This window comes from Myripristis murdjan, chromosome 1, assembly GCF_902150065.1.
Source record: "Myripristis murdjan chromosome 1, fMyrMur1.1, whole genome shotgun sequence".
NCBI lineage: Eukaryota > Metazoa > Chordata > Actinopteri > Holocentriformes > Holocentridae > Myripristis > Myripristis murdjan.
In genome coordinates this window covers 30361623-30433111 of record NC_043980.1, presented here as the reverse complement: position 1 = coordinate 30433111, position 71489 = coordinate 30361623, and the positions used below count along the sequence as shown (strand labels likewise).

The 71489-nt window shown below is 41.1% G+C and overlaps 5 protein-coding genes across 6 annotated transcripts in view; 1 reads left to right on the top strand and 4 right to left on the bottom strand.

The window, feature by feature from the left end:
* The window catches only part of wbp1lb (WW domain binding protein 1-like b), a 16245-nt gene extending 6060 nt beyond the window's left edge, over positions 1 to 10185 (bottom strand). Inside the window, exons 1-2 of one of the 2 annotated variants that reach the window (XM_030053968.1) lie at positions 9799 to 10185; positions 1733 to 1835 (exon numbers count right to left, since the gene is read on the bottom strand). In XM_030053968.1, the coding sequence (XP_029909828.1) occupies positions 1733 to 1835; positions 9799 to 9885 (190 nt within the window). In that variant the 5' untranslated portion in view covers positions 9886 to 10185. Of the gene's footprint in view, positions 1 to 1732; positions 1836 to 3173; positions 3268 to 9798 lie in introns of those variants that run through there. The other variant, XM_030053975.1, reaches the window with a different exon arrangement.
* Positions 10186 to 11043: 858 nt separating this feature from the next.
* Positions 11044 to 17432, bottom strand: poll (polymerase (DNA directed), lambda). The gene is made up of 9 exons (XM_030059988.1): positions 17370 to 17432; positions 17009 to 17143; positions 16522 to 16819; positions 14898 to 15015; positions 14367 to 14702; positions 13559 to 13732; positions 13028 to 13156; positions 11830 to 11998; positions 11044 to 11703 (listed from the first exon to the last, which is right to left on the bottom strand). Exons 2-9 carry the CDS (start codon positions 17118 to 17120, stop codon positions 11342 to 11344), a joined length of 1698 nt encoding a protein of 565 aa, XP_029915848.1. The 5' UTR covers positions 17121 to 17143; positions 17370 to 17432; the 3' UTR covers positions 11044 to 11341.
* Positions 17433 to 17613: 181 nt separating this feature from the next.
* On the top strand, positions 17614 to 20869 carry dpcd (deleted in primary ciliary dyskinesia homolog (mouse)). The gene is made up of 6 exons (XM_030060001.1): positions 17614 to 17719; positions 18395 to 18475; positions 18592 to 18716; positions 18889 to 19022; positions 19214 to 19316; positions 19668 to 20869. The coding sequence occupies exons 1-6, from the start codon at positions 17656 to 17658 to the stop codon at positions 19770 to 19772; spliced, it is 612 nt and encodes a 203-aa protein (XP_029915861.1). The 5' UTR covers positions 17614 to 17655; the 3' UTR covers positions 19773 to 20869.
* A 1606-nt stretch (positions 20870 to 22475) lies between these two features.
* Positions 22476 to 25980, bottom strand: fgf8b (fibroblast growth factor 8b). Its single transcript, XM_030057145.1, has 5 exons — positions 25922 to 25980; positions 25763 to 25799; positions 24833 to 25013; positions 23022 to 23128; positions 22476 to 22772 (listed from the first exon to the last, which is right to left on the bottom strand). Exons 1-5 carry the CDS (start codon positions 25978 to 25980, stop codon positions 22476 to 22478), a joined length of 681 nt encoding a protein of 226 aa, XP_029913005.1.
* A 28458-nt stretch (positions 25981 to 54438) lies between these two features.
* Positions 54439 to 71281, bottom strand: slc2a15b (solute carrier family 2 member 15b). Its single transcript, XM_030058246.1, has 12 exons — positions 71237 to 71281; positions 67460 to 67558; positions 64326 to 64486; positions 64017 to 64141; positions 63619 to 63764; positions 62835 to 62967; positions 62326 to 62513; positions 58537 to 58647; positions 57971 to 58072; positions 57449 to 57524; positions 55985 to 56112; positions 54439 to 54678 (listed from the first exon to the last, which is right to left on the bottom strand). Exons 1-12 carry the CDS (start codon positions 71279 to 71281, stop codon positions 54439 to 54441), a joined length of 1554 nt encoding a protein of 517 aa, XP_029914106.1.
* Positions 71282 to 71489: the final 208 nt, after the last annotated feature.

Sequence of the window (71489 nt, the reverse complement as noted above, 5' to 3'; positions counted from 1 at the left end):
GTGACAAATTTAATTCATCACACTTTGGTATTTCATGTCAAAATTCTGTCTATTTTCAACCACAGTGGACATTCCAAATTACATATTTCATTACTGCTAACATGATAACATTACACAGTTGTTGACTGTGTCAACTCCATACAAGTCTTATTCTATGGGCTGGGACTATGGGAGAGAGTAGCTCATGTTTAGGAATGCTGACGGGATGATCCTGGTACTAATTATTAGACAAATATCCACTACTTCTATCCACCAAGTTAATGGGAGGTGTACATCTACATGAACATAATATCACATCTTAAAACAGAAAAAGTAAATAATCTTGAGGATGTGGGCAAGAACACCCAGAGTGTTGATGTGGTCTGACGTTACTGGTTCTGCTATGGTGCTACAGGCACTAAAGAAATGGGAATGGGCTTTTTTGTTGTTGTTTTTTAGGAATTTATACTAATGTTGATAACACAGTTCTGCCTCTCTCTCTCCACCTGCACTCAGTCCGACCAGCAGAGAGACAGAGGTCATTTTAATATTTTGCTACATTTTACTCGAGTTGGTGATGAGAGGAAACACTAGCCATTTATCAAAATACAAAGTACAATATAGACGTGCAGAAATGTGCTGTTTTCAACTGCTTTGCTTGCCCACCCTCACCCACAGCAGGTATGCTGTAACCTACACTACACTACAGTTCATTCAGGCAAAGCTATTAGTTAATACATGAAAACTAACCATTTAGACAGACATTTAGCTAATAATTAGTCAAAGCAGCAGATAAAATGCATTAATTTGGATGCTTTTTGTAGATGGTTGGGCTGAAGCTGTAGGGAACTGCTTGGATAGATTTCTTTTCAGCATTTTGTTCAACATTCTGCTTAACAGTGTTTTACAGATGTTTATTTTATTCATGATTTTACAGTTGAAGAAATAACTTCTCTCGGGCCATTGTGTTGTTAATTTATTGTTTTTTTACTGCACAAAAAACTAAATAGAACGATAAGTGTATATCAGTGCTGGTAACAGTACTGATAAGAGTCTCAATAAAACCTTAACGATACCATTCCCTAGATGCACACGACTTACATCCTACGTCCAAAAGCAAAATGATGATGAAAAAAAAAGTGCTGTATGTTCTATTAGTCCAAAGACAGAAGAAATCCCAACACAAGGTGGCTGTTTGGAAACATTCAGTCCTAATTTTCTACCTCACAATTATTCATGGAATGGCACTACGCAGAATCCAGTCTAAACAGCAGCAGGGAACAAAACTGAGTGAGCCTGCGAAAACATGACTCCTCGGCTCAGTTTTACATTTACAGTGTATTTGAAATTAGTTCATCCCCACTACATCAACACAGAAAAATGCGGGGAACGTCACTTCAAGGACTGCGGGGAGAGGGAGTCAGTCTCCCTTGGAAATGAGAATGTAAACAACACAAAAGTTCATCAGAGAATGGCAACATTGTCTCCCGATGCCTCGTCTTCGACACGGGTTGGGTCGGGGAGTGAATTGCGTAAGATGTCTCTGGACTGAGGTCCTACTGAGATCAAAAACATGGAGGTCAATATTTCACCCCTCCGTTGTCCACATCCTTTCCTGTTCCACTGAACCAAGGAATCACTCTACTTCATTCACATAACAGTTAGGTTCATTCTTGTGTACTGGTCTTTATCATAAAGAAGAGGCGATAGAAAAGAGAATTGAAAGACAGATGGAAACAAGGCGAGTGCTTACACCACAGCTCGTAGTAGTAGCTGCAGCACTGAGACTCTCCACAGCAGTGTCCGGACTCACAGATGTAGCTCTGGTTGTTAACCCCTTCACAGTGCAGCAGGCTCTGTAACACAAGGAGAAGAAACAACCTGTCACCTCAGAGGGAATGCAACGACACAGCAGCCTCAACTGTCCAAATGTCCAGAGAAACCCAATGATCTCCACTGTCAGCAAGTCCCACCTGTGTGTAATCTTAACTCGCACTTTATCACCAAGTGCCAGACTTATCAACTATAGAGATATTACAAGACTACAGAGGTCCAAATGAAACAAACCTGGCTTGTATAACTCATGCCACTCCGTTGTTACCTGACACTGCTCGGTGCACTGTTTGCTGAACAAGGAAAAGTACAGAAGACTATGAGAATCATTAAAGTTGGCACTGCTTCAATTCTTAATTTTTACTTTGTAGAACTTTTTGTTTTCAGTTAGCTCCCATATGGGCTCTAACAATTTGTGTTGTGACACTTTAAACCATGCTTCATTTTAGCTTTGATTTATTTTAGCCAGCAATTTGAATGCCCAGAGTTGCAGTTTCATGAGTCCAGCCCTATAACTATAAAGGTAAATAAATGCATTATTAAGTTTCGTCAAAGAATTGCATAATGTAATTACATTTTTTGATCAATTTGCTGATGGTAACTATTTGTTCTGTCAAGACAAGTACCTCTTCTGCTCACATGCTGAATTACCCCAAAACTAAAACATAAAAAATCTCTAGGTACCTCTGGAGCTAAGATTAACTTTGCACTTATCGTCTTCAAGTTCCAGTAACCATCAAACTCATCTGTGGCTAGGAACAAGTGTTAACTAACCACTGGTACATTTAAGTTGCTAGAATTTCCACGTCTCCTCAAGTGCATATTTTGGATCACAGCAGCACAAAAAACACCAAAATATCTTTCAAGATCAAGGTACCAATTTCAAAGCAAAATTTATCATAGGCTAATCATAACTTAAAACCCATCAAAACTACCATGAATCCATCTAAATACAAGGAGAAGAGTGGTGCTCAGCGTTAGTCTCTGTTTTCATACTAATGTTAGTAAGGCATGCCTGTCTACAACAACAAAAGCTACTTTGTTGCTTCTTTGGGCTGTCAAGAAATCAGATGTCTGTTTTGCCTTGTCATAAGTTAACCTTACTCAACACATTACTGAGATTCGCCACAGCAACGCAATTTCTAAGTTCAGCAAGGACACTGACCATACAATAATAAAGACTGATAAAGAGCAGGACAGTGTCAGAAGTGAAAGACAAGGCAGAACTGTAATCGCAGTCCTCTCATGATAAGGGGAATGGATTTTTCCAGGTAGATCACTCTGATGTTTTCTTCCAGATCAGCTTAATGATTAGCCAGTCAAAGCTCTCAGTAAGGTTAGCTTTTCTTTCTATAGATTACCAGTGCAGGTCCCAGATTGAGAGGCATGGTGATCCAGGGTCCAAAAATCCCAGACAAGCCCTTCCACCTCATGGGTCATTATCCCACAAAAGAAAAAAGTCAAACAGCTTTCAAATACACTCTCGCTCACTCACTCTGCCTCCCTCCTCCCTTTTTCTTTCTTTCTTTCTCTCTCTCTCCCTCTCTCTCTCTCTCTCTGCCCACCCCCACCCTCCAACCCCACATCCAACTCCGGGCTCAAACAGCGGACAAGGATTGCTCTACGGAAATTTCCAAGCAGCAGTGAAGAGTGAGCTCTTAGCTGGAGCGCTGAATGATAATAAGGTATACAGAATGGAGGGATGTGTGAGAAAAGGAGGTCAGGAAAACATGAGGAGAGAAAGAGAGCGAGAGAGAGCAGTAACACAGGAATGATTGGTCTCATACAACCCGCCCGATTAGCCAAAGAGTCACTGCCAACATTAAAAAGCCATCGTAATCACAATTGTTGGTGTTACCAAAATAAATACATGAAAACGTTCCCATGAGTTCTATTAATCTTATCACCTTGTTAGGCATTTTTAAAAGCCCGCCCTGTTCTGACTCAACACAAGGATTTAATTCTGCAATAAAAACATGATGTTCTGTTCTTTCCCTTTGACAACAACTTCAGCTGTTTTCACTAACTCGCTAACTATTCTCCACCATCCACTTTCCACTTGGCAGGCCGGGCCCTTGTTGCAATTCAACACAGATAACCATCTAGTTTGTTTAGGCCTCTGCTGTATAGCCTCTGCAGTATACAAATACAAGAGAGTAATTTATGGTCAGGATTTGGTCATTTAGCTGCGAATCTAGGTCCACCGAGCTTTGAGCAAAAAAAAAAAAAAAAAAAAAAAAAAAAAAAAAAAACAGGCTCCATTTACCCTATCTACCCTATAGGTGATTCAACAAATTTAAACTCATCCTGTGTCATCTTGTCAACAACTGAGATGATAGCATGAGCTTCAATCAAGCAGCTGATCATTAAAAATGTCTAGGTAATCTGAGACCAGGCCTGACTAATTGTTTTGTTTTTTTCCACTTGTTGTGCAAGACACAGACAGTGACCGAGCAAAGAATCTGGCCGGACTAGATTCCTCTGTCTTCCATCCAAAGAGACTGCAGCGGGAACAATCCACCTCTCTCATGCTACACGACCAGATTAAAGGTGGATTTGCTTGCTGTGCCAAAAATTTCTGCTGTATTAGAAAATCAACCCTAATTTATGAGAAGCTGCTGAAATGCGCTGACAATGAGAACGGTCCAAAATAAGTCTCCAGTTGACTAACAAATACTGCTCCTCAAGATAAGGTGGCCGCAGTGCTTAGCTCAATCTTGTCTGCATCGTCAGAGCCTGCCTACTTAGCGCAGGTCTGGAGGTCTGATTTATTATTCTGTCCCACAGCATACAAGAAATATGAAACACTCTCTCACAGTTACACTCGGTACAGTGCAGATTAAAATACTGATGGAACATTTGTATCAACCATTAATCCCACATATTCGACAAAAAGGACTTTCAGCTGAGGTAAACAGTTTCTTTACTGTGTCCTGAAACATATGATTCACTACTAGTTACCAAGTTTAGATGTAGACCAGATGTTTTACAAAAGTACAAAATGTAGCACTGATACACGACTGCTGATGCTAACTGTAGCGGTCCTGTTTCAGACAGGGAGATGTGCAGCACAGTCGTCGTGCATTTACAGTGACAGTTTGTATCCTCTGTAAAACTGTCTGTTCCTGTCCTTACTGCCCCATGTGTCTTCTGGCCTTGTGTCGCTATTGGCCAGATTTGCACTTTGAAACTACAAAAATAAATCAAGCAACTCAGCATTTATTTTCACCACATCTTTGCTTGTTAACACTGATACTGACACTTTTTCCATGCGCAGTCACTCCAGAGCTTATTGTCAACCTTCATTAATTACAACAGCTGCAGTTAGAAGTATGGTATAAGAGCAAAGCTGTGCAAATATGAAACACTGCAACAGCTGGGGAGACACTGCATAATTACACATTTGAAACACCACTTTTCAAAGATTAAGTGAACCTTTCATGACCTAAAATTGCATCATGTTCCATTTTTGAAATGGTACAAAGTCTGAATAGTTGCAGAGGAGAGTTAAAAAAAGACTGTGGTAGTTCTGCTTTTATTAGGTAATTTACAGTGCATACAGACAGGAAAGATTTGTGTGAGAGAGAAAGTGGGCAGAGCAGAGCAAAGAGCAAGAGAGTGACGTGACAAAGGTCATTAGCTGGCTTCAACCCCATGACGTCAGGAGTACATGGCATTCATCACAGTTCAATTCTTCTCTAAGCCAACACCCTGGACCAGCCTGGACTGCAAAATACTTTGGCCAAGAGTAAGCTTAACACTATAAACAGAACAGGCCTGTTAATTTTTTTTTTTGCAAATAAAAGTAAAAATCATGAAGCAGATGTTTTCATATTTTCTGACTTAAGACCATTTAGGAGAGCTGCATAAAGAAACACAGAAGCCCTGAAAAGTTTCTGAGTGGAAAACTTAACACTGCAGATATACTTGACAAGCAGAAAAAAAACAAGTTTTTCTAACTATTTTTGGATTGTACATATAATGCCCCTTCTCCACCAAACGCTTTCAAAGTCAAAACTCCTGGATCTTGCTCTTGGAAGATGGTTCAAGAAGCGAGCTGTTGTGCATCTGCGTTTCCGCCGCACCACATCAACAGCGAACGTAATGCCAGTCATCCTGCATGCAACTGACAACAGCAAAAACCAGCCAACATCAAAGATATCAAAGCTGTCATGATCATGAATATTTACTCCTATGCCACCATAATGTGGCATTTGGTTTGGGATTAGAGATGCGGAGGTCAGAAATAAGACTGACCATGCAAGAAAAACTGGAGCTGAAAAGACAAGCTGCTTTTACATATTTGAGACCATCTGTGACAGCATTGCAAAAGGAGGCAAAGATTATGTTTGGCTCTCAAGTTCTAGCCAATCGGTGTCTTGATCGATCGATCGCTGAATAATTTGCGTTTGTGGTTGCCTGATTTTACTTTGCAAAGACACAGGCGCTGATCCTTTCGTGATGCTTGTATACTAAGGTAAACCAATCGGGGATGTTCAGCACTAAAACTCAACCGCGATGGCACTAGCTCAGTAGCAGGGACTGTTTTGGGGGTCAGGAGCTCAACCCCTGGGGCAAAAGAGGGACTGGTTTCTCCAGTGCAAACAGGGGCAAGAGTTCCTGTTTCCTCAAAAGGGTTCCTGTGTCGTGGAAACAGTTCCTACAGTGGAAAAGAGATACTATATAGGTCTTTCTCCCCTGCACAACTATCATTGTATTTTAATTGCACCTCGCCATGAACTCACACTTAAAGAGATAGTTTGGGTTCTTAGCCATATAGTCCTGTTACTCCATTTGAATGTAACAGATCCTCTTGTTTGCCCCAGCTCCCTGTCATGAGTGTGAGCGCTTCACTGGGAGTGGTTCTCTCTAAAATGAAGTGGATCTGGTCAAACAAAGACAACTTTGAACGGCAACATCACTACATTAACAGCTCCCCTTAGAGCTGTATGTTTGTTTACACACCTGGTAGGTGAGTAAGGGGAACAGAAACAAAGCAGTTCCACCAGTTAATAAGCAAGAGGCTGGAAACTTGATAATGAATCTCAGTGTGTTATTGGGGATCCATAAAAACATGTTTTCAGCTTTGGGTCACCACTAAAATCGTGTTGTTTGCTGGGCCTGATCCACTTCATTCATTTTGGAGAACAATGCACTCGGTTAAGAGCTTGTTCCACAACAGGGAAGGACTTGATGGGTCCAACTTGGAGGATCTATTACACCTGCATGGAGAAACAAATATCACTATATGGGTTAGAACCTGAACTATCACTTTAAGTTTAAATACCCCAGTTTTAGCATGTGAATGCATATGTTTCAAACGGTGGACGATGTTATAAGAGTTGGTGGCAAACTTTTGTGGTCATGCGGTGCTGATGAGTTCATGGTTTGAACACAGTGCTAAACATGTAATATCTACCATTAGCAAACAGTGACTGGTTACAGTGGTGTTCGATCACTGATAAATATTGCTGAACATAGGGTGGTCATGGTGTAGGGAGCAAGTTTGAAGGTGAATGTAAGAGGCTAACATAGCCCCAGGGCCATGTGATGTTATTACTGCCTCCCAGCAGCCAGTGTCCACTGGTTACACAAGCATGAACAAATGAACAAGTGCCTGTGTGTACATTGTTCTGTCCCTAGGCATGTAACAATACATGGTGATATAAAATTTCTGTCACCTTAGGTTGTTTTTTTTAATACTTTTCTTAAACTGATCATAAAAATGTGTTGTTTCATTAAGCTTTTTGTTATTTTAAACTGCACTAACTCAGCTGGCTCAATTCTCTACTGCAATCATGGGAACAAATTATTACAACTGAATGAACATTTTTTGATAGAGGAACAAATACAGATTGGCATTTTGGATTTAGGCCTTAGTAGTAATCTGTCAGTGCGAAAACTGATAATTTTCCACGCAGAACACTTGATTGATAAGCTAAAGAGCTATTTTCCCTTCAGGGATTTGCATCTCTATATGCTTGTTGTCAAAACAAAAACTACTGTTACTCCTAGGCAAGCACTGGTTGTCTCTTGGGTCAGTATAAGGCAAGAAGAAGATATCTGTATCTCAAATTTTCCAAAACAAAACAGCCACATGTAACACTGCAGAAAGCAGGGCAAAGACTTCAGATTTGTCCAGTGACTCCAACCTAATAGTCTATGTCTAGATTGTTCAGAAAATGTTTGAATTTAAGTGGCCAAAAATGTAGATTTAAGCCTACTTCTTACATAAATGCAACCATGAAAAAGTGGTATTGGTGCACCCCTCAAGTCTATAAATCAACAAGCACAGTGTTCACCTCCTTGCTGTGCTCATACTAGGCCTAAAACGCCTGATATTACATAACACAAGGCTATATCTCCAGTGTCTCCATACAGTTATGAATCGCTGTTTTGTTTTTTTCTTTTCTTTTCTTTTCTTTTTTGCCATGGCTGTGCAGCTGTTTTGTTTTCTATGCAGTTTTACACATGGACAATGCACTGTCAGAATATCAGCAGCTTATTATCTATGTCACTTTGGTGCATTTTCAGGAAACATACACCTCAGGGTCTCTCCACTGGATGGAAATTGGTTTAGAGTTATTCTGTAACTAAATAAAATCTGAAATTCTACTGCATGTACTAAGAGGCAAAAGACCAGCATCGGATACTGAAAGATAATGATTATGAAATCAGCTCTCCTACTCAAATGATGCATACATATGTTGAGTCAGAGGAACTCCTGCAGGAATAAGCAATATTCGTGGGCGCTGCAGGACTACAAAATACCTAGTTACACTACAGTGATACCACACATATTGACATTTCAAACATATGATTCTAGGAGGTTGAGGAGGATTAAAGTGTTTTTGAACATGTAAAATGATTTCAGCTCTCCAAAGGCAAGAATATAATACTTCAAAAACTACTGTACAGCCTGGAGAAACTTCATCAGCTGAAAGGAAAACTAACTTTGGACTCTCATAACATATATATTACACTGCGGTAGTATTATTGATTCAAAATTGGAAAACATATCCTGAACCACCAGAAAAACACCCTAAATACAATCTGTCACCTTTCCGATGCTTTTACATGTATTATGTGTGCTGTAAGTTACATCTGGGTGGCTGATCTGAGATTATGTGACAAGACAAACTCTTCTTCTCTCTCAGATCAGGAGACTACAGTTTGTACTCTGTACGACACTAACATACAACAAAGGAATTAAGTTATTTTACTCTTTTAAAGCGAACAAGTGCACAGTGATCTGATGTTCTCTGGTTTGGAAACGTAAAAGTCAAACAAAGTACTGCGGAATCACAATCAATCATAATCTGTGCCTTACTATATAATCACAAAACTGATCTACCAATCAGTTAATTCCTCCTGTTTGACTGAGTTACCAATGCTGCAAGAACTGCTTTTCTTGTTTCGGCGCTTCACGTCTAACTCATGTCAATCTCAGGGTTTAAAGGAGCAAGATTTTCTGAGCCTGGGAAGTTGTCCAAGGGGAAATGTTTACATTGTTTTCAACTGGGTATTTTATGAATCTAGAGGGCTGTCCTGGGGGGGGGGAATGTGTACATTTCTTTCAATTGCGTATTTTATGAACCTATAATGACTGTATGCCTGAAATCGGGCGCATTATCTGAGAACTTTAAACCCTGAAATCATCGACCATAAACAAAAAGGCATCACCACAAGGCCGCAATTCATGATAAAGTGTTCCTTAAACAGTGCTAAGTTACATTAGCTATCCTAGCTAGTGAGTTAGCGAGCCTGCTTAGCCTCTTTCTTGACAACACATAACAACGTCGAGGTAACCAGTGGTTAATGTTAGTCAATACCGACACTATTGTGCACTGACGGCTGGGTTACAGGATTAACTAACTAACGAAGAGCCAATTTGTAAACTTAGCTAGGCAGCTAGCTAGCAACTATTAGCTACTTTGTTAGCAAGCCAGTGAGATGCAGCGTTGTTTTTGGCATGCTCAATCTTACCCCGTCTGCTGCGGACTCGGTGGGGGTGACAGAGCCGACGGCGTGCAAAAACAATCCCATTTTAAGAGCCGGACTCACACCTCTCATTCCTCCAAATACTCGTCGCGTCTAGGGCAAAACATGCGCAGGCAGATATTGTTGTAACGCCGCACAAACTGTATCCGAAAAACCCTAAACTATTTCACGGCTCTTGCCGCGACGAAAGGCCACCGTATGCGCCGCCTCCTCGGTGTAATTGGACATTTCAAGAAGACAGCTTTGGCGCAACTGGTTGCTCCGGGTGCCACTGGATGATACAGCTGTTACACAAGCTGCTCCTCCGTATAGGGGACTCTGCCTGGCCGCTGGGTGTGGCGCGGTCACCTCTACTTGTTCCATGTGCGCAACGTGATGGGTGTTGAGTTGCGTGGATCGCCACTCGTTTTGCGGACTGATCTGTGACTGGACAGCTCGGACCAGCTGGAGGGGAGCTGGCCAATCACAGGAAGGTGCGTCTCTGCTGCGAGGCCTCAAGTTGCCGGACGTCTGTTCCCTGTATTTTAAGTGAACACAATATGCTCACATGTTCAGAAACTTGTCACCCAGCACTGCTCAGGGTCATATTTCAACCATGCTTTTTCTTACTTTATAGTATTGGATATTTTGAAGGCTATTGTGTAGCCGCTACACAAGAAAGACAAATTGAGGAGAAATGTGACAAGAATTGGATTTTGTTACCCCAGTTAAATAATTTATGCGTGTTTACTCACTGGAATGTCAACATGCAAACATATCTGTATATATTAGTGAAAAGCAACCAGAAAGACACCACAACAGATATTTCTGTTTTTTCCTATGTGTGGTTAGCTGCATTGGTTGTCTTTCAATTGATAGCTCTTATTTTTATACCTTGGGCGGCCAAGATTTCTGCTATCTGTGATTCTTGTGTTGTCACATTTACGCAGTTTTTGATGCTGGTTGGGTGATATCACACCTACCAAAAAAAACCCCACATATCTTACTTGTAATTACCACTAGGAGGCGATGCATGTGGGGAGATTCCTTTGTAGTGTGCCTGTTATTGTGTTGAAAAGACTTGTTTGACTCACTTTTTAGATTCAACTGTTGCACATTTCTGTTTTGACACTGTATGTTTTGGACAGCAGTACTTAAGTTTTCAACATCAATAGTGACAATGGCAAACACTCACACAAAAATTCTGAATATAACCTGGTGGAATATACCCTTTAACACAGTGTTATTTGCCATCATATAGTAGTGTTTATTACAATAATTACTCATCATATAAAACACACACCAAGCAGCTGCTGTATCAGTTTGTTTGTACTCAAAAACTTAAGTTATCATTCAAGTCAAGCAGGAATCTTAAAACTTTTGCCCTGTAAAATATCCTTAATAGCGTTGGATGTTCAAGCATAATTATAGTTTCCATTGTCATCATCATGATCATGACCACCATCACCACCACCATCTGCATCATCATTATATGTATAACATGTATAATAAAAACATACAAAGCACTGTAACAGTGGCAGACAAATGATCACCAGTCCCTCTCATGGGGTTCTCTGAATGGGATGCCTAAAAGGTTAAAAACGTCGCTCTCTGTGGGTGTCGGAAGTGGAGATCCGTTGTGCACTTTCAGGCTACCTTGACGCACCACATCCTTGTTCAGCGAGTGCTCTGATAAGCTCATGTGTTTTGTCTTTGCCAGGGCCCTCATTGAGCGGTTGAAGTGTGCCGACCCGGTGAAATACATGATAGCACAGGCGAACTCATTGTAGGGCACCACAATGATGTCTAGCCTGCGATGGCGTTGGCCGGGTCCTGGCAAGCGGCACACGCCCATATATTTCTTCTGCTCTCCATTCTCCTCATGGCTCACGAGGTCATCTGTCAAAAACCCTGTGTAAAACCAATAAGCATGCATCTCCGTTTATTTATTTATTTATTTTGTCTTCTTAAGATTTAGGGTTAGGCTGAGTGAAGACATGAGAAAATCATTAATACCTGGAATACGACTTAGCTTACCGCTCTGATGGAGGGTCTGTAACACTTTGCTGAAGACTCCTTTGTGGGACTTGCCGTCAGGGTGAGATATGAGCACGTCAACATCTCCGCACGTTGCCTTTCCCCGACGGTAGGATCCACAAGCTACTGCCAGCAGCTTTGGGTCTATGGCCCAGACAGCCTCCTTTACCTGCACATGCCCAAAATACAGACAGATATCAAACAAGTGTTCCATCACACCATACATACATAAATTGGACAAACAGCAATAAATAGTCAGTTCAAAGAGGACCCTGAGAAACAAGACTTGCAATTGACAGAGATGTTAGGCAAGACATATCAAATCAGCTATTAAATATACTGAGAAACCATGTAAGCCCTTTTGCCAATAATTGAATCAGCATACTACTGTATGTGGTAGAATACGCCCATTTTTAAAGGTATGGAATTACAAGGTGAGTAGACATATATGGTTAGTTTTCTCCACCTGAGACATGTACTTGGAGTAGAAGTTAGACATGTATTTTTAAAGACACAGTCTACATTAGTGAGCCTCTTATTTTGACTGTAGCCTGCACTGATTCTGTATATTGTTATTTATAACTGTCATCCATAACTGAAGGACACTGTACAAATCCAAGCCCACAACACAAATGATATTTCCAGTTAACACACTTGGCGATTTTCTTTTTTTTTCATCTCCGATTCTGGCCAATAGGTAAACATTTACCTCTTCCTAGCCAGAGACTGAGGGGTAAGCAAGGTAAAACACCACAAGCCAGAGGAAGGACACATGCTTTAGCCATCTTTCTTATGACCACTTTCTATCTGGCAGATCTGGAGGAAAAAGAAAATTAAAGTAATACTATATGCAAACAACTAGTGTTGTACTCAGCACTCTGGAGCGAACAGGTATCTGGCTAACTTAAGATGCAGCAAGTTTCAAGAACAAGTTTCCCCCCTTTGGGACGCTCTACTTTGCAAGAATACAGTCTGTTTTCTCCATCACCTCCAGTCAAGGAAAGCTGACACTAGTTTTTCCTACCAAAAGCATGTTGCCTCAAAATTTGTGCTGTTTTAAGTTGGAGAAGGGAATCTTTTTAAAATGTTTAACAACTGTGTGAGGGAAACTAAATGCAATAGAAGTGACAAAATAAGTTAATATGTTTCCAGTCCTTTCTGTTAAATATTGGCACTGCAGCAAAAGGAGACGCATTACCACTTTCTCAATGGCGGCTGCTTCTTCTCTGGGCATTCGGTCTAGAAAGTCATCATAGTGCTTCAACCCTATTTTCTGTGTGACGGTCAGGTTGGCTTTTGTGCGGATGTCCTCCAAAGTACGAAATCCCTGAAAGACAAATTAAAAGCACATCTTTAAAAAACATGACCAACATGTCTGGCACATGACTCCTGTTTCATTCTTCCAGCGTTTACTAGTTTCTCTTATTCACCGCTGAGGTTATTTGTCACCTCTTTTCATCACTGAGACATTTGTTGCTGAATTAACACTGCTTTAAATTTAAAATGTTTGAAAATATAATTAAACGAACTGTAAATGAGGCAATGTGCAGACATGTTGAAAAGTCTGAGTTGTAAACTGTCATTAGGACAAGAATGGCATCAGTTCCCTACGTGATGTCTGCTGTTATACAAATTTGCATGTGGTTTGGATTCTGCACATCAAATTTCCAAATTCATGAACTGACAGCATGTCTGTAATTTGTTGCGTGTGCATGTGTGTGTTTGTCACCTGTTGGTACCAAAGCTGCGCAGTCTTAGCTCCTGCACCCCAGATATTATTGAAAAGCTCCAACACTGGCACAGCCTCCCCGATATGATCTAGCTTGCGCAGATGACCGCTCTCCATGATCTCATCGATTTTGTCAGCCATGCGCTTTCCAATCCCCGGGATCTGACAGGCCTCCTGAAACAAATGAAACAGGTTCCCAATAAAAGAGGAACATAGCCCAACTTCAGCATTCATCTGTTAGCCTAATTTCCTGAGTCGGCTCAGTTTTTACTGACATTTAATGGCTGTCTCAAGACAAAGGGGTTTATCCTGATCCCAATCTGTTGTGTGACACAGATAGACACTTGACACTGGTGATACTGACAGCACATTCAATAGTGTTACTTGGACAGATCCTGTATTTTCTGACCCTTAACTGATGAGATTATTATGAAATGTCTCTTATTACTGCCAGGTGAACAACCCCAGGCCATGCTTCTTGATGACATCACACATAGGAATGCTGGTTTTCTTTTTTCCCCAATTTGGGGAAAACGTGTTTATGCTCACGATGTAAGTTGATCTGTCCAAGCCCTGATGAAGAACATCTGAATTTTTAAACTGAGAGTGATTTTTTCGGATACAATACTCTAGTCTAGAGCTTCTTCCTTGGAAAATAAAAACATAAGCCCTATACTGTGCACCCCCAAAAAAACTGTGTATGTTATTATTGCAACATATGCCTACCACAACCAACAACTATAATCAAATAGCTATGAGCATGAACACTTCCAAGCACATTGTATACAATTTAAGTGTATTAGGCTACCTGGTAAGAGGTGATAGGCTTGTGGTAGCTCTTGAGTGCGTTGACAGCCTTAGAGTAGCTTAGGGCCCTCCACTTGTCCCCTTGGTGTGTGTAGGCTTTGGCCAGCACTTCTAGTTTGTCTGTGATGTGCTTGTTGAAGTTATTACTTTTGGTCTGAGAAGACTGGGCACAGACCCACTTCCCTGAAACAGTCTCCTTGTGTTCAGAGTTTGAGCTGGGATTGAGGCTGTGGCCAGGAGTCTCCTCTTTAGGATGCTGACCCGTGATCAGAGCCTCCAACTCATTCTGCGAGACTCCGTCTTCTTCTCTCGAGTCCTCTTTGCTGTCTGGGTTTGTCTAAAAGTAGCGCAATTTAAAAGAGTGCTGCATCAAAGTACTCAATGTAAAATTCATTGATAATTCCACAATACACAGACTTGCACTGTAGCTGCTGTCCATGGTGACGGCGCAAATTCTAACTGAGAGACTCAACAACCTGAAAACATAAGAAAACTGTAAGATCATGTTTTATATAATGACTTAACAACTTACCATTTCTATAGTTTCTTCTTGCTTGGGCTGTTCCAGCTGTGGCTCTATACTTTTCTGTGTACTGGGGATGACATGGGGCAGCTCTTCTTTAATATTTTCCTGTTGTGTTTCAGTGTCCCTAAGTGGATAGAATATGAAAAAAAAAAACAAAAACAAAAGGTAATAAATCACAACACAATTAATTTTCTCAGATAATGTCATCATATCAATTGCAATGGTTTCATCAGGTTTGGTGAGCAGAAAGAGTCAAAAATCTATATGTTTATGTGCATATTAATTAGAGTTGGGGTAAAAAAAAAAATAGATTCAATTAAGTACTGCAACACTTTTTTTTTTTTTTACAAATAGCCTATGTTTTATTACTGAGTAGATTTAGGCAAAATTTTGCCGAGGGAAAATCTAGCATGTCCATTTTCAAAGGGGTCCCTTGACCTCTGACCTCCAGATATCTCAATGAAAATGGCTTCTGTTGGCTCCTGTGGGTCTGCTTTTTGTAGACATGCCCACCTTATGCTAATCCCATGCAGTTTGGGCCACACATCATGCAGGTTTTTGCATGCAGTACAAATGTATTCTTTCTATTGAAAAATTGTGTATTTGTGCAGACTGGGGCCTAAACAGTCTTGGAATTGCATACATTGGTTTTGACTGGAAAGCTGAGACTCTTGAGGATTCAATGAGACACACTGGATTCATGTGTGATGATGTTAGCCCCCCACAGTGGCCATTTCATTTTTAGTGAGACCACGTTTTGAAACTTAACATCACTGTATAAAATGACTTATTGTGACCTTCGTGATAATCACAGCCTCATGAAACTTCCACAAACTTGATGATAATTCAAAAAACAAAAATTGCAATAAATATCAAAACATCGACTCACAATACTTGTAGAATCACAATACATATCAAATCAGCACCCAAGTATCACCATTGTATCAAAGCGGGAGATAAGCATATCGTCCCTGCCCCAGTGTCAATGTCCGTGCTGTACATTTTGTGTGTGTTTTGTTCATGCTGTTAGTTTTGTTAGTTCAACATGTTCATACATGTCTACATAGTGGAACACATGTGTTTGTACATCTACAAACTCAAAAGCATTGCATCACTAGCCAATGGAGAAGGTGGGTTTGACCAGACTCCCCTGGTTGGCTGGTCAGCTAGTCTAACTAGCCAATTAGACTGACACATGAACACTACCAAATCATGACAACACACACACACACACACACACACACACACACACTCAAGGAAATAAAGAGTTTTAGAAACAAGGTCCTGCAAGTCTTGCTTAATATCAATCTTTAAGTAATGCAGACAACCATGGGAAAAAAAAACCTAAGGCCCTCTGTCTTTGAATTAAGCAAATTAGTTATTTAATTGCTTGAGCAAGGCAACTAAACAGTCTGTGCCTTAGTTTTTTCTTTCCCACAGTTGTCTGCATTACTTATAGATTAATATAAAGCAAGACTTCCAGGACTTTGTTTCTTTACCTGCCTCACTAAAGAGCACTTGTATGAGCCACTAGGGCCATGCAGCAAGGCCTTCCCTCTCTCTTTGGAAACAAAGAGTTAACTGTGATCTGTTGCATAAGCAGTCTACAAAACTACCACAGGTCACCAACCTTGTAGGCAAAAGAAGGCTGTATCTCGTTTCGTCCAGCAGACGTTTTTCAGATATGCATGAGCTCAACCATGTGCATTTCACCAGCTGGACTCCAGAGGGCATGCAATCCACTTTTAGCAGGCGAAAGGCCCTGACACTGTCCATACTGTCATCCACGACCACATGGGTGACACTGGCACAGAGGGAACTCTCAGTGTGCCCTCCATTCTGCTCGATCTGTCTCTGGAAGATCTCACATCTGGCATTCCCGATTCCAGTGGGCAGGATGTAGACTGTGACGCCCCTGAAAGTGTCACCTGCGATGGAAGAAAAGAGGAACTTGCTGGAGAGCAAATATGTTGTTGTCGGTCTGTTTTTGTTATGATCAGTGTCTTGGGATCAGAATATGAACTATCTAGCTCTTCACTTTCTCACACACATCTTTATCATTCTCTCCATCATCTATTTTTTACTCACTCACTCACTCTCTCACACAAAATATCAACCTGTGACAGGCTCATTAGATTTCTTCTTTACAGGGGGCTCATCCTTTCCCTGTAGCACTTTGGCTCTTTTAACCTTGGGGAAAGCTTTCATGATCCCATGACGAGGCTCCATCTTGGCTGTTGAAGGGGGAAGCCCTGCAAAGTCCATCCTTAAGTTATAGTGACAGCAGAACTAGCATAACACTGGCTAGTTGCTAACGTTATCAACAGCAAAACATAGCATTTGTAACCTTTCGAGTAACTTAGTTCGACTTAATTTATCTCGAATGTAAAAACACGTTATTTTACGCAGACTTTGCGAATAATAATATACATTTGGAGCGGTATAACTAAATAAAAAGTGTAATATTTTGCTGCTTACCCCTGTTCACAGCGACTCACGAGAGAAAAACACAAAAATTTAAAGTCAAACGTTTGACTTCCGGGTCATTTCCTGTTTTTGTTTTTGTTTTTTCAGAAACTTGGATAAAGTTTAAAAGTGTGCGCAATGTATAAAATAAGATAAATGTGATTTTTAAAAATATGTATTTTATGATTTATACAGAAAAAAAAAAAAAGATAGACTGTAGAAACAATTCTTCTTTTGGGTTGTCATGGGGAGTTGTCATGGCTACGTGACGTTACCAGGGGCTCTCCACCACAGAAACATGGCCGTGCAGAGCTGGGCTGAGCAACTAAAATCATCAAAGAAAACAGCTTTAATAAACAGCGGTAAGAACAACACAGTATACGTAGTTGTTTAAACAGATAGATTTTTATTCGCCAAATAACTATTGGTTCGTTTTAGCGTTAAACTTCATCATTTTGTGCTGGTTAGTTGTCCCCAATATGCTAGCTAGCCAGCTTCCCAGCTAATTGACTACAGCTAGCAGGTGTTGATGATGAAAATACAACGCTAAACTTTTCTCAGCCTGTTTTTTTTTTTTGTTTTTTTTTTTTTGAAAGGCTCCTGCTACACCAAACAGCTGTAAACATAAAACGCCGCAAACATCTGGATGTCTTTAAAATTATTTTGCATATTTCATCCATTTTTCATCACTGTGCACTTGACAATATAAAGGTGGATTTAACTATTCCACCTCAAATTAACTTCAATTTAACATTTATGTGCCCTTAGAAAGGTTGTAACTGCGTATAGACAACTTTATATTTTTGATACAGTATGAAAAGTAAATTGTCTCAAAACGTATCACATATATCATGCATCATTATCAATATTGCCGTTTGCAAACATGAAAATAGATATATTGTGTCCTAAGTGCAATTGTGGTTGGTGTTTTCATCAGCATGTTTTTTTGTTACCAAACCAAAAACGCATTCCAGTCTCCTGTTGTTTAAGATTTGTCCCTGACTATATAATTATGTCTTTTCAACTTCCATGTCCAGGAAAAAGGAAGGTCCATTACCTCTTTGCAGATGGAAAAGAAATGGCTGAGGAGTATGACCTGAAAACAGATGACCTCATTGGTAACTGGAGGCTCTCGTCTTTATGTTTTATACGGCAACCTGTGGCTCATAATTTTTCTGCATTTAAATACATGGGATAAGTCCACTGATGCTCAGAACCGTTTGGTGCGTTTCAGTACGAAAGTGGCGATGCAAAAGCACACTGGGAGCTCAGGGGCAATGGCAGATAGAAGTTGGAGAGTCGCTCACAGCCGCTGGCGCTTCTTTGGATTCGGAGTTGATCAAGGAGAACTGCTCCTGTGTGGGTTTCCTTCTGTATTCCCCTTTAACTTTTTTAGATATAGATTACAAAACAATACATTTTTCATGTGCATTTTTGCTTCCTTTAGCTCACTTTGATTCTACTGACACTTTAAAGGCAAAAGCTGGTATGTCTTGTGTCTCTGAGATGAACTCGCTGTTTGTTTCCACAGCCTGTCTTCATGCGTAAAGACACAAAGACCAGTTTCCAGTGGAGAATCCGCAACCTTCCCTACCCCAAAGAAGTATTTAGTGTGTCAGTGGAGCCGTCTGAAAGATGTTGCATCATAAAAACCTCCAACAAAAAGTAAATATGACCGGGTATATTGTGTTCTCAGCGATGTAAAGTTTGCATACATTTTGGACATCTTCACCTTCTTGTGTACAGCTGTTCATTTATTGTGTGTAGTGTTTGCATCCGCCCTATAGATGGCACTGTTTACAATACATTGATGTATAGCTTGGTCAACTCATGACATCCTCTCCATGTCTTTCCAGGTATTATAAGAAATTCAGTATTTCTGACCTAGATCGATGCCAGTTACCATTGGACTGCTCTGCCCTCAGCTTCACTCATGCCAGTAACACGTTAATCATCAGTGTAAGTCCTGCGCAACAGGAAAAAATAAATTACATCAAATCTCTCATGTTGTTTTAACTTATGCACCATGTCTGAACTAATGAATGAAATAACAATAATGTAAAAGCTTAGATATTTAATCATACAGCACACTGATGATATACTGCCCTAAAATATTTTAACAATCTGAATAATGGCAAAAATATCTGACTGCCTTTTTAACACCTACCATAACTGACCTCTCTGTGATATTAAACTTTTTTTTTTTTTTTTGTAAGCCTACTTTATCCCAAACATGATTACAGTAAAGGATGTGCATGAGGGAGACAGGGGAGAATGTGGAAGTAATTACTTTTCTTCTCTCCTGTCCAGTACAAGAAACCCAAGGAGATCTTAACCCTTGAGCATGAGCTACTGAAGGAGCTGAAAAAACTGCAGGGGACCAGCGAAGGGGACGGTGACTGCAAAACTCAGTAAAGTCTGACTGTGGGAAGGAGGGAGCGACGCTGCGTTGCATTCAAAGCGGAACCAAACATCAACATTTTCCAATGCAGTCAGACGTGAGCTTTCATTTAGTGTCTTTCTTTATTGGTTCCCTTCATTAAGAAGACCTCCACTCAGTGCCTTTTCCATGGTTTAATGGTTCTCATTGTGTTTTACTAATTAGGGTCCATTTATGTGAGTTGATGAATCAGTGCAGGGGGGTTGTAACTTATTCAGACATGTGTATTTTATACAGATGTGATTCTCTCAAATATATTTAACTATGTTTTTTAGCCTTGAGTACCTACGCAAATATTACATTTTTTTCACAGAGAGTTATTGCACAAACAATTTACAGTCCTCTGAGAATGGATGAAATTTCATAGCTACTATATGTCTTGTTGCTTCTCATTACATGTTATCCTCCACCTTCCAAAACTGGCGAGAAGCAAATGGGAAGAGGGTCACATAACATACCAACCCCCCTTGTAAAACACTCAAAACACACAATGCCTCGTCCCTGTTCGTTACAGGGTCACCGTTACGAGCACATCCCATTTGTGTTAACTGAATACCCCCATGTTCCTTGCATGTAGTGGGCCACCCTGAAAGTCATTAATGAAAACTTTGGTTTGCGAGGAAGCTTGTCTTACTGTTCCCCAGAGTCGGCCCTGTGCACCAGGGACACTCTGGCTTTGGAGCTTCCAATAACTACTCTGTATTAAGACAGAAAATGGGCGAAATGATTGCATGAATTCATTCCAAATGACTTAAAAATTAATCTCCTGGAATACACAAAAAATCCTGTTAAAAAACACCAAGGACTCTCTGCAAAAACAAACAAGAATATTAATTTGGTGTTTCTCATCTTTCATTTTGGAACTGTATGTGATTATATAACACAGTGTATTGAAGGAGAAAAATATACAGCCATGCTTGACTGCAGATTATTTGTCTATTTTTTTTTTTACCAAGGTCAATTAAAAAAAAAAAAATACTACCCTGTAAGAAATGCTTAGACAGTGGATAAAAAAGAGCTCCGCTGTTTAAAGGAAACAATGCCTTTTAAATACAGATTGTTTCAACCTTGTGATTCCTTGCATTTTTTTGCCACTCGTCCAAACCCAGAGAGCAAGTGCAGAAGACAGAGACAAAACCACAGGTCTCACTCACTATTGTGCTTTGTGTACTTCCAGATGGAAAGAACAGTACACCAAAACATTTGAAAACTGGTCAGTCTTGTTGTTTTGTAAGTTCAGTGCTGGATTTGTTGGATTTTTTTGAAACTGACAAAGGACAATCCTGCATTCTTGGACTCTTGGTCAGTTAATAAAAGTTTGCTGTTGATTTTCTGTGCTGGTTTACAGTCTTCAAAGCTCAGGCTACTGTCACAACAAATTCCTGCTGCAGCAAACAACAACTAACAAATTGGACATCTAGCTCCTGCATTGTGAGAGCAGTGTAGTCTCTCTGTTCAGGGTCTTCTTCCTCCCCTGTCGTTTGGCCTCTGATGGTCATGCTCAACTGCTTCTGGGAAGAGGGTTTCTTTTCTGACTCCCTTTCATTCCCGAATGCCTCTTCCCAGCCATTCCCCCTCTTTCAGTCGATGCCACATTTTGCCACACAGACCCTGATGCTTTTTCTGCATCCCCTCAGCTCCCTCTCCGTAAGCCCCCTCCAACCCTTTACCCCTCCCTGTGTGACTGGCTTCTTTTTGATAACTGACCCCTCCTCGTGTTATTATTCAAACCCACTATTGTATAACATGCCCTTTTATATGAGGTTTCACAAAGGGCCCATTTGATCAGAGGGTTACGGTGTGCGATCGTGAGAAATGCAACTACATGGTGGTAACCTTTGTTTGGGCCAAAATGGTGGGCTGACCTCATCGCTTTTAATGCATAGCCCAGGCCATTCAGGCCCAAGTCTCACTTGCTGAGCACATTGAATTCAGTAGCCTGTCACAGATATTGCCCCTCAGTTATCTGGGTCTCCAGCTTGAAGAGGAAGAAGAAGAAAAAAAAAAAAACAACAGTTTTGGGGGCGACCAACAATGTATACTATAGCTTTCCATCCCAAACCCACCAAACAAGAAAAAGGCCAAGCAACTCGTTAACCGTTTCCTTAGTGGTTTTAATATACACTCTACAATAAATATTTCCATCATTTTAAGTCATTTACATTTTTACAGTAAAAATATATTCATATATGTAGAAAAACAGGTTAAAAATGCACCAAAATGGCCTCCTAAAGGCAAAATAGCATGTCTACTCATCATCATAGATGCTGCAACCACAAAGTAACCCACAGATAGCTGCCATGTCTATGTTCATTTGTATTCATTTCTCTTTTAAACATTCTTTATTGCTGGGCTGTCTAATTTCTAACCCAGTGTGTCCATTCATTCCAATGTCAATGAGCTCTTCAGTACTTTAATTGGCCCCTGATTTAATAAGAAATAAATCCTCCCTAAATTCTTCTGTCTGACGTGGAAATAACTAGCAGATTAGATAGTCAATGTTTAGATACAATCCAGTACAAAGTATTACATAATGAGTCCACACAAAGGGGCAGGAAATGTAAAGGTGGCCACTTGATGGTAAAAGTTAATTCTGCTGGGAACACTGGTTTTCTCTTGTAGTGGTTCTTCCTTGTTGGTTTGTCCCACTCCACTGTCTTCCTCAGTGGTTTTAATTCTCAGTGGCCCCCTGAGCGTTGGTGATGGGAATGCTTAGTCCTCTTGTTGAAAGGGTGGACGGGGACAGGGAGAGGAAGCACATCAAACGGTCTTCTCTCACTCAGCAAGTGCCCCCTGGGTAGGCGCTTCATGAAGTGGGCCTCCCTCTGGTGTTGCTTGGTCCTGGAGGCTTTCCGCGGACGGCCCTTGCGTGTGAAAGCCATGTACCAGCCCTCGTACTTGGCGTTCTGCAGCGCTGTGTAGTTGTTTTCCAGAACGATCTCGGTGAAGATGCAGTCTTTGCCTCGTCCTTTCCGCTAGGAAAAGAGAGAGGGGGAGAAGTTGGGGTATTTTGGATGACTCCCAAGATGTGGAAATATCGTCCTTACTTCCAGACAATTAAATACCATAAGAAACCTTGAGAGCACTGTTCAGGAAAGTCTTAAAATCAAATTTCAAATGTTCATAAACTGCAATTCTGTGGTGTCATTAACAAGAGAGAGACAAGCTTTTCAAGATGTTGGTATATTCACACGGAACCACAAAACTATTAATTCCACATTTACCTTGCCGATCAGCTTCCCCCTCTTGTTCATACATATGTAGTATCCCGTCTTCGCCCCTTTAATACGAATGCGACTTCCAAAAGAGTCTGTCTCCACCTCCAGTTTCGCTGCACAGACACACAAAACACAAATAATGAGATGACACATTTCTGGAGTAGTGCGCACATAGATTATGATGTTAGAGGTGAATGATTTTTTGCAACCCCTTTACACTATATGGGTACAGCAGTGGTTGCTGCTATATTTTGCAATAACAATCATGTTGTCGTGGGCACATACTCAGGACACTGAGTCTTTGTGTTAAATTGTTTTGAGTACTAACATTGTTTTTTTTTTTTGTTTGTTTGTTTGTTTACAGAATTATGAAAATGACATATAAACCCCCTCTTAACCCTTGACACAGCAGCATTTTTTTTTTTTTTTACAAAGCATGCAAGTCTTCCAAAATAGCATCAAATGATAGTGATTGTGCACAGCCTGATTGTCATTGAATGGCTGTAAATGCTGTGCTGTGATGCAGTTCAGACTGAGGATAAAAGGGAGAGTGAGAATACAGCGGTCAGGGACACAGCCACAAGCACAGAGCAGCGGTCAGATTTGGGCCTGTTACAAGAGTGACACCCACTTAGGATGTGTAGCTTATGCTGTGTGTGTGTGTGTTTGTGTGTGTGTGTGTGTGTGAGAGAGAGAGAGACAGACAGACAGAGTGTGCGCGTGCACATTTATGCATGTGTTTGTGTGTGCATGCATGCGTAAGTGCACAGGCAGAGAAATTTGAAAGACAAAAGAGCACACAGGAGAGGTGACCTGAGGAAAGGGGATAAAGTGAAGATGCTGACTTCACCGCTCCTTATAAATTGAGTCATACATTGAGTTGTAAAGCAATGAAAATTCCTCATAAAACGACCCTCCAAAAAGCAGGCAGCAGGCACTGAGAGGTGGATGGATGATGGTAGCTGTGGTGGAAAGATGGCTAGACACACCAAAAATGCTCTGGTGACAGGAATTTGCTGCCCTTAAATTTAAGACAGTTTCTCCCTGCAAGAAATAAATAAATAAATAACGCCCTTTTGCCTAGATTCCAGCAGGTGCCACACACTTACATTTCAACACCACCACACTGGAGAAAATAATCTTCATAACACCATAAAAAAAGCAACAGTGTTGCCACTAACGATGTTTACAATTGTTGCTATTGTTTCTCTTGGCAGAAGCATTTTCCCCCCAATGCCATCAAAAGCAATAACATTCCCACTGCTTTTCAACCCTGTCAACAATTCCCGATTTTTGAAAGTGACAAATGGTTCGTAATTGGAGCAACAATTTTCGGAAGATTTAAAAGCGCTGAACTGTTGACCTGGGCCTAAAACGCGACTTTAATTGATTGTTCATCCGTCGTCAAATACAGTTGCTTCGTTATTTCAGAGACAACAAAAACTGCTCTTCCTGAATGAATTAACATATGCAGACCTCAGTTAAGCTGGCTTCTGCACTGCAGACCGTAGATTAAAAAAGAGCAAGGTTAAGGAACTGAATGAACTATTCAGAGAATGTCCAGAAAAATAAAAGGTGAAACTAGGACGCGCTGTTTTTTTTTTCTCTGTCTCCTCATGTATTTTGAATAAATGAATTACCCCTGCCCTGGTGTTTATCAAAAATATGCCCAAACTAAGTGGGACATGAATGTTGCTTTTATAATTCTGATTTTAGGTGTTGATTCCAGTACTCTTTGACACAACATTTGCATTGCCTATCTGTTATTCCAGTTTCTGGTGTCTCCTGGCCTGATGTGTTGGTCACCTTATTCTTACCGTGCACTGCCCCGTCGTCTCCATTGGCATTGACTCTCTTGTTGCCCAGGACCTGGACGTGTTTGCCGCTGGTTCGGCTGTACAGCTGATATGTTCGGGTCAGCCTGCGGCTCGTCCGGTCCGACAGCCTGCTTTGCTCGGTCACATGGTGCTTAAAATTAGGGGGGGACTGCACACTGTTCTGTCGGGCAATAGAAAACACATGTTTAAAAAAAAAAAAAAAAAAAAAAAAACACTTGTCATCTATTTTAATATCGTTGAATTTTAATGCTCAGCTCGAAAAGCCCCTTATTTGAAAATGCAGCAGCTTTAACTCTGAGGAGTCTAGCCGGCCAGTTGAACAGCCAAGGCCTTGGCGCAAAGCCTACACTCAGCCTAATTAATATTATTTCATTCATCAAATGCAAAAGATTCACCCATGCATTTTTTCTGACATTTATTTGCACAGTGGATTTTTTGGGGGGAATTTGCATCCTGCATGACTTGTCTAAAGAAAAAAAAAATCCCCTCTGGAAGCTAAGAGTGTTTGGGGAGATGCTTGGATGGAGCCCGCTGTCCTCACTCGGGATGACATATCCCTCTGATGGTTGTTTTTACCACCGATGATCTTTCACCCCTGTCTCCCCGGACTATTTCCCTTAACGGTTCTTTTTTCAATCCAGCCATACTCCATCCACATATGTTTTAACAATTACCTTTTAGGCTGGAGCTTACCTCTTTTCAAGATGTTTGAATTGTTGCCAATTGCCATAGCACTCATAGTAAAATGTTTTCATTGTTATTGCACCCTATTGCAGATGTAGAGACGGCAGACTAAGCCACTAAGCATGTAGCCGAAATACCTGTTAACTTTTACTTAGTAAATAAAGGAGCTATTTGTCGGAGTAATGAAACATTAATGCTTTTTATTAAAGTGAAAATGTGAGTTACCTGTGCGTAAAAGCAAAGCGCCGCGAACTGAAGTAACCTGGGGAGGGGAGAACAAGAAAATACAATAACTTTAAAAACGGTCTTATTTATTTACTCAGGAGCTTACACAGGCGGCTATTACTGTGATACCTGGGGTCGCCTTGAAATATCTTTACTTACAGATAACCTAATCTCGATGTTCTAAGCCTCATCTTGAAATAAGTCAAATATTGCTTCATGAATACTCCACTCATTCAGTGCTTCAGCCTCTTGGAAATAAAAGTTCCTCCTGATGGGAATTTCAACTCAGCTTTATCTCCCTCCTGTTACATATAGAAAGTGATAGCCTCGGCAACGGAGAGATCCAAAAGTGACGGGGTCCCAGGCAGGATCTACTCATTGATAGCTTTACAATAAAAAAAAAAAAAAAAAAAAAAAAAAAAAAAAAAAAAAGGTCCAGGAGATTTAAAGATGCTGCGGAGCCGATCCAAACCCAGAGTCCGCAGCGAGCACTGCTGTCATCAAACGCCGTTGTTTCACGACCACCATCAAATCCCTGTCGTGTCAATCACTCTCCCACCAATGAAGGTCTTGATTAGCGTTTTAAGTTGAAATAAATCCCGTTTGAGTTTCAGTAATAATGGAAGTGACGAGCGTGGCGGAGTTCTTTTTTTACGCACGGATCATAATCTTTACGCATCAGCGGTACGATGCACATAAATCTAGGCAACATGAATGATGGAATTAAGAAAAAAAATGTACCAAGTAGCCTAAACGAGTGCCAACATAGCTTTATTTGTTTTCTGTGCAATTATAGCGATGATGATACTGTCTCTCTCTGCTGATAGTGCCCGGATAGCAGGTCTCCAACGTCAACCTTTCTCCCACACGTGTATTTCTTGTGGTTGCCTCTACTCCAGCATCTGTCTCCCTCAACATTTAAATACTTTAACTTGCGGGAAAGTGAATATCCTCGGCGAGAGCAGGCGGGGCGTTCAGGCTGGAGCCAATTTGAAACTGAATACTTGTAGAAACTGTTTGACTATGCTTATTTGCATAGGGATTAAAAAACATAAATACCGCAATTATCAACAGGATAAGTGTTTACATTTCAATAAACTGTTGTAAGATGGACCTAAAAGTAAGTTATTTCATGGGTCTTCCATAAGTGGGTTAATATGGAGGTTGGCTTTACAGAGGAAAACACTAAATAAAGTAGTAGGGACCACATATCCTACCGGTGTCTTATATAAGATTTTGATCAGCACTGAATCAGAATCATAGTCACTTTGAGGTGAATGCATTCAAATTCTTATACCTTTATTTATAGAAAATCACAGTGCACTTGATTTTATTAGCAGAAATGTCCACATGGAAAAATTCCCTGGCATGTACTTGAGAAAATCTACAGTTACATTAACTTATTCCCTTACTGCAGGTTAGAGGTTGTTTGGTGGTCCCCCAGGACAGACCTTGATGTACTTTTTCATCATACATATGTAAGTAATATGTATTCCATGTGAACACATGACACAGAGTGGTTTTCACATAACATCTAAAGCCTTTGCCTTGGATACAAATGGTCTCGCACTCACAATCATTATTCCTTAACTTTTCACAATCTTTTTTTTTTTTTATTCCCAGAATGTGTCCAGGGCTTCGTGTGCAACCTTTACAGCATTGTTTCATACAACATTGTGTCGTACATTATGCCATTATCATGTAATTTTTTTTTTTGTAATGTGTCACGGACTGAGCTGGGAGACCAGAGACAGGTGTTTTTCTGAAAAATGTTAAAAAAAAAAAAAAAAAATTGCAAAAAGCAAAAAAGTAACAAAAAGACTTCTGAGAGTAATCCTGGGCCCATAAGAGTTAAAAATAACAGAACTAAACTGAGGCACTAACAGAAGAAAACCTAACTATACAAACTGAGACATGGAAACATATATATCAGCTAGTCAGGCCATACAGATACACAGGGGCACAGACAAAGACATCACCATTTAAACAAACTACAGTAGCCACAAGACCTGCCAATACAGTGCTATGTACAGCGCTGCATAATATTAACTAAGGAAGAATAATGGAAGAATAATATAAAAAAACACAGCTGTCAAAGAAATCATAAAAATCAAACTAGAAAATACCAAGCTTCCCACGATGCAGGAGGAACATGGTGCAGTCCAATTGGCAATCAGCAGCTTTTTAAAGAAGGTCTGATGCAGCTGGGCCTTCTTTTGTTGGCCAGCCAGTCAACTCCAGCAGCAACCCTCAGAAACAGGTAACTCAGAGAAAACTCAATTAACTTAAATTGAGTTTTACTTAAATTAAATAATTTAAGTTAATGAAAACTAGTGCCGCAACACTGACAAAAAATTCTGATAGATAACTGTGCTGTCTTTATATCTTATTTTCATTTTTAAATCTCATTTTCTACACTTAATTTTTCTCCCAATTTTTACAATAGTATTTATTTATTTCCTGTCTGTTGATAAACGTGGTATTTCCTGCGGGTAATACAATGAATTGCTTTATGATGATAATGTCAGGTATCACCCATATTTGTTGTCATGTTGTCTGCTGGGGATGTCATGTACTGTAAAATGGAGGGGTTACATGGCTAGGTACCATTGTGTGATGTGGCCGTTGGTGTCCCTTATCCACCGCAACCACTGAAAGGCTTTGTGATCAGTCTGCATAGCGGATTTTGCAGATTATGTGAAAAGTTTAAGTGTGCACTTGATGGCCAGGGCTTCGTTCTCCATTGTAGAGTAGTTGACCCCTTAGGAACAGCTTGCAGCTGATGAAAGCAACAGGATGTTGACCCTCTGGTGGTCCCTGCAGAAGAACAGCTCCAATACCACTCTCTGAGGCATCTGTTTTCAGAATGAAAGGTTTCTCAAAGTCACGACTGTAGAAGACAGGGTCCTTACCCAAAGACTGCTGACTTTCCCAGAATGCTGCTACCACCTCCTGCTTCCACTGAACCTGGTTCGAGCACCTTGATTTTGTCATATCTGTGAGTGGAGCAGCTCTGGCTAAAAAAATGGGGATAAACCAGTGATAGAAGTCTGCCATTGCTAATAAGCATCTCAGTCACTTCCTGGTCTGAGGTAAGGACAGGATTTCATGGCATGAACCTTGTGGACCTGTGGCTTGATCATTCCATTTCCAAAGATGAAACCCAGATCTTCAGTCTCAGATCTGGCGAAGACACACTTTGCAGTGTTAATGGACAGGCCTGCACATTGGAGGCACTCCAGAATTTCCCTCAGATACTGGGGATGCCCCTCCCAGTATCACAGTGCCATCAAGGTATGCACACGCATAGTTGTCACATCCACAAGGAGGCACTCCGGTATCCCTAACTCATGTGGGAGCCTCATCTTTTAACATACTATCATGTTCAACAATGTTTGTGCGACCTGGGTGCTCTAAAATATTTAAAGATTACATTAAGCTTTCACCTTATTTTCTTGATCAGCTGACAGATTGCCTAGTTCAGCAGGGGCAAGTGAGTACAGGTATTCTCATCTCATCTCAGGCCTCTTCCTCCTCCACAGCTCTGATCAGCAAAACCTCTGCCTTCCTCTCAGATCTTTCAGCCCACTTCTTGAGCAGGTTCACATGCAGCACCCTGCTGGAACATGGTCACCTTAGAGTGGCAGCTTGATAGGCGCTGGGTCTAAGTTGTTTCTCCACCTCAAATGATCCTTGCCATTTTGCCAGAATCTTGCTGTCTCTGGTGGGTAACATGACTAAGACCTTGTCACCTGGGATAAAGGTCCTCTGCCATGCGCTGCTAGGCAAGTCATCTTTTGTAGCCTCTCTCGAATCTGAACAACATAGGGGGTGTTGTTAACAGGCCATTTCCTCCCCTGTTCCTAGGCCTTCCTCAACAGGATTAGAGGTCTTCTCACCTTATGATCGTACAACACTTTGAATGGTGGAAAAAACAGTAGAGGCCCAGGGTACTTACCTGTATGCAAAGAGGAAGTGAGTTGGCTGTTTATCCCAATCAGAACCACTATCATCGACAAACTTACAGAGCATTCGCTTGAGGGTCTGGTTGAACTGCATCAGTGAGTTCGTCTGTGGATGGTAAGGGGTAGTTTGTACACACTTGGTGCTAAACAGTTGATAAACTTGTATCAGAAGTGTGGACATAAGGTAGTGTCAGGTCAGTTAAAATCTCATAGGAGAAACCATCTCTGGAGAAGAACTGCACCAAGGAGATTGGCACAGTTCATTGATAATGCCTTGACAGATTTTAGCGGAAACACTTGACAAAACTCTTCACATCAGACATTCATTTGTCATTTTTTTTAACCAAAGAACACTGTATTATGAGTGAAACAAATTTCATTGGCCCCAGATTGTTTGATACCAGTGCAGTGTGTATCAGACAGATTTATGTTCAGTATCCAAGCTTTGAATCTCATCATTATTCTAAAGATTGAGACCACTCTTACCTGTGAAGCTTGGTACATACAGGCCCATATTCTGTGTGAGACCAGCATGGGAAACTTTTGTTCCCTGCGCACCAAACAGCTGTTCACGTGTAAAAAGTGCAATTATGTGAATATAGTCAATGTCTCAGCTGTAAATCAGTCATTTCAGCCAATGCAGGGATTTAGAGGGTGTAAATGTACCTGCCTTATTAGTTCCAGTGGGACGCCGCAACAAGTGATTTTGCCACCTGGAACGATTCAGCACTTTGTTCTGGCATATTTTGACCCCAATGAAACGGTGGTTGTACATCCAGATATGGAGTCCACATGTTTATATGCATGCTAATTAAAGCTCTTTTTTTTTTTTTTTTTAATAATCAAGACAAGATAATTATCAGATAATTGCTTGACTATTTTCTTCTCAGACATCCCTTAACAGATCTAATGCCAGATTAAAGTTATTGGAGAGTGTTACCTTTGGATTATGCACTGTCACTGCTGCTTTGTACAACATTTATTGAATGTATGTGACAAGTATAGGTAATCTCTGCACAGTGATTTTGCCTGTAAAACTAAATGTAACTATAATAAAAAAAACTATAGTAAATGGCTGAAAAAAGGTGGCAAATCGACAGTTTAGCTGCATAGTTACACACACAGGTAATAATACACAGGCTTCCTTACTTTTTTCACAGAATAGAAGCTATTTTGTGCCAACATAGTTTTGGACTTATATGCCTACAGCTTATTTACAGAGAGGGATGTGGACAGATATGGATAATGACTTTGAAGAGAAGGGAATAAAGGAAATACCAAACAAATTATAGTTTTATATGGGCCTGAAGTTGGATTACTTCATGATACAGAATGATACAGAATGTTGTTTGAGGGTGAGGACTGTAAGAAAAACAAATTCAAAAGACCTCAGACTTGCCTGGTTTAAGAAGAGTAAACAAGTAGTTAGGATATATTCATTGGAATGGATGATGAGTCTCAGGCCTTTTTGTATCTGAAATTCCTTTATTAGTAAGGCCTTAAAGACTTTATAGCTGAAATGTGTACAAAGTGTACAATATGTTTGACTATCCTTGCTGGTACATGACCATAAACAATGTATATTGATTTTTGATTCAGTAAGACCAGTGCTGTGACTGTCATCAGTCATGTGGAGCAGGTAAACAGCTTCAATAAAAAGCTGACCTCCCTAGCAAACAGCAGTCTTTCTCACAAGAGTACAATTATTAATATGTAATTGGAAAAGGTGCAACTGATATTGACATGAAAGATCTAGACCTGTACCTTACTCGAGCATTGACCATCATCTGAACTGCCTTCTTCATGAATTCCTTTTGAAGTGCCCATTTCAGTTTTGCGCATACAGCTATGTAGTTCATGGTAAGACAAGCCAAATGAATACAAAACACCACAGCTCAGTTTGACTTATTTTCAGTAGCTCAGCTGGCATCCATAAGCCATGTTGGATTAAATCATCCGCAGCAAAGAGTGATGCAACTTTGCAGTGCTTGGTCTAGTGCATCTATTATGGGGCGGTGTGGCTCAGGAGGTAGCATAGTCATCTCGTAATTGGAAAGTTCCTGGTTTGGCTCCTCCAGAGAGCACATCGAAGTGTCCTTGAGCAAGACTCTGAACCCTTAGCTGCTCCTGATGGGCAGCTTGGCACTTTGCAGGGCAGCCTTTGCCATCAGTGTGTGTGTGTGTGGATGGGTGGATGTGAGGCAAACATTGTAAAGCACTTTTAATGTTCAGTAGACAAAGAGTTACTGAAATGCAGCCCATTTATCTAGGGAGCAAATATGTCACTATGCAATCTTAGCTATAGCTTCTTAAATCTACCCCACAGTTGAGAACAGCTGAGAACATTTGGTCCAGTAGTTTGGTCCATGTGCAGCTGGAACATCCCTTTGACTTTACCCTCACAACAACCTGCAACAGAGCCACTTACAATTTGGAAACAATTTCCCCTCTGAGGACAACTTTAACCCAGATGACATTTGGTTAGGGTGACCTGTCGGGCAGGTTTGGCTGCAGCTCCCCAGACAGTTCATGAAAGCCTCCCAAGTTCCTCTGAAACTTGATCAAAAGCTACCACTTTTTATTCTCGTTTTTTACATACTTAACAGTCTGCTGTCTCACTCCTCAGAATCTCTAGTGACCAGCTTTTCTGGCCTTTTAATGAGTATAAGAAGAGTTGTGAGGAGTTGACATGGCTCCAAGTGTTGCCCCAGATCCCAACTCGCTTGCCTTTTCCCTCAGTTTCCCTGTAGTTGGTTGCTGCTTTTCTCATTTGGATCGGACCTTGCTAGCTAATACAAAGCCCTGGTATCAGTGAGTGGGGTACAAAGGCAGCATCACTAGAGGCTGCTAAGAGAAAAAAAATCTGAGAGAGGAACTTTTTGGCAAAGGTGCACGTCGGTTATTCTTAGAAGAGGAGTGACTGAATGTCTGAAAAGGCCCAAGAGCAGACTACCATTCAGCGAGAGGTATTATTCCCCCTAGCTAATGTGAGACATAAAAATACACACACTGCCATAAGGCAGGGCCAGTGGAAAGGTAGACACCATAGAGGAAGAGAAAAAACAGAACCAGAGAGAAAGACGGACAGAGAAAGAAAGAGTGACATTGTGTGTGCGCGCGCGTGTGTGTGTGTGTGTGTGTGTGTGTGTGTGTGTGTCTGTGCTGGGGTGGAAACAAAGTGTGGGATTTTGGGATTCTCAGTGTCATCTGGTAGCAGTATCATTCACAGTCCAAACCTCAGCGGTTTTTGGAGCATATCGTAAAGAAAAACTTTTCATCCACCCGGAGATGTGTTGTAATTATGCCTTGGTGCTTTGTTGCAACAACGAGGACCGCAAAATGTGCTGGTCACCACACCGGTAACTTACTTTGAATTAACTCGAGAGTGTCTTGGCTTGCACCACAAAATTGCTGAAAATTACAATTTGCCTCTTGTGCCTTTGCAGGACGACAAGCGAGATCAATAGTGTACATTGTACTAATTGAACTGAAAGAAGAGAATTTTTTACATAAAGTTTTTATTATTCTCATGGCAGTTCTGCTTTATTTAATAGGGAGCAGTGGAATAATAGACCAGGGAGGACAGGAAATATGTGACATATGACAAGTTGAGTAATTGGCTCATTCACAACTCTGTGATGCACCTTAAAGTCCTGAGCCATCTGGATCCCTCAGTGCCCCGAAAGTCAGTTGCCAGTATGTTTATTGAACAGTTTAATGGCTTTCAATTATGAAATCTGTCTTTTTTCTCATTGGCTGTGACATTATAAATGAATCTCCTTAGTGGAATGATGGAAAGACAGAGAGAGGGAGAATAATTGTACTTCTCTGGGCCATTAGAATGAGGTAATCCCTGGGACAGGAGGTGTGTGTGTGGGGGTCTGTCTACCTTTCAGTCACTCAGAGCGGCTCAGTCACACGGTAGCTATTTGCTGTGTGTGTGTGTGTGTGTGTGTGTGTGTGTGTGCAAGTGAGTATGGGTGGGTGGTTGTGCGGGTGTCACAATTCCACTGGCTGAGAAAATTGTTACTCTGAGAAAATTTGGAAAATTAAGTCAAAGTTCTTAGTGCCAAATGACTGTGACCGCTGCCACTGCTTAAGTATTTATTCATGTTTCAGGGGAGTTCAGTGCTTGAATGACTTTTTAACTGTATGAAACGGCTGTCTGGGAATGACCCCGGTGTGTAGAAGTGATTAAGGGAACCCGATTTTGCCATAAACCAAATGTGTTTTCATAAAGACCTCGAGGGGCTCTCTCGGTGATATTAAAGCCACACCGACCGAGTTAGTCTCAAAACACAAGTATGCAAAAAAAAAAAAGTCTTTATTTTGTTATTTTTTTGGGAGAACTAGGTATGAAGTATCCTATTCCATTATTCACTATGTCCTAGAAAATTACCAGGTTGTTGTCAGAAGAGTAATCCAAGAGAAGCAGAAAAGATGAAGGGCCCCACAGTGGCGTCCCCCGCCCTTCCCTGAGAGGAAAGGTGTGTGTGGGGTGAGGTGCTGGCAATGAGGTAGAAAGTTGCCGTTGGCTCTGTCAAAGCGGTCCTCCTTCCCAGTGACGTGGATGTTTCCCCCTTACTTCAGTCCGCAACCCCCCACCTCGAATGGACTGTGATTTACTGTCTTGTAAACACATAGGAAGTAGCATTGAAAACGGTTTAACAAAGTCAATAAAAGCAGACATCATTCCTGGTATCAGGGGGTGGTGAGGGGATGAGGTTTTGGGGTGGCTGAGGGCAGGTTTCCCCTCGTTCCTCCATCTCTCCATCTCCATCCTGTCTCCTTGTTCGTCATCCGTCTCCTCTGATTTTCCTCTTCTCCTTCTCCTTCTCTCTCTCTCCCTCTCTCTCTATAATGCTCTCACTTTCTCTGCATCCCTCCATTTTCATATCATCCTCTCTATCCTCCCCTCTGTTCGTTTTTCATCCCAGCCTCCCTCTCTCTCTCTCTCTCTCTCTCTCTCCCTTTCTGTCTTTTTTATTTCTTGCGCTGGGCAGTGGACAGCCAGAGCAATGGCTTTAGCAGACCTACCTGCAGGGCTGCTTAGGGCGGCTCTTTCATCTGGGCTCTGGAGAAAGAAGCCCCCAGCCCTGAAACAGCTGTGTGGACCTGGGAGTGAGAGGACCATGAAAAACGCAGAGAAGAAAGAAAGGAAATTCAATGGACCTCTGGGAGTCTTACCTCCCCATGCCTCTCTCTCCCTCTGTCATCCCCTCTTTTTCTTATTTTATCTCTTGCTTGCTCGTTATCTTGCAAAAGCTACCCTGTCCAATAGTGTTTTGCTCTCTCTTTGTCCTATTTTTTAATACCATTTTTATATTCCCTCTTCCTCCTCTATCCTTTGATTGTCTTAGCTCCTCGTTTCCACGACGTTTTCTTGCAGTTCCAATTTTTGTCTTTTTCAACACTGAAACAACCCAGTCTCACGTCATCGCTGTGTAACATTTATTTCAGCCAGAGACCTCACATACTCCCTTTCACTACTACATTAATCAAAATGCATGGACGTAAAAAGAGAGATTCAGAGTAGGAGAAACCCGAGTATCTTTGAAGGGTAGTGATGGAACAATATTGGTCTTAAAAACAGGGCCAGACTCAGCTTTAGGTGGTGCATGCAATCACTTTGAGTTTCTATGTGGCCTTGGGATTCCCAATTTTTCACTAAAATTGAATTTATATGCTCTTTATAATATATTTAGACATTTTATCTGGCATAAACAAAAAGCTGTATGAATGCATATTTCAGTTTGAAGGTGATTTGTTGTTGCAGTTTTGTCAGTTTTGTAATAACTTTGTATGATTGCCATTTATAAAATTAAAACAAATTATGACTATAGATTCATAAATTAGACTCCTAGGACCATACAGTTTGTGATGGAATGATGCTCCATACAACATCAGCCACCATTAAATGCAGCATCTTTAATGTTCAGACCATAGAAATCATTCACTTTCCATGCTTCAGACTGTCTGTACACAATAAATGTACAAAGGCAATGTTTAGGCTTTGTGCTCTCAGCATGTGCGAATCTAAAGTCTTGCTCAGGCTTCCAAAAATGCTGAGACCAGCCCTGTCGATTAATCATGAACTCATTTGAAAAGATGGAGCGCGCTATCAAAGCAACATGGTGCTTACGTTTTGCAAGTTGCTCTTAATTTTTTCCTCCTCAGAGATTTTATTTGGGTACAACATTTTCATTATCCAGTACACTGACTTTGGCCATGACTCATGAAACGCTGCACCTCCCACATTCACTGCTACTGGAGTGTGTGTTCACTGCTGGCAGCTGGGCTTTGCCTCTGACTGTCAGTTTTAGTCATTTCAAACTAGGATTGCAAATATGAGCGTGAATAAAATTATATTATTTTGGTTGCCTTGCGTTTGTATGCATGTGCAGCTCATGTAAAATGAGTTAGTGATCACATAACAGTCAGACAGTTTTTGCACCTGCTTGCTTGTGGGCACAGAGCTGTGTCTGCCAAACACCACAAAGGGACACTTTGAACTACCGGCAAACACACCTACTAAGTTAAATTACTTGCAGCGTTTGAGTGTATTTTGTATATTAGCGAAAAAAATCCAGTTTGAAGGTTACTAATTTGCTTTCCACCATGCTTTTTAGATCATACTGTTTAAAATCTTTCTTGCACATAATTCTGTACATGATCCAGTGAGCTATACAAAGCCATTTTAACGCTTATTTGCATTATACCTATTGCAATTATGGATTACCACAAACCCATAAAGAAGATCAAAGATGAAAAATAATTGCCTCATAGTTTTGGTTGTCCACTTTAACAAGCCTGTTTTTGGAAACCAAGACCAACTCGGACTAATTTTTCATCTCAAGCAATATCATAGGTGCGCTTTCAGCTTTGGCTTCTGAAAAATGAGAAAGAGGAGCTGCAGTTTTGGAGCTGAACGTAATGTCCCTTATGCATCATCACCATCAGTCCACTCCGTGGTGAGATCACCGTCCTGGTTTTAAAATTCCTCACACTCATCCAAGAGGTGGGATATAATAAAAAAAAAAATAAAAAAAAATAGAAAATAAAATAAAAGAGAGAGAAATTGGTGAGAACCTGTACCATCCCCGTGGTACAGCTCAAATAGCTTCTCTGTCCCAAGCTTTTATAATCCTATTGTTGCCCCACTACATAGCAGTTACACTGAGTCCTGCTGGTGTTAGTTGATTTGTTTATGTAGGAAAGTGATATACGTGCTGGGGTATATCACTGGAGGAACTCAGCCATAACTGTTTCAGCTTGCCATAGCTGCTTGAAATGCACGTGTATATGTGTGTGTATATATGTGTGTGTGTGTGTGTGTGTGTGTGAGAGAGAGAGAGAGAGGGAGAGGGGGCTTGGGGTGAATGGGTGAGCATCAGGTACACATGGATTGCGTTCAGTTGACTGTCCATGGCATCTTGAATCTCCTAGAAACCAAGCTTTTTTTTCTGAATCTGAATCACTGGCTGACATTTAATCAAATACCACTTTGGGGTTTTCACTGCCGCTGATGATTCCCCCACATATGTTTCTTTTAACTGGCTGAGACATACAAAGGCAGTGGAGCAAAGGCCACCTGAGGATCAGCTTTTTCCTAATTTGTGTTGCTCTCCTCCATTGAAAACAAATGGATCCGGTTACCTCATTTGCTTCAACACAGTTGCACCGAACATTTATAAAGGTCATCAGATGTCAACAGATTATTTATTTACTTATTTGTCTAAGTGAAATTCAAAGAAGATCAGCATTGCAATGTTCAGCCTTAGTGCAGGGCTCAGTCTCTGAATACTATATCAGCTGCTTTCCTAAACAATATAAAAACATGCTCTCTGAACACAGGGACGTCCCACTCTGTGGTGCTAAAACAACATCAACAGAACCTATAAAGAATCAGATCGCAAGTTTTCCATTCCTTTATTGTCAAGTGTTTTAAAGCCCACTTAACAGAGGGGACTTTAATAGTATCATAACAGTTATGGATTACTGGCAAAGTACTCCAGCAGCACCGTTTCCCCAACAGTTTAAAGCCAGCTTTGGAAGATGTAAAAAACTGACCTGTGAATCACCTGGCTCTTCCATCCCTCTCTCCATCCTACTCCCCACCCCGGCTCCCCCAGAGAATCCACTCCGAGAGAGCGAGACCACAAGATATAAAATGAAAATGGAGAGATGAGGAGAACTGGAAATAATGGGTGGGAGGGTGGCTGGTTGACAGTGGGGGCTAAGTAAGGCATAGAAACACAAAACTAGGGGGACAGAGCAAGAAAGCAGAGAAGGAAAGTCTACTTTGAGGCTGAGAAAAAAAAGGAAGAGAGAGAGAGAGAGAGGCTTGACCAGGCTAGTGTTGAGTACTGTTTTGTTTGTTTAGTCCCCTTCAAAGGCAAGCTTAATTATTTTACCATGCTGTGCCTGCAGAGACTGCAGGATTCATGGGCTGCTTTCAGCCCCTATCTCCTCCAACCAATTGTGGGCTTAACCCTTTCCGACCTGTAGCTCTGACTTAACCCTCCAAAGGATCGCCTCTAAGATATTACTGGCGTTAGAGGTTCAGATAATCATCCCAAACATCAATTTAAATAATCATGTAATACTATCCAATTGTATTTTTTCCTTATTTGTCTTTTTTATCTTGGGGATCCTCTGAAAATCTGTCCAGTATCTCATCTATGCGCTCGGTGACACTGTACACAGCTGTTGTCCATATCCTCATGAAGATGAAACATCGTCTGAAGTCTGGACTGATTTCTGCTGCCTGCATCCAAAGCTGAGCTGGCAAGCATGGCTACAGGCAACAAAAAACTACACTTGTGAGCGACTGATGTGTGGGCAAGCGAGTGAGAGAATCAAAGTGGATGTGGAGGAGCAAAAATCACAGCGCAGAGCGGGGCATTTCTAGAGTTAAAATAGACAGACTCGGTAGCCAGTGTACAGATGTTTAAGGCTGTTATCAGTGCATTTTTTTCTTGTGTTAAAGTGAGCAGTCACCACAGTTAGCCAGTTGTCTTGTAGCCAACAAAATCTCGCTGCAGTGTTTCCCTCATTACTTTGTTGAAGCAGTGGATGGCTTTGAATGGGCTTTATGAAAGTGCTGTGATTCCAGTCCAAAAACCAGTTTCAGGTCTCGACCATAGCTGAGAATTTTTTTTTTATTTCAGTTTTAGTTCTTTTAATTTGATGAATGTGGAGCATTAAACATCTGCAACACATACTCTTCAAATACATCTGCACCACAGTAGTTTATTTATAACATAACGCGACTGCAGATGTATTGTAACTTGGATGTTATGGTGTATATTATAAAACTGGCCCACTTCACAGTTTTTGAAGCGAATTACAGGCTCAAGTAACATGTCAGAAGGTGTTTTGGACTGGGTAGTGTGGTGATGGGACTTTTTAGTGTGAATGACGAGCTTCAAGTGAAAATGCATGCTTTTATGTTGAAACTGCATATTATAAATCATTGCCTTTCCATTTTATTCATTTATTATGTACATAAGGATCTGGAGTATTGTAGCTTAGTGACTCTCCCAAATTATTTCCAAAATAATACGGGCCTCTGTGATCTTGTTCAGTCAGGTATGGCAAGTGAACAGCGGATCACTTTACATCAAATGGGAATGCCACTCAGTTGAGGAGCTTCGACATGTTATTCCTATAGTCTAGACAGTCTGGGACAGATGTCATGGAGATGTCAAATTTGGACCAACTAAGAATGTACTGTGCAAAATGCTAAAGGTGGCTTCACTGCAAAAAACCAAACCAAAACAAAACGAAAAAACAAACTTAGAGAAATTACAGAAAATACTATTTTTTGGCCATTCAATAAGACAAACTTTATAAAGGGATAATGAATGGTTTATAATTATGTCATTCATTAGGCTGTAAACACTATAAATCATGAATAAACAATCATACACAAGTTATACACCAATGCAGGCTCACTATTCGGCAAGATCAAGTTACTGCTGCACTGCATCTACTCTGTTCTGTATCTCAGAGTTGCTTAACTTATTTTATCTTGTCCCTTTATCAGCCAATCAAAATTGTTATCACCATCATCATCTGCACCATTCATAAACCCTTTATGAAGCTAGTCTTATTGTAAAGTGGTACCTTTTTTCCTTAAATAACTTTTTTAAAAAAATGAAAATGCAGGTAATTAGTTGTTAGTTGTTACAATGTGGTGTCACTTTTCTAAGGAATTTGCCAGGAAAAGTATCAATATATTAAAACAAAGTAAAATAAGGGAGATCAAACATAGCACTTATTCAAGAAAATTCTTCAGGAGAAATGTTAACAATTTGAAGACATCTGAAGAATATTTGGATTAGCAAAGGAAATGTGAAGTTATCACACCTCACTGGCAGAATTTTTTTTTACTTGTTTTGTGAAAAATCTGTAGTTTAAGACTTCATACTTGTAAGATTTCTGTCCGTGTGAGAGCACCCAGGGTGCTTTTTCTGGGAATAACATTTTCTGGTTCATAACTACTAATAATACAGAATAAAGCTCATTGGGTTATAAAAGGAAACAAATACTCTGTGGGCTCACAAAATCAGCTCTTAATCCACTGAACAGTTCCAGATTTTACATCTTGATGGCATCACAGGTTTTAGACTTCGTTCTTTGGTTTCTGGCTTGGACACAGGGGTGTTCATTTTCATATATAAAATTTTTGTATATCCAACAAGGAAAATACAAATTGCCTCCTACCACAAATTACACAGGCTTGGCTTTAGAGATCTTTTATGTTTAATTTAAAAGCTTTACAAATACTTGCACTAAAGTAATGTGGTGTAGCGCAATGATAAGGAATAAAACATTCTAGCTACATGCCAGATTTATTCTCTCACATAGGCCAAGTTACTGTGTGTCCTAGAAGTTATAATGACACCTTTTGGCCAAGTTTTTTGACATTGTCAGAATATTGCTCAAGGGCCTCAGAGATGTTTTAGTGGAAATGCATAAAATTGTGGTGGAAGTCCAAGTCCAACTGGGCAAAACAGGAGGCACAGTGAGTGGTGAGACTATCTCTCAATCCAAAGACATCAATCCAAAGCCCCTGTGAGCTTCAGGGATGCTGCTCTGTGTCTGACCCAGCTGTCTGACCTCCCTGCGGAGGGGAGCAAGTGAAAAGACAATTTCCCCTTTGGGAATCATCGGAGTATCACAAAAAGTCATCACCTCACCAATTTCACTGGACAGCATACAAGTCTCTGTTGGCCAGTGAGCATAAAGAGTGCACTGAGTTGAGAGCACATTTTGATGGTGAATACAGACATTTCTTAAAGGGATGGTAAGAAAAATAGGCTATGTAATTTTTCATTCAAATGTTTTTTTGGGGTGTAGAAAACATGAAACTGCGCGAACTGAGGTCCTTTCGACAGAGAGAGCCCTATCAGCTGATTTCTTCTGAGTCAAACTACCGGTTTTGCTGGGAATTAAGAGCCACTTTCACTTGTAACAGTGTCATGGTGGAGCGATCCAGTCAGAACACAACCTCAGCTGTTGTTGATGTTGTGCTGTTCCTGGATATATGCTGTTTGTGTGAGGAGGATCAACTTCCACATCCTCTGTGGCAACAACGCCTAGTGGATCTATAACCATTGGCTCACAGGTGTCATGTGATTGGTTAACCTGTGGCAGGTCCACTTCCATTGGCTCACAGGTGTTCAAGCAACAGCTGGTGGTTGTTGAATTGTATATAGAACTGAGTATGGGAGTAGACCGATGTTGCTGCAGGCTGCTTTGATATGCTGCAAAATACTTCATCCACTGGTCCTGATAGAGGTTGAATCAGGGCAGCTGGTTGGTCACAGGGTTTGATAGGAGGTAATCAATTCCCTGATTGAAGAGCTGCTCAGGAGGCCGGTGCATCCTCGATTACAAAGAACAATTCTGTCCTGAAGTGGACACAAGAGAAGCCTGACCGGTCTGACCGATGTGAGAGTCACTCGACCCAGCTGCCTGACTGGCTGCCGGGCTCAGAGGAGAGCTGATCGGCTCTTTCTTATTGGCTAGAACAAATAGTGGTTTCCAGAGTCCTGGCTGGTGGACTGACCAGAATACTGTGTGCTTGACACCCAACTATTTTCCCCAGAATGTCTTCTAATCTTCAGAGTCCTCAAAGTCTGAGAAGCCTTCATCATCAGGTCTAATATTCAGAAGACTCATCTGAAGAGGACTCATCATCCTCATCCTGAGTGGATGATTGCTGATTTTAGCAATGGAAAGGCTGGAAAGGAGAGGGTTGGCCCTCTGCTCCCCAGAACCCTCCTCCCTCACCTCTGACAAAGCCATGAGGGGAGAAGGAGCACTGGAAAGAGGCATGATCGGAGAACACAAATCTCCACAGTCTTTGATCAGCTGAGAAATGCTAATTATTGTACAGATGGCTTCATCTATCATCCATTAAGTTACTTATAGAAAATGTTATTTTTCTGTTAACAAATCAAAAACTTATTATCAGTCTTTAAGATAAACATATATTGACATTAAAGATCCACTTTGGGCATACTGATGTAGTTTAAAGTTTGGTGGTAGTCTCTATGGTCCATGCAGGTAGTTTGGTGCAGAATGAACATTTCCCATTTCATTATTTTTCTGCCAAGATTTTGCCCTCTATAACTGCTTTTACTTTTAAGCGGTTGACTTTGTTCAAACTGTAACATGTTCAGCATATTGGGTGAAATTGCTTCTATTCATATTTTTTGATACAATGTATAGTTTTTTTCTCAATTGAAAAACCATTTTTCAGCCCTTTTCAGACATTTTTAGACTCTTACCACTCTTTCATACGTCCAGGTAGAAAATCATTCAATGTTTAAAATGTTCAGTTAAGGACATTACTGGTATTATTCAACTTTTTAATATCTTCTACGCAAGAATCCCCATTTTTAACTGGGTTTACCATCCCTTTAGTATAATAAATTACAAATACTGTATGAACTTAATTAACCTGAGCACCACTTATGATTTATGTGCTTCACAAATTGTTTGATGTGTCACATTTAAATTATGAGAGTTTGTTATGAGAGCTCTATCTTATGCCCACGTCCCTCTATTATCAGCCGTATCCCCTTTACTGGACACATCTGTTTTCCAGATCACGAAACACATGTTCTCCTGATATCAGCCACCTCTACGCTACTATATAATACATTATCAAGTCACGTCAAGTCAAGTATAGCTTTATTATCCATACTAGGAGATTAATTTGGTCAGAGTGTAAAACATCCATCCAGACAGCATAAAAGCAAAATAAAGAAATATTGCACAAAAAGCCAAGAGAAGCTGACTGTTGACAATAATGACAGCAGCAGGGACAAAGGACCGTTTAAACTGCGTTGTTCTGCTTTTACACTGCAGCAATCTGCCCCTGTGACTCGTTTTAAATTTCTGTTGTAACAGATGTGAGCCATCACTAAGGATGCTCTGAAGCTCATCTACAAAATGATTACTGTAGAGATTTCTGCTCTATTCCTATGATCGTACCTTATCTTTTTATGCTCCTGAACTGTAATGTTAACACAACACACAGCATAAAGCAAAGATCATATCTCTGCCACCAACTTATAGAAAAGCTGAAAGTTAAATTATTTCACAACAGGAATTTTGGTTTGAACAAGTTTAGATCTTGCTTTGTCTCTGTTCTCTTAGACAATATTTTGAATTTTCTGTTCTCACATCCCATTCTGTTGCACTTGCTCAGGGGGTGTTTCCTTCGCCATGCTCACACAGCACAACGCTAAGCAAAACAAACTGAGTCATAATGTAGCAGGAAGGAAAACAATCTTTGTCTGAATGTCACTAACTGTCGTTTTGTAATAAATCAGCACAATCAAGATCTTAACCATGCATGAAGAGTTAAAGCAAGGATTTTCACCTAATGCGCCTGAGTGTTGTATTGTTATAGAGTATTGTTATCGGCTTGTCATGTGATATGTGTGTTAGTGACACACTGGGGGTCAAAAACTGCCATCCTAATCCGCCAGCTATCCCTTACTAAAGCACCCTCAATGCTGCTGTAAAAGTCACTATAAAACCCCCAAAAATTGCATCATGGAAACAGGACTCCTCAGCTCTTTTCTTTGTCTTTCTGCCTCTCCATCCCTTGATTCTCCTCTCCTCTCCCAATCCCTGTTTCTGTACTTCAGCTTTTTTCAGGTCATTCATTTTCTATTGTCATCACCTCCTCCTTTTTCTCCCTTTGACTTTGTTCTTCATGCTGTGTCTCCCTCTACCTTCCTTCCTTTACCTTCCTGTCACTCATTCTATAATATCTGCGTCTCTCACTCCCTCCTGTCACTCTCCCCTTTTCCCCCCTCTCTCGTCCTTCTTTTCCTCCCCTGTTCTGTCTTTCCTCTGCAGTCGCCAACCTGTGGAACCAATCAGACCTTGTAAGCAGGGGCCTTTTGCCCCTTGTCGTGTGCTCGGTTTAACCCTTGGTTGCAAAGCACTTTGCCTTGTTGCATGACCACCACCTTGTCTGCCTCAGTGGGTGGGGATGGTATGGGACGGGGGAGGGACCACCAAGCCTCTTGTGAACCCCTGTCCTCCCTTAAAACTCAGTGTGGGGGGACTGGCTATGAAAGAGAAAGGACACAGATACCAGATCCATGAGCAAACTCTATAAGATTTTTGTCCTTTATGAACTGTTGGCCACAAAATGTTACTGTGAAAAATGTCTGTGTGATTTTTTAAATCAAATTCATCGCTCTTTTTTTGTGTGAGTATGGCCCACCTTTTATCTTTGGTAGGTTATCTGTGCACGGGGCAGTCAGGATATGGTTCATCCTCTTTAGGGGTAAACAAACAGTGAACTCCTCTTTTAGCACCCGAGCAGATCGTCTCCTTTCACCCTCACCCCAACTGCCTGGAATGCTTTTAACAATTTGCCGTCGGACGCAGAGGAACACGAGACACTGGGAGATTGTGGCATTCCAGAGGGGAGCATTTTTTGTCGCTCTTCACGTGTCAATCAGCGACACTATCTCCTTGTCACCCCGTAACCTCCCCCCAACACACACACCATTCACACACGCATACACCAGGCTGTGGACCCGGACCCTTTGCTCGGTCTCAGTTTAAGGACACGGTTGTCGATGTGTTAAGCTCCTAAGAATGTGGCCCTATGGCGAGTATAGGACACGCAAACACAGTTTTCTCAGACTTCACACGCTAGACTCTTGCACGTCCGACATGTGTGATGTGGGTCGCTGAGAAGCACCTCTCTACTGGTGAAACACAGAGAGCAGCAGGTCTCTTTAAACCAGGGGCCTGACTCACTGAAAAACAACCTGAAAGTGTAGGTTTCCAGCCTCATATAATTCAGCTCAAACAGTCTGATTTTTTTCCCCCCTCCGCACACACATAATCTTTCTTTAAGGAAAATGGGGTAGTTTTTCCTCCATCTCTAGTATGTTTTGACCCAGACTGATAATGTTCTTACAAAAAGTGACAAAAAAGAGCGCAGTATGTAATAAAATCAAGCATAATGCTCCAACACTATCCAACCGATTGTCCTTTAAGGGGATTGATCTTACATGATAAGGAGCAGCAGTCCTGTGTATCTGCTAACTGGGTCAGCAAGACGCGCGCGCACACACACACACACAACATACAGGCCAACTTTCAACAGCTATACTCCTAACACACACATTCTACCCCTTTAGTTAGGATAACAGTCCTGGCGAAATTCCTTGGCACGTTATCGGTGCGTTGAAAGCACCTGACTGGTATGTGACAGTGGCAGTTAGTGACAGTTCCCCTTTAAAAAGGAGGGGGCGGGGGGTAGAGGCTTGATCCATTTGATACTGGTCCCACGGGATACTTGACAGGAGCTGTCAGAGAACCGAGGGGAGGGTGGTGCTTTTCAATCAAACACCCGTCCTATCTGCCACGTTGCCCTTCAGATCCTGGGAGCAGAGGGGATTGAGGTAGAGGTGGGGATTCATAATGACAGAGAGAAAAGGACTGTTGTGTGTTTATGAAGGTTTATTCATTAGATCGCGAGGGGACAACTGCCTGAAAACAGTGTTGACATCATTAAGACATAGATTCAAGGACCTCTGAAACATCTCAAGATCTGTTTTTTTAACCTTCATTCCTTTATAGTCTTGCACTAATGGCCACTGAGTAGTAATAGCAGTCACTGAAGCAGTTAGTTAAACCCTTTCACTGTTTAATGTCTCTAAATAAATGATTGGCATCTCTTTTTTTGCTTCATATTTAATGACTTCTAATTTAATGGGGACAAGTGGGTAAACATAAAATTAACATGCTGATATGTTTTACTGTCCTGTATTGTCCTGTATGCATTTTGTATGCATCAGTGTTTCTCGCGGGTCTATTTGACTCCAGGCTGTTTTAGCTGTATAAAACATATAAGAAATGTCAACATTTTACACACATTTCTCTCAGTTGTGTGGATGAGACTGAGGGAACCACAACATGGAATTTTATAATCTTCAAAAAACTTCCCTCTGCTCTAGGCCCTCACTTTACACAACCTGTAACCTGTAACAGCATGAGACTCACTGACAACACAGTAATAATGTTCTAAGGGCTATTTAGGTAGTCAACAAATAAACATAAAGTAACTGAAACACTTGGGTAGCAATCATTTTCAGGAAGTTTAAATTGCTGGGGTCAAATTAACCCAAAAAGGAGGAAAATAGGAGGAAAATAGGAGGAAGAGGATGGGTAGGACGGTAGCAGGGTAGGAGGAGGGTTAAGCACTTTCCTCAAGGGCACCTCAAAATTAGTTATTGGGGTACAGAGTTATTCATTCACTTGCCAGTCTGGATTTGAACCAAACGCCCTAAAGCAGGGTGCCAACAGGGCCAGATCACAGGACCATGGGGGCCTGGGGGGAAAACAAAAAAACTTGATGTGGGCCCCCCTTCCACTATGCTCACACTGAATGAAATGATGAAAATACACAAAAGAAACTAGACAGACTCTGTACATTTGTCAGTAGTTCCGAAACATCACCTAAAAGACATGAAAATTTGTTTTGTTTCTGTTCCCTCTACCTTCAATGTATGAAAAAAAAAAATTGTAATGGACATTTATTCACTCATCTTTGCAAAAATCAAAAAGCAAAAGTTTAGAACAATTGTTAACCTAACTTTATCCAAGTAATTTAGATATCCATATATGTAATGAGACTATTCCTTAATATTTGCCATTATTTTCCTCTTGGTATCTAGTTTTCCATTATATAGTAAGAGTACCCATACATACAACCCTAATGCTAATAGAGTGCTGCAAATTTCAAAGAGATTGAGGAGATAATGAAACAAACTGTATCTGGGGCGGGCATAGCATAATAAACATAGCAAAGTCTGGGACTTTATATTAAATTCAACTCATCATAATAATAAGTTGAACCTTCATTTAGGATTTATACATAATCACAAAATAACCAGACAATGAATGATTCGGGGACCTGAAACTCCACTCGAAATGAGGGTCATTATCATCACTTTTTAAAATCATCCAGCAAATAAATTATTATTATCACTCAAAAAATGGCCACTGATTGGTGAATAGTGATTATGCCTGAAAACATTTTTTAAACATTTCTTTCTTCAAAATCTGGCACAGAGTCATAGCTTATTTTTGTCACAGCAGTGGATGTTGTGTGTATCAAACCCGTCGCTGGAGCTGCAGAGAAAGACTGAGAGGGACAACTGGTCATCTTGTGGTTAACCATAACCAGTGTTTAGCCGGGACAATCTGAGGCCAGTGGTCATTATAGCACCATGCTAGCTGAGCGGTAATGGTGTCAAAACACTGTGCTTGGCAGCGGCCGTGCACAACAGAATGCAACAAGAAAGAGATGTGTGAGTTTAAAAAGTGTTGATTTGATGTGGAAGTTTTGTTTGTGAAACTTCTGATTATACTGGTGTGTCAGTGTTTTGCAGGCTGGCCGGCTTCCATTTGTTCACCTTTTAGCTGTGTGCTGGAGCTGAGAGGACCTGCAGTTTGGCTGTTTCGACCCAAATCAGACTGTTTGTATCAGCCTGAGGAAATCAGCAAGCCCAGTAAGAAATGTGCTATCACGTATGAGATCTCATGTGTGGTTAATCAGCTCCCCCTACTGTCTCCCATGTTCTTTACAGAGTTGGGATGACTCTGCAGCAGCCAGCTTTTCATCACTGCAAAGCAATTGCCCAGCTGTCTCTGACATGTTAACACCAAGGATTTACTCAAAACTAAAACGCAAACATGCAGGATTTACAAATTTCTTTTCAATGCAGGTATATTCCTGTGTGCACTTGTACACACACACACACACACACACACACACACATAGACACACCATCCACACATGCATGCACGCTTCTTCATAAGCCACTTAGACATACACTCTGTCTCCCTGTCTCTTTCCTTCCTCCCTCCCTCATTCCTTCCTGATGTGATCTATAAATACTCTCTCATCAGCAGAGGCTGGACGTGAGTGGCATCGACCCTGGCCTCACTCCGTCCAGCAGAGCAGTGATTTATGGGTGCTCAGGCCTGCGCTAACCTTGCACTTGGGCCCTGGCAGTATAAATGATGGCAGGTCAGTGGCACCATGGATGGAGGGGAGAGAGTCTCTCTCTCTCTCTCCCCCTCCCCTCCCCTTTCTCTCTCTTTCTCCTGTTATCATCAGGGTGATGGAGACATCATCATCTCTGGGGAGTATAAATAGTGCTGGATCAGGTGACAGCGCTGGCCCTGGTCTTTGACGGCAGCTTTAATTTCATGCCTAATTTCTCTTGGCACAGAGAGGATCGATGCTGCCCTGGCCATGCCCTACTCCTCTGTTCTTCTCCACTGCAAACATAGAGAGCAAAAAGGACAAATGTTCTACTGCAAGCACAGAAACATTTACCTCAGCTGTAAACACGCACATACTGTACGTATGGACATACTTCAAAGGGTAAAACTGTGTTGAGCACATGTACACAAATGGCTGGTCTCTCGCACACACAAGACAATTTCAGAGATGACCTGTGTCCAGAGATGGCCTGACTGATCAATACAGGTAGAACAGATAGTTTTGGAAGCAGAAGCAACAAGCAAAATATGACTACACTGCCCATCTGTGTGAGTGTGGGTTACACATCACCATGGTGATAAATATAAGCCCTTGGTCCCCACTCGCAGCCCTGGGGAGGCATTGAACTCTAGCCCCTCCATAATGACTTTGTCTACCTATCGATCCGGCTATGATCCATGTACTGTAATTCTTATATCATCAGCCTCAGCCCGAGCAATAACTCCAAGTCATATATCGGGCCTTCCGTCCACTTGACAACTTAATGATGCAGGGGTCCTTGCCCCGCTCCACTCAAGTTTGGAAACCTTGCCCCCTCCCCTTCTCTTTCTTCCCCTGCAGGGTTCTAATTTCTCCTTGTTCTTTCAGACTAATATCAGCCAAGGCAGGGACAGGCTGTTCTCTCTGAGGATTTTCCTGTCTGAACCACATATCTTCTCCTTTTCACCTCTATGTGCTTGGAGTATAGCTTGGGTTAGTGTCTGGGACTGGTGTGCATCTGTCTCTGATTTGGAACACAGCCCCTGCAGGCTCCCGAGGAGACTTAGCCGTCCCTCTTTAGACCCTGTTCTTTTTCTCCCTTTGAGTCAGGGCTATATTTCATTGTCATTTCAACCCTCTCCTCCTAGCCTGGATGTAATAGCGAGAGATATATGGCCTCGCCTCTGCAGTCTTCTGAGCTTCCTCAGCCTTTTATAAAACACTGTCAGAGTGACAAAACAGCAGCCCTTGGGTATTCGGGCACAGATGCCCCCTCATCCCAAGGCAATTTCTCAATATCCTGAGCTGATCCTTTTAGCAAGCGACAACATCTGGGTCCTTGGACAGGATGAGTTGGAACAGTCATTGTGGACAGAGTCATAGCTCATCTCTATGGCTCTGTCTGCCTATAAGCCATAGCCTGTCTGTCAGTTCTGTTTTTATAAGAGCTGATTTAGGGGCTAGCCCTTGAATCCTGAGCCAATAGGAAACCACAGGAGCGTGCGGGGCTTTTTTTTTTTTTTTTTCTCCAATCCAGCGCTGACACACCTGATACTGCTAATCAAAGAGCTTCAGCTGAGCAATCGAATCCAGTGTGTGAGCACAGAGCGAGGGAGAGGGAGAGAGATGTGCGCTGGTGGTTAACACATAATTGAGGCATTTTGAGTTCTGAGGGTGTTGTAAGGGAAAATTACACTGGCTTGTCCCTAGGGTTATCAGCATTCATATGACCTACAGTTGGTTTTTACGACTTGTTTTAAAGTACAAATGCAAATGTTTATACATTATTCTCATTGGCCATCTGCCACAAGTGCACATGTCTAGGTATTGTAATTCCAGACATATGCAACACTGAGGGTTTTTTCTGTTGTCTTCCATCTAGTGGAGAGCCAGAGAGAGAGTGAGAGAGAGAGAGTGAGGGAGAGAGAGAGAGAGAGAGAGAGAGAGAGAGAGAGAGAGGTGTGGAGGTGTGGGGGCTGTGTTCATTACTATCACTGTGTACAGAGACTTTAATGATGTTCCACCTGGCCACAGAGACACATAACAGCCCTATACCTCTGAGCTATGGCCCTGATTGAGATGTGAGTAAAACAGAAAGGGGAGGGGGGTGGGGGGGGGGCAGATGGGGCTCCACAGACAATTAGAGCTGCACGTTTTTGTCATCTTTCCTCCACTGCACTCTGTTCTTGTCACCCTCAGCTTTACTGACATTTTCTTTCCCCATCGCTTCTCCCTGACTTTACCCTTTTTTCTCTCTCTCCCCTGCCATCCCACATTTCCACCCCACCTCCCCACACACACATACACACACACTCTCTCTCTCTCTTTCCTCTCTTCTGTTCCCACACCACCAACTTCTCTCCATCTCACACCATCTCTCACCTTTTATCTCTCTTCCTCCCTGCCTGCCTGTCTCATTCTCTCCTACTCTCTCTACCTCCTTCCCTCTTCCCTCCTTTCCTCTGCTCTCCACACCCTCCCTCCCCCCAGCAGTCTTAATTGGGAGTCAGGGAGAGCAGTGGAAATCGCATTAACGTGGGCCCTGCCAGAGTGTGCCATCCATCTTCTTTTTTATTACGCCGCGCCGGGGCTGCCTGGGCGCTGCCGTTCGATTTGTCACCGGCCTCGTTCGCTGATAACAGGCATTTGTCATCGCCTTGCCTCCCTGTTAATGTTATCATCTCCTCCCTGACAGCCGCCCTCCGTCGGGGAGCGCCGGCGACAAAGCACATCCGTCAAGCGAATATTTCCACGGCTAAGGGGACGGCACACTGCAATAAGCCACATTAAAGCACTTATGAAGGGTGGCCGAACGTGTGTGTGTGTGCGTGCACGCGCTATGTGTGTGTGTGTGTGTGTGTGTGTGTGTGTGTGTGTGTGTGTGTGTGTGTGTGTGTGTGTGTGGCATGCATCAATAGCAGGAGTTGCAGTAGTGTGCCTGCGCGTACACGTGTGTAGTCAGTGCCGTAAAAGAGGCGAGGTGGGGGCCGACAGGGAGAGAAGAGGTAATTTGTTGCAATTAATTACGCAGTGAGTGTGGCTTTTGTTGTGTGGGAGAACATTTTATCTGTTGGAATGTTTCCTTCGCCAGGCTGTGATGCTATTTGGTTGATTTATGGCTTCTGCTCGCCCGAGGCGGCGTGCGCGGGCGCGTGCGTGCGATAATCCCTGCGTGAGTATTTTCGCACGTGCGCAAGTGTATCCTGTGACATTACCCGCAAAATACACTGTACTCCCAGTGACCACGAGCCCTTTGTTTAGCAGTGACGTCACCCAGTTATGAACAGCCCAGGCCCTGCCGCGCCGCCAGGACCGGAGCAGCTGTCAATTTGTCATTCAGCAGCAAATCAACGACTCAAACGCCTGACCTTGTAATACCTGGCCGGGGCAGCCGGGGCTCAATTCTTTCCCAAGCTCCTGTGTAACTTATGACACGGTACAAAACACTGTGACACTCACGTACCAAGCTTCACAGCAAGGCAGCTGTGATGTGCTGATGTACCTTCCAGTGCTGATCACAGGTCTCTCTCTCTCTCTCTCTCTCTCTCTCTCTCTCTCTCTCTCTCTCTCTCTCTCTCCCCGTGGTACTATCAAGAGAAGCATGCATTTGACAACATTTATCCATTCTGGCTGGGTTGGGGGTTCCAGGGCCCTTCTGCAGGGGCTGACAGATGGAGCAGCCAGCCTTAGGCAGTGGGAAAGATGAAAGAGAAGCACCATTTCACTTCCTTTCATTCAACATGGCTTTTAACTTCACACCACCGTGTCACATTCAACAACACTGGGACCCTGGCAGGGAACCGCCACCATGGCTTGTGGCGGTTTTGGTTCAAGGCCGCACTCCCATTCTGAGGTGGACATTCTTAAAGGAAAACTCCAACATTTTGGGCAAAATCCCACTTTTCCAAATTGCCCAGACTGAGATGTTTGATAACATTTTCACCTCTGTATCTCCAGTGGTTTGCTTCATATGGGATTTTGTGTTAGCTTAGCATAAAGACTTAAAGTCTATGGGAATTATTAGCCTAGTGGGAAAAGGGGTTTTTGCCCAATACATTGGAGTGTTCCTTTAAAGCTTCATTATCACTGGGATCATCTCCACTTCATTGTAATCTGAGTTGTAAATGTTAACGATTTACCAGATTATTAAAACCTTTCATTAGTTGTAGTAAAATCTTAACGCAGAATTGTTGCGAGATACAGCCAGAGGGAATTGGATTGTAATTGTAGTTCTTGAGTGACTGAGCATGATGTGATCTTCTTTGTTCTGTGCATCACTGAGAGAAAGACAGGAATGGCTATGCTGGGTGGTTAAAATGTCATATTTTATTTTCAGTACAGAATATCACATCAGTTATTTGTACATCCATAGATACTGAGGAGTTGTAAGCCTGTTGGTGTCATATCTTACAAAAAAAAAAAGTTTTTACACCTGTCACATACAGTTTGTCCCATTATGATAAGTCCACTTGACAATAAAACCAGAGTTACTCATCCTGTCTTGTTTTTCAATACGGTTCTTGTCTTACTATTCTTACTTTTAATAAATAACAAAACCTCCATTTTGTTCTACACAGCTGGCAGTGGGAATAATCGGAGAGAGGAATATTAGTTTTCTGAAGCCCAAGTTTGCTCATGGACCCATTTTGGCAAGGGAATGTCCATTATTTGGGTATTTATTTGATTAATCTATGAATAGCTGTGGTGAAGTTACAGTTTTGTTTTATTTCAGATGGTGGTTTGCTTTATAGGTGTGGTGGCAAGCAGCAGCTATCTGGGGCCACCGCAGCTAAATGAATGTAAACACTGACCTCTGAAGAAACCAAAGTCAACTACTGTGCTGCACAGCAGGCTGCGATATGAGAGTTACTGAATGAGTATTAAATCAAACGAGATTAATTCTTAGAGGTTCCTTTGTGGTTATAAGGTCCAGTCATGAACATTGTAAGCAATATAAGAAGGGACAAATACACCTTTTTCATGTTGAAACATATGTATTTATCTAGATATCATCCCAACCCAACTGGTCGAGGCGGATGGCCGCCCACCCAGACCTGGGTTCTGCCTGAGGTTTTTCCATGTTTGATGCCATACAAATAAAATGTAACTGAATTGAATCCATACTGTTGAACAGCCCTCAGTGAACATTATTTCAAGTTTCTCATCATGACTGACTGCAAAATATTTCCCACAGGAAACATAGTTATATTAAATTATTTGAGAAAAAAAACAAACTATTGTTTCTGTGATGTAGTGTGTTTATAAATTATGCTTTTCATGTGCATTGTGTTTAGACAGGAGGAGCGTCCTGTCTTGACATATGAAATGACTACTACAGTAGCCACAATAACTAGCTCTCTTATGCAAAAAAAGAGACAAAATAATGACGTGAATGAAACAAAGCAAGACAAAATAAAAACCTCAAATTCTTGGTCAACTCATTCACTGTGAGATAAACCATGTAAACATATGATGACAGGAAATGTTGTACCATTCACATGATGTCACATGATCCTTAACCTCTGATGGTCAAGAGAAACAGTTTTCAATTCTTTTTTTTTTTATTGCTGTACACACTGTCTCAGATGTGTAATTCCTATGTCAATAAATAAATACATCCATACTCTACTGAACAGTGAACATTACAGGGATCATAGGATATGTTCAAAAAGTGAGGCTATTGCACAGAAATCAAGATTTCTGAGAGCACTGTGTGAAAAACAACCAAGCTCCCATGCAAACTGATATGCTATGGGATGCAGAGACAAATGGATTAGCATGTCACCGTCAGTTGATTTGAATCACATGAAAGCATGACTTCTGTCCCACATAACTGGGTATACATTGCCCTAACTGAGGATATAGTGTTGAAACAGAATAGCATTTATTCTGCTGTTTGTCCATATGTGGAATGGAGAATGTGTACAGTGCTATGTATAAAATAATGACTGGATGAGTGTAGGTGAATGCAGGGGCACGTATGCACACCTGCATGTGTCTGCATGTACGTGCATTAACCTCGTCTTTGTGCTCAACATATAACACTGCAGACCTCCTGATGGGCATGATTCCACATTGCTGCTTGCTTTCACCAATCCTATGGCACGTCAATCATCACAATCCAACCTAATACCCTTCCTGCACCTAACCTCTTTTCTGCTAGGCTCTTATTTTTCCTTATGGTTGCCAAGCGTTCCATAGCCATTCAGCTTAAACATTTTGAGGTGACCAGCAGTGGAGGCCAACTCCGTGCTCTCGTTTTCGAGGATGCCGTTGACAGCAGCGAACATCTGGCTGATCTCCACAAAGGTCTTGTTCTTGGTCTCAGGGACGATGAAGAGGGTATAGCCTGCCACCCCCATGCAGATACCACAGAAGATCAGGTAGCAGTAGGCACCTGTCGCCATCTGGACGGAGGGCGACACAGGGTAGGTTTAATAGGATTAGACTGATTTATCGGTTTACTGATATACTGAGCCAATATGTGCCTGCTTTTCTATATGGGATATCAGCATTCCTGTGTCATCCTTCTCCAACATGAAAGGTTATTCTATGGCTCTTTTTTTTTAGTTTAAAGTTTAGAAGTTTAGAACATTGCTTAACTATATCTATTTCACCTTTTTATTTTACATTTGCAGTATTCTTAATTCATTTTGTTTATTCAAACATGTAATTGAAAAGATTAATAAAAATGTTCTTTTTTTTCTCATAATAATTTTCAAATTTGAAGATACTGAATATCAGCACAAAATATCAGCAATTATTGGCAAAGATAAAAAGGCCAAGGCAGAACAGAGGATAATGACCATGGTAGTGTATTATCAAAAATAAATAACTGATGGGAGGCTTGACACTTGATTTAGAGATAAAATTTGATTAGGAAACATTAAAAAATAACAGTTTAAAAATGAAAAACTGGGAAAATGGATCAAAAAACAGTGGTTCGAGAATGTCAAGGAAGTGGAACAGTGGAGAAAAAAAGCCTGAAGGAGGGAGATCTTACAAAATACAAAAACATGCAAGGATAACATGACAAAATATCAAACATGTTCACACTCTTAAAGTGTCTCAATTCTGAGTGAAACATAATAAGCAGGAAAACATTATGGAATCTTCTAAATGTTGAGCGCCCCAAGATCGTATATATGTTTGATCCATTGTGATGTGATTGTAAGCTGAACTGTCACATCAGAATTCATGGGGCTTTTATGTCACTCTCTCAACGCGAGAGATCCCAGTTGTTATAACCCTGCGTTCGCCTGACTAGAAGAAAAAAAACAAACACCGGGGATAACAACTCAAGCACCTAGAGATAGTGATGTTGCAAATTTAATGTGATACTCTTGAATTCATACAAAACTACTGTGAGGAGACATGGCTGAGCAGCGTCACTGCAAAACTTGGCTGCAGCGGCTAACTAAAAATCTCAACGTCTGAAAGTCTAAAAGGTAAAATACTACCATAAAGTTGCCACAGTGCTGTAAAATGCCCTTTATAAAATTAACTGTAATATGGGCAATAGAATCTTAAGTCAGAATTAGTGCTGCTCATTTCAGGGTTGAAGTCTTCTCTACCTGATACTGGACAAGGGTCATTTTCAAAGATGAATGCCAACCGTTAGACAAAATAAATCAGATTTGAAAGCGAGGTGGATTTGAACACAAAGGCGTGCAGTGTGAACACGGCTCATGATAAGACACGAGTCATTCTGACCTGTAGGAAGGGAAAGACAAAGCCGATGGTGAAGTTGGACAGCCAGTTGAGGCAGCCTGCCACGGTGTAGGCGGCCGGTCGGTGAGACTGCTTAAAGAGCTCCGCTGTCATCAGGAAGGGCACACCCGCTTGACAGTGCCATACAGGAGATAAACAAAAGGCACATTGTGACTTTTCCACAGATGCTTTTTGCTTACTGCATTTCTGCGATGCTCAAACATTCTCAGACAGTCATGGCTTATCTTCAGCGAGTGCATATTATATTTCCCCATATGGTGCTTCTAATAGCCTTATCTAACTAGACATCCTAACAATCCATCACAATGCAAATCACATTGTTGAGCCTCTCAGTGCAACTGTATGAATCGACTGGGCTTCATGAAATCAACATCAGTGTCAGTTACCTTATCAAAAGTGCCAATCAGGACTATCTTTTGGCAGCCAGTCAGGATAAACATAATATGATATTAAAAATACACAATATGTCTCAAGCCCACATACTATTACATTACACACCAATTATATACTTCATGTTACTCAGTGATTAGAGATAGAGAGGGGAATTTTTATCAACTTGGCAAAACTCCAACTCAAAAGCGCAATCAAGAGAAACAACACAGTTTTGCAAGGACTTCGACAATTCATTAATTTGATATGTAGGATCAATGGGATGGTGTCTTAGTTTTAAACACGTAATTCTTCATTGTTAGAATTGAGAGCTATGAAGGAGAAATATGTATTAGTAAAAGCTCTAATGATGAGCTTTCCCAATGAAGTCCTCATTATCTGTGCATGATAATTGCGCAGAGGAAGGTTTAATATCATCAAACCAATAACTAGGCCATAATTTGTCAACATCTGTGGTATGTATGGGGGGCTTCATTGTGCATGCAAGGTTTTGTCTGAAGAAAACCATATTCATCACTGCTAGCTTATGAACAATGAGCCATTAAAAATCTAATTGCAGCAACAGAAATCCGCGTCTGTGTGCTGAGGTAAAGATTTTGCCGGCTTGACGGATGACGTTATGTAAACCAGATTCATTCCCATTCATCATCCTCGCAGGCCCACTCAACATGGATCCCAACATTGTAAACTATTGCCTCTTAATTCACTTCACTCAACTCAGCCAACATACAAATAGCTGTAGGAATGGATGTAGTATGGCAATTATGATTTCCTCATTTACAGGACTAATGAAATACAATATCTCTTCATAGTGAGACAAGGAGCAGTGAGGGAGGGTTGCCCGCGTTTTGGAGCGGTCCCTGCAATTCTGTAAGCTTCCAGCAGGGAGCAGTGTTACCTTATGTCAGATAAGCAAACAGGGCAGCTTAAATCATGTATGTGTGTATTATAATGGATGAACCTAAGTGTTGATGGAAGAGTATATTCACAAATGTAATGATACCAACTGACTTTTTTTGTAATGAGTGAAATATGTCTGTTTCTTGAAGTTCTTACCTGGCCCTATGCAGAAGCCTGCAATAATCCCAACGACACAAGCCACGCTGACGTAGCGCATGATGTCCAGTTGTGCCTGAGGTTGATCAAGTTGAAATCATAACCCAACAAATACACAGCACAATGACAAGGAGTTAAACACATTAGAGAAATCAGTACATAGTTTTGAGTTGTTGGTTTCACTCTGTGTTGTGATTTTTTTGATATCATTAAATGATATGAGAAAATACAACTGTGAAAAAACTCCAGGGAACTGGAGCTGAGGCACAGTGACAGACTTGTGTCCAGCTTTGGTCGGACGTATTTCTACATCAAGATGCCTCATGTTTGTAACATGAACAGAGACAGGTGGTAAGCTCCTACCATTCTGGTTCATTCTTTTGAAAATTGCTTTAAGGGGTTGCTTATTATGTAAAAATGGTGGTGTACCCGTACAGCACAAATCCAATGTGGAGTACGTCCCGAACCTCAAAGTTATTGTACTCTATTCTTAGACCTATAGTACATTTAGATGACCTGTACCTGGAAGAGGAGAGAAACAGTGATCCCAGCGCAGCATATTCCCATGAAGGTGAAGCCACCAATCATCAGAGGTCTCCTGCCCAGTCGTTCAATAGTAAAGCACTGAGGAAAGGACAAAGCAGCAAGATGTATGGTAACTGGCTGCCAGTGTGAGACAAACACCAAGCAACGCAGGGCATAGGCGTCTCTTTATTCTCTCCCCACATATAACCATTTCAGTGTTTACTGCAGAACACAGTTGTACATGGACTGTAACATACAATATATAGAATATATATTTCATGTAATATTGAATATCTATATAAGTCAGCAATGAGCAAGATCTTGCAAATGGCAATGGATATTTACCAATCCACTAATATCTGAGGTTATTTCAATTAAGTTAATATGCTTCTGAAGGACAATTGTCATTTTCTTACTTCCATCTTAATAAGACAGATCTGAGGTGAAACAGTAGGGACTATTGTTGTAATCACTCAAAATGTACAACATCAATCAGTCTCATTCATCAGTTATCTCACAAAATACTGTCAATTTAATGTGTGTAAAGTGTGATTTCTGCTTACCCCCAGTGTTCCTGAGATTACTTCAATAGCTCCAGTTCCCACGGTGGTGTACTGGATGTAAGGGCTGGGGATCCCAGCATTCTCAAATATGTCATTGGTGTAGAACCAGATCTGAAATTCACAGATATAAACATGTATTGCTGATGTTGTGCAAATACCACAGATCTCTAATTTTTTGGTAATTTTAATGTTTTCACTTTAGTTGAAGGGTTTCATGGTCCTCTTTGGGTTGAGGAAACTTCTTGGTCTTACAAAAACACACACACACATAAACTCACGCAAACTCAGAACTACATGGTGGTCAATCTAAAACTTCAGAGAAGAGTTTGCCTTTTTCATCCACATCTATACCTGTGAGTTGTATTGCTAATTCTGTGTTCCATGTGATTCATCATAGCGATCATTATCATCAGACCAGCCATCACTCATGCATTTGAGATATAGCATTTTATCAATGCAGACTTCTGACAAGAGCTCCCTTTGAAATTAATTTGTGTGTTCCCATTAATCATACTTTGCTGTTGCAACATCCATCATCTGTGTTGTGTGGACAAGATCATGATAGCTGCAGTTAAACGCTGTCTTGTTGATTTAGTAACCATCCATATAGCATTTCATCAACATTCCAGCATTGAAATATGTCTAAACATACATACACTGCACACGCACACAAACTCTCTCTCACACACACACACACACACACACACACATACACACACAACATAAGTACTAGTGATATAATGTATTTCCTTCACCAACTTCCTCAACTTCACTATTTATGAATGGTAACATCTCCCTCCCAGCAATGACACTGGTCCATTAATTATACATTCGACACTTTTATGGGCACGTCAAAAGTTTGCTTGATTTTCCACATCCACATCAGCTTTTTATCACTGCACTATTAACAAATATTTTTTAGTTTTTGAAAAACGGTTTGTACTTCATCTTCCATCCATCTGTCCATTACTTTGCTTATCTGGATAAAGGGTTGTCAGGATAACAAGGCAAGCAGAGCGGCCTTAGAATATTTTTCCCATAGATTGTAAATAACAGTTGGCCAGCATGAGCAGAACAACCAGAATGAGGCAAATGGTGGAGCCAAGGTGCAGCGGATGGACAGAATATCCATTTGATAATGGATACCCTCACTAATCAGCAATACACAGCAATACACAGGTTGCAGGTTGCCCTAGGTCCAGACTCTAGATAGTGTTAGAGGAATTGTCTCTGTCTGCACCTCTGCATTGGCCTCAAAATTCACCTGTGGTTTAGGCCACTTGGCTTTTCCTCAGCAGCTTCCTCCACCTCATCCCAGGATGTTCCCAGGCGACCAAGTCCCATTAATGTGTCTTTGGTCTACCCCAAGGTCTACACCCAACTGGCTGTGCCAGGTGCCTTGGGAGCATCTACACCAGGCATCAGATCCATTTCTACTGTCTCAGATCAGTTCAGGGGAACAGCCTCCCAGACCACCAAGCTCCTCACCTTACCAGAGTGAGAGCCCTCTAACCCCACACAGAACTCAAGAATACACAGACTGCTCCAATGCACAACTTAGCTCATGGTCCATTGAATCCAAAAGGACAACATAATCTGCAAACGCTAAAGGCCCCAAAGAACCAGAATAAAACAATGGTTAAGAAACTTCCAAATTACCTGTGAGATTTAAAAAAAAAAAAAATTAAAAAAAAAAAAAAAAAACACTTTCCTTGCCTGGATAAAATCATCATTGTTCATCCAGAATCTGAGGCTCAGCAATCAGCTGGAGTTTCCTTCGCACCAGTCTGGCAGAGGCCCTCCCAAATGGGCCAGAGGGGTTCTGTCTTCAACTTGACAGCCTCCCTCACCACTGATACCTTCGAACAGGTTTTTGGGTTGCCAATTTGACAAGCAATGACCATCTTTTGGCCACATTTCCGAGCAGCGCCTGCCACGACACAGAATTTGAACAAGCTCCATGTTCCCCCTCTGAAATACAGGAAAAGCTTGTTCACAGGTAAGAGTTGAAATCAGTCCAAGCAGAGCCCTCCACCAGTCATTCCTTGCACATCATCACTACACGTTTGGGTTTACCAGGTCTATCAAGCAGTTTCCCCTGCCATCTGATCCAATTCACCACCAGATGGTAATCAGTTCATACTCCAGCCCCTCTCTTCAGTCTGGACCATATGGCCTCAGGTCCAGTGAAACAATTTCAAAATCTGGTACCAAATACACTGATGAGCCTCATTGTGTTTGAATATCATATTTTGTATGGACAAACTATGATTACCACAGAAGTCAAACAACATGCAGCCCAGGCTCAAATGCACTCATTCCTTTCAATCACACCCTCCAGATTTTCCAATCACTGCAAACATGAATGCTAAAGTCTCTGAATAAGAATACAGGACTCCTTAATGATTCCCTCATTAGTTCATTTCTTAAATACATTTTATTTTGCAGCTTTTCAGCCATACAAAATCTGTACCTGAATTGATTTTAATTAATTATCACAATATCGTTGCCTTTAAAACAAACACCACACCACTACACACCGTGTCTAAGTCACTGAGAGTTTGTAATGTCTAATGTGTTTATTTGTTTTTTAAATTCAGTTCAAAATTGGAAGAATTTCCCTTGTGCCTTAAAGTTTAGTCACATGTTCATTTTTTTCCCTAATGTTTGCCATGATAGTACTACAGCTACGAGGAAACTGCTCCCAATCTCTAGAGAAATGAAGTGAACAGACTCTCCCCCTAAGATCATCATTTTCAAACACACACACAGCACAGCAGAGAGGAATGGAGAGCTAGACGACTCAACTGTGAATTAAAAACTGCACATTTCATTATATTTAAAAAATGAAAAAAAGAAAAAAAGAAAAAAGTATAAAGTGGGAATTGATAGCAGTCACTTCTGGAAACACTAAAACCCAGTTATTCATTGGAATGTGCTCCAGTTCCCAACTCTATTTATCGAAGAGTTTGGTTCTGAAGCCAACGCTGTGCATGCAGGTGAGCCAAGCTACGTGTATTTGTTACGTCTGAATGTCTTTCACCAACTCTAGCCCCTCCTGCCTCCGAGAAGTTCGGGGTGAAATAACCTCACCTTGAAGAGAGATGCTGGTGCGCCAGAGAGCCGCACATGTACAGTATCTGCCAGTGTTTCCACCAGTGTAACATACTTTATCTTTACAAATGGCAAAATGTCCAAAATCATGGGACGAAGAGCTGTTCAGGGTTTTTTTTGTTTTGTTTTTGATTGTTTGTTCTCATGGCACAGATTTCAAAGACAATGCATAGAGTAGGTTCTTTAACAGCATGTTAGAGGCTATATAGTGTTCCCTATCTGGAACAGCTGCAGCGGTGGCACTCAGCATGGTGTGCTCGTGCTGGGAAATAGTGCCAGCATGTGAGCCAGCATGCCTAGTGCTTCTATCCACATGGAGCAGTGTGTTATCTGTGAGTTTACGGCGTGTGTGTGTGTGTGTGTGTGTGTGTGTGTGTGTGTGGCCCTCTATGCAAAGTAATGCCGAGACAGTGGACTAGGAAATAATGAGGCATGGTCCTGTTGCCCCCTGCTTAGTCACTCAGTGGCTGTACGTGAGACGGTGATGTATGGACAGGAGGAGATGCAGATGGGAGAGGCACAGCTGGGGACTACAGCCACACCATCTCTCACTCTCATATGATAAGTGTAATGAAAATAGCTTTTGTGCATCCAGAATGCACAAACATACATGCCCTTGCATAGAGAACACACAAGTCCACCTTGATATGAACGCTTCTCCTCTTCCCCACTCACCGCATCAATACCGGACAGCTGCATGCCGATGTTAACCACCACAATGGTGATGACCTGCCAGCGGACGCAGCGATCCTTGAGCAGGCCTACGACAGAAACCGTCTCGATGGAGGAGAGAGACTGCTGTTCCTCCTGCATCTCCTCAATCTCCGCTTGGATGTTTCCTTTAGAGCGGTACCACTTCAGGGCTAGAACAATGCACAAGGAGAGGGAAAATGACCAGAGAGGATTTAAAGGCAAAGAGCTATTTTGACAGTTGAGTAATTTTAGAGGATTTTCAATTTTGCCTCTGGACACCTCAACACAAACACAGAGAGGGAGAGAAATGGAGAGATACGTTCTAATAACCAGTTAAATTTGCCAGCAGTTCATGCATCCAGTCAAAGCCAAACACACTGAAACAGAGTGGGAGGCAGGGGAACACTAGGCCAGACAGAGCACACACACACACACCACACAAATCAAAGACAAAATGAAAACCCAAACAGAAAAAAAAGTGTATTTCCAACCTGTGATAGTGGCATGTACATTCCTTCTCTCAATCAACAGGTACCGCGGACTCTCTGGAAACCATGGCAACAGCATCAACTGGAAGAAAGTAGGAACCACCACGAGGGACAGGAGCAGAGGCCAGTACTCTTCCTGTATGGAAACCCATGTAAAAATGTTCTAAAATTGTATTTATGCTCCCATCATGCGATACATCTTGCAAAATATAACCATCAGCCATTCATTTTTTTATATACAAGTTATAATCTGAAATAAGTCTATAATTTAGAAAATGTATCTCGAAGAAACTCTGTTTTGTACAACTGCACCTCTCTGAGACTGAGACCATTCAATTTCTTATCAAATACAACCAGGCACTTTCAGAAAATTACTGTCCCATCCGGTGCTCCCAGATATGGAAGGAAAAAACATAAGCAAGAGCCAGTGGAGAACTGGAAGAACTAGACTGATTATATGTTCCATATAGAAACACTGGTAAAGACAGGAGCTGCTTTGCTATCATGTGCTCATCATGTCTATTCAATAACTACCATCTAATTACAGCAGGCTACTGCTCTGATTTCTGGATTGAAGTGGAAATGACAACCCTTGGGAAAGTCAAAGGATTTAAAAAGATGGATCTGAGTGATTGAAATCTTGGGACACTTTTGTAAGAAATTCAGCAAATGCAAATAAAAATACTGGATATCTGTGAAGGCATCACCTACTGTTTGGTATATCCTATCCATGTGTCCATATCTTAAAGTCTACCTGGACAGGGGCTGAGTGGCAGGATGGCAGTACCTTTCCTAATAGTTCTTTGAGGCCCAGGACCTGAGCGATGAAGACTCCAAGACAAATGTGGATGCTGGGCATGAGGCCCAAGAAACCTCGCAGGTTCTTGGGGGCGATCTCACCAAGGTACATAGGCACCACACTGAGAGAGATACCTAATGAGGAGGAGTTTGATTATCATGGGCTAACACAGCCAAAAAAAAAAAAAAGCTTAAATGCATTTGCAACTGTGTTTCAACTCAGCTAGAACAAATGGTGAGTGAATTTTTGTTTTCATGCATTAGAATTGTACTGATTGTTCATTTCTGCAGGCATTTATACTTCACAAGTACAAGCTTACTGCTTAATATTCAACAGCTACACAATGAAAACAATGAAAATCACACATTGGACTTAATTAGATATACCTGAGTGCACCCCTGTGATGAAGCGTCCAATGATGACCATGGCGGGGAACCTGCATGCTCTGCTGAAGCCCATAAGACCTCCTGCTATAAATACCAGCACCGTGGATCTCACCAGTGTCCCTTTCCTGTTTATACACAAAATGATCTCTCTTTACTCAATTTGAACCTTTAAATATGTGACACATTTAGAGTCAGAAGCTTATGTTAATTGTATGTCACAAACTGACAGATACATAAAAATTATGCAGATCTAAACATACACAAACACACACATATACACATTATTAAAACCCATCCACATACACTTACCTTCCATATTTGGTGACAAGCGTGCCCACTAGCAGTGCCCCAATCATACCACCAATAGCAAAGATAGACACAGTGAGGGAGTACATGACTGTGAGATCCTCCTCATCCAGACTCCAGCCATGCGTTTCAATCATCGTCTCATTATAAAAGCTTTTGATGTACTAGTGGAATGAAGAAAAGAGTGAATTAATTTAAGGATATAAAGTAACCAATATGGATTTATGGAGTAAATCCATATTGTAGTATGGATTTACTCCATACTACAATACTACTACATACAGTATTGATCCTGTGTTGTTTTTACAAAACCAACGTGTTGAATCAGAGGAGCCTATATGAGCTCCCGGTAATGTGAAAAGGTTAATATGCCAAAAACAAGACTGAGAATGCATGAAAATAGTCATCAAGAAATTTGACACCATTGTTCATCCTACAGTGCAAAATGTTCAGATGTCACCATGAGTCTCGCCATTTCAGAAATGCTGTGTGTTTTTTGGACAAACCTCTGAGGCAGCCACATCAGTACTAAAAGCATTTATATGTTGTTGTTGTTGTGCTACATCCCATTCATGAGATTGGTATTTAATTGAAACTAGGGATAGGTGATAAGTCAGTTAAATCAATTAATTCAGATTTATGTTTTCTAATTATGTTATAAATCAATGTAAAAAGGTTTTGTATGTCGTCAGTAGATTAAAATTGTACATTGTCAAAAGTTTGAAAAAAAGTGTGTTATTATTTTTTTAAATAAGTAAATAAATAAATAAGTCAAATGTTGACCACCTGTAGGGAAAATCTGATTCACTGAATGCCCTTTAAAAAAAAAAAAAAAAAAAAAAAAAAAAAAAAATCCCATGGTCAGATGACTTGTTATTGCCTATGATCTTTTACTGACCTGCCGCTAATACAGTCATATAAATACAGTCATGTTTTTTATGAGTCGGTCTCATTGGCCTTAAAGGTAGCACGCTATTTTGCAGCATACAGTTTAAGAGAGTACAGTGTAATTGTTTTGTAATAATGAGGGACTAATGAAACAGTTACAGTGTAACTCCTCTGAAACTTCTTCACAGTAACTACAGGGCGACTACTGGGTTTGAGGGCTGTAAAATAAAGTGCTACCTTAAGTACGACACAACGGCGGCAAATCCTTTTTCCATGTCAATTTCACTGCGGTCACATTTACATTTAACATTATTATCACGGGTCATCTTTAAGACTGTGAGATTGAATGATGCTCGGTTTAAAGGTCGGCCAAGTCTAGACCATGGAAAGGCAGCAATGTGCCACGGAGGGCCAAAAATATGCAAGTTTACATTCCAATGGAGGACTACTACAGGAACTGGGAAACATCTCACTTAGAAGTTGGAAAAATCCATTTGAAAGGCCCTCCAACTCATGATTCCTGAATGTCAACATGGTGCTGATCATAGTAAGAACAAGACATAGCAGTTTGTGTTTTAAGGCTTTTACCAGATGTTCAAGTCCCTGTGCACAGGGTCAGGGTTAGAGAATACTTTAAGATAAGTTCATATAGTTGGATACTTTGATTGCATATTGTTCCCATCTCAAACACTTAAACACTCAAAGGTCAATCATTTCAACTAAATGTGTCCAATCATCTGGAAGCAGAATAAAAATCTAGGCATAACTTGCATATTACAAATGTGCTACTCAGTTGTTAATTCATCTATTCTACTTCTTTCCTTCCCTGTTCCCTCATTGTCCCTCAGACATTTAATATGCAAGCAAAAATTAAATAACAGGGCCCATATTTTATAAGATGCTCCTTCTCACCTAATGGTTTAGATTGAAAAAACACACAGTAGACAATAAACACGTAATCAGTTCTTAGATCTGTCTGCCCAAGGTAAACAGTTGAAGCTTGTGGCAAATTCAGCTCTGTGGTTTTATAACCTGTTGACTAAGACTCAACTTATTTTTTAATTTAGCAACAATGGGTCCTGCCTGCTGATATTGTTCCCATGTACCCATCCAGAAATCATCTAGTAAAATGTTATAAATGAAAACTAAATGAAAAAAACTAAATGAAAACAAGGCTCAGTAAACACATTGTCCCATACAAATGATGAAGTCTCTGTCAAGGCCAATCAGCAAGAAATACTTCACCTTGTTTTGAGCTGAGATTGCAGTTCCTGCCTGAATCAATTGATATCATTTTGAATGCAATGATGAGATCTTTTACGTGACAAATAAATGAGCAAACATACAGTATAACGTAGTGCCTGGAGCATTCAACCAAATTTTGGCAATATCAAACGCCCCACTTAGCCTGAACAGTGTAATTTTTAAAAGACCTGTAGGGAACAATGCCATCAAACTTTAATCAGTAGAAAAGTTCAAAAAGTTGTGCATCATGAACAAACGGACAGATGAAACGATGGACATGCTGGGGGCCGATTCACAGTCCCTCCCCAGATTTGATCAAGGGTGACTAAGATAATACTTGCTAGAGAAAACCATGAGCTAGATAGACTTGGCCAACTAGGCCATGTCAATCTTCCTTTAGTGAAGAACGATAAAATGAAAGAGGTGGTGAGAAATAAAGAGTAGACCTGCGCCCTTTTGCAGAAAACCATCATGCACACCACAGGCCGAGAGCAACTGAGGAAACTCTTTCCACAAAACTGACTCCCAAACATGGTACCTAACACAGTACCTAACATGAAATGAGGCACTGACACAATACAGCATGACACCGTCCAGCTCACACAGGCTCTAATGTGGGCTATCTATGTCCAAACTGGAATGATCCATAATTAGCAGGGGTCATAATGTACCACACCACAGCAAATCAACAACATCAAAGAAATATTCTGCAGCGAATGATGAATAACACAACAATGCACAGATCAGCCTGCAGATTTGATGCACATAAGTCCACATGACAATAATATGTAATGTGAGTCTCATCAGTTGCATCAGCATCTGAGAGAATAGTTTCAGATTTTGCAGGTCATCCACAGTGTTCACAGAAATGGATCATATAATTCCACAGATTGGGAATGTTTGCGGAACACAATCAGAAGCATGAAAAAAATCGTTTGATGTAATATCGCTCATGTTCATGAAAGTGATGACGACTATGATGATGGTATAGCGGTGATACAAACCTGTGCAGGAGAGTTGACAACTGCCAAATTGTAGCCGTACAGCATGGAGCTGCCAAATGAGGCCAGAAAAGCCACTGCCAGCAGTGACTTAGTAAGATGCTGCGAAAAAGAGGAGGAAAGGAAAATATGAGATACAAACAAACTGAGGTGGGGTCAAGTCACTGATTTGCAAGTCACAAGTCACAAGCCCTGGTACTCAGAGCCCAATTCATAAGTCAAGACTGACAAGTCTAAGTCAAGTTCCAAGTGCTAAACTTTTAGGTTCCTTAATAAGTCATAATGCACTCTTTTACAATCTTAATTTAGGAATTTAATGATTTATTTTACCTCCGCTTCTCCTGTATATGCAAATTATTATGCAGTTATGTTGAATATTTTATTCTAAATGTCCAATTAATCCATTCAACAGACAGCCTTTTGTTATTCCAAGCACTGAACCTGTTTGTTCCAAATTAACACGTATTAAAATGCAATTAACACCAAATAATGTCTTGTTGCTGAATGTTGTTGGCTAATGTTAGCTAGCTCCATGTACAAAAAGAAGTCAGTTCAGCAGCTGACTGGCGACACCCAGTGTTAAAGTGATGTTATAGCCGTTATCTCCGGCTCCAACCACTGCAGAAAGACAGGGAAAAGTTGAGTCAGATCATCCAGGTGACAACAGAAGGTGAGTGCTCTGTGTCATAAGCTACTTGGCATCCTTGAAACATAAAGAGTAAATTGTATAATTAATTTTTAATCTTTGGCTTTGGGAGAAGTAGGCTATCATGTCTTTACAAGTCAAAAGTCTCAAATCCAAGTGAAGTCATGAGTCATTGATGTTAAAGTCAAAATTGAGTCTTTCTTGATTTTGTTGAGTCTAAAGTCATTGAACCCAAGTCGAGTCCAAGTCATGTGACTCAAGTCCACACCTATGCCTACAAACACTACACAATAAACTTTTTTCCATTCCAATGACAGTCCAGATTCCTGAAAGCAATTCATGATCAAGCAAAATACCTACAGCACAGCTGTAGTTTCTCTGTAACAGTAACATGTTACAAAGAAACTCAAAGTTGGGTCAAAGTGTTTGCCTACATGAAGGATTTATGTGAGGTGTACTTGCAAACCTGTCACACAGCCAGTGGATTTTTCCATGCATACTATAAAAGGGCAAATACTGACCTAAAAATGAGCATGTCAAAATAATCAGCTTTCTGAGATCTACAGAAAAGCAAAACAGCTTATAGGGGAAAAGTAACCTGGATTACCCTGTTCTTTCTGCTGTAGCCTAGTTTATCTCAAATGCCTACAGTGTAAGGCAAAAGACGGCTCTCAGTTTAAAATGATATACATTATATATGTGCATGTAATCTGTGAGCAGTGCTTTACAGCTCTGTGCAGGCTTGGGTCATGAGCATCACATGACTGATTCAACAGAACAGAGGCAAACCTGAACCTGAAGGCAGGCCGCATAAAACCAACCAGCTCTTGTGTATGGGTTAGCTGTGGTTAGCCACAGGTCGCTCTGGGAAAACCACACAATCAGGCTGAATTAGCTGAATAAATCTAAGCTATCGGTCTGCTGCCAAACACAGTATAAATGGAGCTACATTACCGCTCCACTTATCAGGTCCTGAGCTGGTGCAGCAATTTGAGTGAAAACTAGAACTGCAACATGTCAGGGGCAACATTTGGGGCTATACAAGCATTAAAGCATCAGTGGGGTAATTCAAATAAATGACATACTAACACCTTCAAAAGGGGGTGGTAGTGTATTGTATTTTTAGTTTTTTGGAATACACTGACAATAACCTCTTGGCTATGATCCTAAATTCCAACATGCCCATCTTAAATAGCATCAATGGTATGAGGTCAGTGGGATCAATGCTTATTTTTGAAGTCCATAGCTGCTTTGTAATTAAAAATATTCAAAAAAGAATACGGTAATCTGAGTGATCTGAGCTCTTTGGTGATCTTGTTATTTCATTGCTTCTCACAGGGTTCATGGTTTGGGTGACCCAACCCCAACCCTTAAAATACCATCACATATTGTGGGCAAGGCCAATCCACCAATATAAAAACACAGAAGCACGGTTCATCGCAACAAAGTTTTCCTTGTGTTCAGATAGCCTGTAGTCTCTCAACCCACTCATAAGTAAACGGGGCAGCTTGCTTTCAGCGAACAATAAGAGCATAGATGCCTTGAAGAAACCTAATTTAGCCGGTAATAGCCACAAGGAGAACGTTAGACAACTACATGTGAAAATGGCTGTTGGCTGTTTTTCACATGCTTCATTATATTTGTGGAAGCTCCCAGGCACTGTGCATGTACTGTGCACGCACATACATACACATTCATGCACAGGACATCGGAATAGAAGACAGGCCTATCCTGACCTCCCGATAAAGCTAGCAGAGCCTCACTTTATGAGCTAATGGTCTAAATTAATTAAATGAATGCAGCCACTCTTACAGAGCAAACTGACAAAGATTTAATATCAAAGTGAATGGGTTTCAACAAGCATGTTCAGTATAATCCAAAAATGCAACCTGAGGGTACGGCAACCAACCACACACCGGTGTAAAACAGTAACAGTTGTTTCCACCACTCATCCTTAAAAATTATCTTCTCATTCATCCCATTTGGTTGAAGACTTTCAAAATGAAAGACCCCAAAAGGTCTCTTTTCATTTTATAGTGAAATTTGGCTCCTTTTTGGCTTGCTAAATGCTCTAACCCAGGTGTTCCTAAACATTCTGATGTCAAGGACCCTCAGACAGATACATGTTTGGCCATGGACTATTTTTTTTTTTTTTTTTTTTTTTGGTAAATATGACTTGGTATATGATGTGAGACTAGACATCAACTGGGATTTAAGATATCATAACAGCATGATATGGCAAGTGTCGTCTTTTCCTGGTTTTAAAGGCTGCAGGACAGTAAAGTGATGCAATTCTCTGAACTTATTAAACTGTTCTAGCTGTTCTATTATTTGCTTCTACCGGCTTGGTCTGTGCTAACTGTGAATGGAGTAATAGCAGGCCAAATAATCAATCAGTTCTTACATCTCCAGGTGACTCTTGAGAAAGTTGAACCTCAGACCCCACCTTGTCCCATGTGGACATACGCGTATGTTATTAGCCTACATTTTAGGGTTTGGATTATAAACATTTATATGGAACAAATATACATACCCTTTCTTATTCCATGCAGACATAGGCAAAAGGATGAAGACTAAACATGGCTAGATCCTGGTCAACAGATTCAAGGCAATGATCTTTTCAATAAAAGGTAAAGAGGGAATCTGTATTGGAGACAGGCTACTCATTATCAGAGCGACCACTGAGAACTGCAGGTAACAGCAGTCCTATATAAATATACACCAGTCTGGTCCACTTACACCAAACCAAGGCCAAATTAGTGATAATCTCATTAAACCTCAACCCCCAATCCTCAAACTAGGTGTTTTTGTCCAACAAAACCTTGTATAGTGTCAACTTCTCAGAAACTAAGAAAACCAGTCTTGTCTCTAATTTGACCACTGTTCATTTTTCAGTTTAGGCTTATATGATTAGTTTTGTAAAGGAACATTCTGAAGCCACAGAGGAGCATGGAAATACTCAAATGAAGTTAAAACATGAAAATCACCAAAATTGGAGCTACATGGTTTTCACTGCACAGCGACGATATGCAACCTATTATGTCATTGTTTAGTCCTGACGGGTCAACGCATAGAAAACACACTGTTGGTCTGTATATCAGTCAACATTCTTATCAATAAATCATAACACTCACCACCGAGAGTTTCGCATCGTTTCCCAATAACACTTCCTCCGCCATCTAAGTCATTAATAATTACTCTCCGGAATATGATTGGAGATGAGAAATGGCTCATCTACAAAAGTTTTTTAAAGTGGTCGACCGGCATCCCCATTTGTACGGTCATGCTTGTGTGGGAGAAAGGAGGCGTGTTGTGTTGATGGGCGGAATAAAATCCTTTATCGAAGTCTCAGCCGCCAATCACAGGGGCGCAAAGCAGAGCGGGTCC

Coding starts and splice junctions, on each gene's coding strand:
- poll (XM_030059988.1), bottom strand. CDS start 17,120: ATGGAGCCTCGTCATGGGATCATGAAAGCTTTCCCCAAGGTTAAAAGA. Junction 14,703..14,897: donor AAGAAGAAACTATAGAAATG/GTAAGTTGTTAA, acceptor CGCTACTTTTAG/ACAAACCCAGACAGCAAAGA. Junction 13,157..13,558: donor CGCAGCTTTGGTACCAACAG/GTGACAAACACA, acceptor TTTGTCTTTCAG/GGATTTCGTACTTTGGAGGA.
- dpcd (XM_030060001.1), top strand. CDS start 17,656: ATGGCCGTGCAGAGCTGGGCTGAGCAACTAAAATCATCAAAGAAAACA. Junction 17,720..18,394: donor AACAGCTTTAATAAACAGCG/GTAAGAACAACA, acceptor TTCCATGTCCAG/GAAAAAGGAAGGTCCATTAC. Junction 18,476..18,591: donor GAAAACAGATGACCTCATTG/GTAACTGGAGGC, acceptor GGTGCGTTTCAG/TACGAAAGTGGCGATGCAAA.
- fgf8b (XM_030057145.1), bottom strand. CDS start 25,980: ATGAAGCAATATTTGACTTATTTCAAGATGAGGCTTAGAACATCGAGA. Junction 25,800..25,921: donor ACATCGAGATTAGGTTATCT/GTAAGTAAAGAT, acceptor TCCCCTCCCCAG/GTTACTTCAGTTCGCGGCGC. Junction 23,129..24,832: donor AGACGACGGGGCAGTGCACG/GTAAGAATAAGG, acceptor GTGTCTGTGCAG/CGAAACTGGAGGTGGAGACA.
- slc2a15b (XM_030058246.1), bottom strand. CDS start 71,281: ATGGCGGAGGAAGTGTTATTGGGAAACGATGCGAAACTCTCGGTG. Junction 64,487..67,459: donor TTGTCAACTCTCCTGCACAG/GTTTGTATCACC, acceptor TCATTCCACTAG/TACATCAAAAGCTTTTATAA. Junction 56,113..57,448: donor AGGCTTCTGCATAGGGCCAG/GTAAGAACTTCA, acceptor GGCACTGTCAAG/CGGGTGTGCCCTTCCTGATG.